Raw genomic sequence first — 70,008 nt, 5'->3', positions numbered from 1 at the left:
AGCCATAAAAGAACTCATGATTTAGATAGGTTGAACACAGATTTTTTTAAAAGCCAAAAACACATGAAACTTAGAATTGAAACGAAAGGGAAAGTCCATACCCTTGGCCTTATGGACCATCGAATGCCTTACAGTGTTTCATGAATCAAGGATTCGAGACCGAAGAGACCAACTCCACTCGATCAACATTGCGAGGAGGTCAACTGCCATTTCAGACATTTTCTATTTTCCATCTCCAAACACAATATTCAATTGCATCAACCAAAAATTTCTGTTCAAGCTAGCTATCCTCAGCAATAGAATTTTAAATTTCAATAGCGAAAAAAAGCACGTAAAGAATGTATAAGTTGGCATGCTTGATAGAAGATCAAAGTAAAAATAGCCTAAATTTCTTTACCATATCACCTATCCTTGAATGAAGATAAGCTAAATAAACAAAATGCATTAAAGATGGGACTTCATAAATGGAGCTCAGTATGTGGCATGTGGTATTTGGTATAATTCAATCTAACAAGCCCGGAGATGTATACCATATAAAATACATCCATTCCTCTGGTAGTAGCAGTCACTCGGCAAAAGAAAGAGATATTAGTTACTTCCTATAGTCTATAGCCATCTTCTACTTGATCAAAAGATAAAGCAGAGTACAGGTACACGTCACGGAGAGGTGAAAGGATGATCAAGGCAAGTTTTCACCAGCTGCTGCTGCTGCTGCTGTACAAAAATGTCATACTACTGCTGCTGCTGCTGCTGCTTCTGTAATTTAATGAATCAGTTGCACCAGATTTACACATTACACAATGTTTCCGATCCTATGTATGTATTATGAACCCTTCTTCCCCGCCGAAACTGTGCCATGCAGTGCTCCATCGCACAAAATAACATTTGTAGTTTTTATTCATTAACACAAAACCTCAAGTAGGTATGGGTTTATCTTTCTTTCTCAGCCCTGGATGTGCCTCCCTTGTTTTGCTGACCGTCCTTTCGTCCACTCTCGAGTACTAATAGATTGCCAAGTCACATGTTTGTTACCAACAATGGCAGTGGATAGAATAATCATACTGACCAAGAAATGGCAAGCTTTTCTGCAACCAAGAGACAGACAGTTGCACACACCAAGTTGCTGGATGCGAAGACTACCCATCACCGCTGTGAATCCCTCCTACACCCTCTCAACCACTAAAGTGAATTTTCTGATTTTGAGAGCTCTGGCCCTGCTGCTGAGGCAGCTGTGGTGGGGCCTGCACGGTAGAGGGCTGTGTGTTGTAATGTGCAAAGGGCTGGGAGTAGAGAGAGTTCATCATCCCCTGCTGAAAAATTATCATTTTTTTTTTCAGCGACAAAAGAAGAAAAAAAAGCGCCAACCAGAGAAGAAAAAAATGGACGGATTGAAATGAGTAACACTTGGCCATAGCGAATTGATGACTCCCCACTTGTTTGATGATAATGCTTGTGAGGAGCTATATCAGGCCAAGCATTACCACACCCTATTATTCAGTAAAATTTGACCATAAGCATCAAAGCATCGTCAAAGCATTAAGAGAAACCTGGGATTGTAGTGGATTTGCATTGGCCACGTTATAGTGACTTTGAGAGGCTTCATCTAGTGAAGGATCACTAAAACCAACTTGCGTGAATAGACCTTGTGAACCATGATTCATGTAATCCTGTGGGACAGATGTAGATTAAAAGCCAATGGAAACTTTTGATATCAAATCAAAGAATGAAAAAGGGAAGAAGAAAACCTGTGACATGAAATCGTTTCCTGTTCCAAAACGGGAATATCCAGATTGAGAATTCTGATTCAGGAAGCTCCCTGGAAAGCCACCCTGTGCTCCTTGACTAACATAATCAATGGCATATCCAGTTTGAGAGGCCTACAGGTAAACCAAAAGAGATTATTAAAAGTTAATTGGACACATCCACCATCCACCAAAAAACAGAAACAAAAGATTCCAAGCTACTAAGGTAAATCACAAAAAAGTTCGACATCCCTAAACATCCGAATGGTTTATTGTTTCTCTGGTAAGATAGAGCAAACAATTGATTGCTCTCATTTCTGATTTTAGCATCCAATTTGTACCAAAGGAACACATCCATTTCATGATTAATCTAACATATATCCACACATATAATAATATCATACATCCACATATAATAATATAAAGGCTAAATTATACAAAATACTCCTCAACTTTGAAATAAAACATGAGCGCTATTGCAAGCAAATCAAGCAAGAAATATTCCACATGTAGGCATGGTCTAGAAAGTACCTGTGTGGAGAAATCAGTAACATTATATGGAACATGCGATCCCTGGCTTTTAAAGTCATCACCCAAGAAGTCCTGATTGTAATCACATATATAACTTAAGAAAAGTATATCATACCAACACAGCAAAACTGAACATATTAAACACCAATTACTACCTGAGAAATTCCTCCCATGGAGTACCCCTCACGAAACGTCTGGTTAGGTGGCTGAACAGGCATCTATTGAAACAAAGATACTTTTAAGACATAAGGTAACCATCAAGGTGGATAGTATGAGAGGGAGAGAAAATACACACATTGTTAACAAAGCCAAGTTGAGACAATGGACCACCCACTGATGGTTGGCTATTGGGACTCTCCAAACCAGGAAAGTTAAAAGTGGAACCAATATTTTCAATATTTTGTTGAGAGACTTGCTGATTTGGAAGCTGGCTACCAATAGGAGCACCCGCATTTCCCCGTCCTGCCCCAAAACCCCTACTTCCTGGTTGAGGAACATGAGGAACAGCACCAACTGGTCCATGCACAGCTCCACGAGTTGGGATTGCATATGGCTGCGGAGGACCACCATGAAATGAAGGGATGGGAACTCTTGGCATGGGATAACCAGAAGCATGCACTCCAGGCTTTTGGGCACCATTGGGCAGGTGAGGAGGAAAGTACGAACCTGAACAAGGTATAAGATTTAAGTAGTCAACCAATAAAATAAAATAAAAGGACAAAAGAGAACCCATCAATAGAGGTGATGCATGCCATCAAAAAGCACAATCTACATGGTCAGAAATGAGCCATATACTCAACGTGCATCCTTAAGAACTTCTGCAATATGAAGTTGCGCACACTTTTGAAGATTGTTAAATGTCAGACAGAGAAAACACACCTCTACCACGACCACTTCTTCTATCAGCATTAGAGCCAGATGGGGCAACAGGTCCAAAATTATCATTGGGCAGAACTCCAGGCCCACCAGCAAAGAAAAGGCGGCGATCATTGTATATCTGCATGTGCAGCATAAATTTTTTTAGGTAAGAAATCACACTTCCATGAAGAAAAAATGAAAGAACACAACAACATACAACGAACATTACCCCCCCCCCCCCCCAAAAAAAAGGGAGTCTCGCCCTATCTATCGCAGCATTAAAATAATAAAAATTTAACAACGGTCTACCTTTTTAGGCTTCTGAAACTGAATCATGCTTTGTTTTAAGTTATTCAGAGGACCCTCAACCAAGCACTCATGTTCCTGCCAGACATTGATGATAGCAAGTCAGAAACACAGCAAAGGCTTAAACATGAAAGATGAAAATATGTCATAATAAATCAAGGACCTCAATAACTAATGTTGCATCGGAAGGAGGTTCCAATAACTTACAGAAATTCCATATAAACATATTAGTTGAGAACAAAATACCTTGTAATGTGTTAATAAGCTATTCCATAGTGGTTGTTTACTCAAAACCTTTGGGTTTCCAAGAATGACAATACCATATCGAGCTCGTGTTAAAGCCACATTGAGTCTGCGAGGATCGTTAAGGAATCCAATGCCCTAAAAGGAATAGGCTTTAGTAGTTACTCCAGAATGACAACCTTGTTGAAAGAAAAAATGAGAACAATAACAAACTAAATAATTGATCCACAAACTAAAATGTTAAACATCTAAAAGTTTTGTCACATTCTTTCTAGGATATACGTACAGCAATCAGAAAGTGTACACTTCTACTATTTTCAACTGAATCGGTGAGCCACAAAAGGCATAAAAGATAGATATAACTACCTTCTCCAGTGAACATATATAGAACAACCTTGTATCAAAATATCTGTATCCGATAATCTCATTTCAGAACCCATTTTATACTCTCAACAAAACAGTAGAACCAAGCTTCATATGTCACCCCACATCCATGGGGAGATAATTAAAGGGAAGGAATGGGTAATCTAAGAGTTCGCAAACGAAGTTTCAGTTGAAAAACACAGTAGCTACACCAGAAAATGTTTTAGTAGTAACTAACCTGATGTTCATTACTCCTCACACATGACAATATGATATAATCTTTTTCCCTTCCTTGAAATGAATCCACGCTTGCAACCTGTTAACAGAAACAGTGCAAAATTGCATCTTGTAGCAAGGATATCTGCAATCACTTTACGAGTATTACCTCAATTTCTTTGTAAAGTTGCTGTCTGAGAGCACCATTTCTTGACATATAGTTCACAATGTATGCTCTTTGTCCCTCATACGGTGTGATAACTCCAATCTANAAAAATCAGTATATAGCAAAAAAAAAAAAAAAAAAAAAAAAAAAAAAAAAAAAAGAGTATCATCCTAACAACCGAAGATGACAACTAATGTACCTGACTAGGGACTACACCACTCCTTAAGAAAGTAGTCACAATTTTTTCTACATTTGCTGCCTCAGTTCTATTTAGGTAGGAAGTTCCACTGGCACTTATCTCCTCTTGTCCCATCTAAAAATATTCAATGTGAAAATTCAAAACATGAACGGAAGCAAAACAGAAGAAACATACAACTTAGAAACACCATACACATGAGGTAAGTTAGCAGAACACATGCTATGTCAAAACTGAAGAATTCATTCTCCTTTAATACAGAATATACATTCGAAGTGTCCAATTGACGTTTATTCCTTAGGATATACAATCAAAACCTTCAAAGCTCTAAATACATCATATAAAGCTTTTTAAGTTTTTTTGGACTTCTACATCTCCAAACTTAGAGCATATTCCTCCTTCCAAGACTATTAATTCTAATATCCTAACAAATTATTCCTTCTCTATAGTTTTTTTCTATCGGAGATCGACATGTAGCTCCAAAATGGGACCCCCCCCCCCCCCCCCCCCCCCCCCCCCCCCCCCCCCCCCCCCCCCCCCCCCCCCCCCCCCCCCCCCCCCCCCCCCCCCCCCCCCCCCCCCCCNCAAAAAGGGGCCCCCCCCCCCCCCCTCCCCTTCCTTCCTCCTCTTGATCAAGACAGATCCCTCTCCGTTTTCTGCTCTCTAATTGATACATTCTGGTTCTTCAAATTCTAAACAATAACTAAATCCATTAATACCTGGACGTAGAAAAACATTGGACGGTTGGGAACTGGCCATGGGAAGTCAATGCCTGTCGATTGCCTTTCGTTGATGGTAACTCCGTTTTGTAGCGTGCCCTCATAGAAGCTATTAGAAGGAAACTCAGAAAGTGATGGATGCATCCGATATTGAACCTACACCAAAGGAGAAAAAGGAGAACACGCCATCAGAATTCTGACAACCAAATGTGCATTACAATCTTAATAGAAAAAACAAGACTCAAAGCAGAGATAACAAAATCATAGAAATACTTGTATTTTAACACATAAATTACAAATCTAGAAATTTTAAAAAATAAAAATAAATAAAAAACACAAATCAAAGCATTAATCAAGAAAAATCTCTCCCCTTATTTGTTTAGATTAATTGCTGCTAACTCTTCTTTTTTTATATCGATGAGCATCCGGACTCACTTGTACTCACCTTGACTAATCAATTGTTGCTAACTCATTTGGTCAGCTGAATAAAAGTACTAAATCCCTTCAATTTCTGCAACCCCAAATATGAGAGGATCTTTTCAAATTTACCAATATGGGACAAAATAAACTCAGCCCAAGTAAGAAGCACGACCTTGCTACATTTAGTTCTTTCTAAGATCCCCATATACTTCTTCTTCCATTTCTTAAAAGTCTGGCTAAAATTGGGGCATACAGATTCTCATGGTACAAAAATAGTACCCTTAGATCCAAGCTACTGTATTATGTGCAAGGGGGAGCTGAAACACAAGAGGCGTCTATACATAACCAGCCCATTCATCACTACTTATTGAAACCTGATTAAATACTCGTTTGGTGACAATTTTTCTATCCATCTCAGTGGCAATGACTAGCAATATGGTCATGTTGCTCAATAGTTAATTGCTCTCATTCTTGAGGGGCATCCGTTTCAGAAGGAGAAGAAGACATTGTGGTTGAACTTTCCTACAGCTTTCCTATATTCTAAATGGAAGGAACAAAATTATTACAAAGACAAAAGACAACACTTCGTTCTTTGGTGATTATAGCATTACTTCTCCTTTGTCCCATTGGAAAAGCATCTTGTAATTTCCTTGGGTTGGGATCACCACTTTTATTGTAATCTTATAATATTAATGAAATGTTTATTTTTCTTTCATTCTAGAGTTCGGGCCAACTTGCACGTCCCTCGACTAATCTCACGAGACAACTAGAATCTACTACATTTTGCTCCCTAAAAAGCTTGTAGGATATTAAATACTGTGTAAGTAACTACCATAAATTGAATTCATTCTCTTTAAATACTTCATTATTTATGTTGGGCCTTAATGCCCACTAGGTCAACCCAGGAGGGTAAAAAACCGTCAATATAAATTGTAATGCATCCAAATAGCTAGATTGCAGGTATCATAGTGAGTTATAACAAACTAAGATGAGAAACTTTCCATAATTGAATATCAAAATTGAGATAAAATTAACGAGCACCCTTAAAAATATATGCTAATACCTGCAACCTAATTGGTTTCACACCAAGGAGAACGAGACGCTCAAAAAGGGATTGAGCCAGTCCTGCACGTGCTGCTTTTTTGCACATAATAACAGGTCCCAGTTGGCAATGGTCACCAACAAGAACAGCCTATAACAAGAAAAGTCAGTAGAAGAAAGGAAGCAACAACTTGAATAGATACATCCTGAACTGAAGACTCCACATGCCTGCTTTGCTCCAAGAACAAGAGGAATGAGACATTCAGGTTCTGTTGCCTGAGTTGACTCATCAATAAGAACCTAAACCAAGGTAGAATCTTTAAGTTTTAAGTTCTTTGCTTTCACGTAAGCATACAACAGACAAGATTGGTCTAACCTGACGAAATCTAAAATTTGACAAGCGAGGATCTCCAGCACCAACACATGTGCAACAAATAACGTCTGAGCTCTGTGAAATTTCCCTCTCTGTAGCTCTCTTAAGGGCTTTATATTTTTTCTCATCACTGCTGGACAACTCTCCTGTGTTAATTAGAAAATGAGAGGAAGTGTTATTGAACAAGGGAATAAGAGAAATAAGGGAAACACACTAACTAAAGCAACTATCCACCAAATTTTTAAAATAAATAAGAAATAGGCTAAGGAATAAAAAATGGTCATTAGGATAATTATACAGGCAGCAACAGCATTTAAAGAATTTTTTGTTTTGACCATTAATTAAAGCAAGCAATAAGTAGACAAAAACATATCCAACTAATCAGTTCATTGGAGTCCTAGAATAATCAACATTCACCAAATGGTTTTATTCAACAATGAGACAATTTCTACTGATGGACAATAACATTTCGGAGAAATCAGAGGATGAGGAATCTCCTAATAAAATATTTGTTAGGAAAATTTGCCCATTTAAAATACAAAAGAGAAAAAGAACTAATTACAGTTTCCAACTACATCCCCTCCCTCCATTTTTGGGGAATTTTCCACCCAATCAAATTTTTTATTTTAAAAATGTAAATTATAGAGAATAACCCAGACCTTGTTCATCTTTCAATTGTTGCAACTTATGAAGTTCACTTCTTTCAGATGTGTCAAGATGTCGAACCTATTAAGAGACAAACAATCAGACTTGGTACAAACATGAAAATGAGCTCTTAGTCATAGAGCAACTGAGGATACAATCCACAATGATCAAATACCTGATAGTGAAGGGTCAAGTGTTCCACAGGAGAACTTACAGCTTCTCTTGATTTTGCGCATAGTCTAACAACCTTGATTCAGAAAGCAGGGAGAAATTGTGAATGATATTTAATTTATATTGCAATAACCCCAAATAAACACAGCGCAGCCATGCCGAAAAGGTTGCACAAGACATACCAGATGATGAACTATTACAGTTGACAAACATAATAAGAAATGTGAGGCACAGTAGAAGGGAGTAAATGCTAGTTCATTACCTTCAACCCAGTTGCACTTATCTTCTCTGCCAGCTGGTCCACAGCCACATTACTGGGCGCACATACCAGAACCTGCCCTTGGCCTTGTTTGGCCATATGATACACTATGGCAGCAGAAGTTACAGTTTTCCCAGTACCAGGAGGACCCTGAATCAAGCTTATTGGCTTCTGGAGAACACTTTTTACAGCAAAAACCTACCAATAAAGAAAATGTGGCCAGAGTTTTTAACTTCAGATTAAAAAGAACCTAACTTAGTCACATCATTAACATGAATGGAAACCTATAATAAATCTCAACTCTCATAAATGGAAAAAAGATGATTTCTTAAACTATTACAAAAAAGACAAATATGATCTTAAGAAAACATAGGATCAATATAAATGGTTACTTCAACAAGAAAGCATGTTAAAAATTAACATTCAATGCTCTTAGAAGTATGCAGATCTCAAATGGAAAAAAAGGACCCCAATGTTTAAGTATACAAAGCATTGGTTCATTTCTATAAACAAAGTAAGGACTAAATACCATCATAAAGAGAATATGAACACGTTAAGGAAGAGAACAAAAGACCAGCCCCTATTATGGATCATTCTATACCACAACAAGAACTCCCCAATTCGACGAAAATAAAACAAAAACAAAGATCTCCGAACTCCAATAGTATTAAACAAGAACCAGATTATTCTTCGATAAACGATGCACCTCTTTCACAACACAACATAGCATAGAAAATTAAAGTGAAACAAAATTTAGGTAGTTTATTTCTAGGAGCATATACTTGGGATGCATTGAGCTCTGGTAGACCAGGAGCACCAAAGCGACGAGGAAGTGTATTGCGGACCATCTGGACTTCCACTTCATGTCCTAATAAGTGATGGTAGATATAACTGCACATAAGACATCATAAAGTGCATTGTCATAGCTTGTTGAAATACACAAATCAGTCACCATTGCTAATATGAATATAACCTCCATAGTTCATTTACTAGTACTGGGGAAGAATTATTCAAGAATCATAAAGAGGCTGATAGAACCTAATAGAAACAAAATCCTTTATCCCCAAACAGTAGACAGTTCTTACCCACTAACACTGGTCTCATCAACTGCAAATGTCTTCATAGCTCCCTGCATTCGGTCGAAGCTTGTACTCTTCCACACAAAATCAACACTAAAACCATGGACGATGTCAACTGGAACCCCCTATTATACCAATACATAAAATAATCACCGACAAACAACTTAACCCAGCAAAAGATAAACACCAAAGTTGAGTGCTACCTGACTAGCACGAAGCTCAAGTGCCACCTCCTCCTGTGCAGTTAGCTTGATCTAACATAGGAAAACAAGGTTATGTCAATACAATACATAGCCGGTTCAAGAGACATTTCAGTTTTTTAATGTACAAGATCACTAAAATGTCTGACATGTCATGGAAACATAAGAAAAGAAGTCCGGTAGAAAGAACCAAAATACCTACAGCTGATAATATATCAAGCACTTTAGCTGTGAATTTATCAGTAAATATACTATTGAAGCATTTTCTATTCCTGACTATTTTTCTTTCACAAAATTCCACAAGGAACTTACCGTTACCTATTTTACGAAAAGAGAACTGTACATTAGAAAATCAATAAATTGTGGAGCAGTATTCGAGTAAGCAGCCTAAAGGATTTTAAACCCACAACTACTTGAATGAGGTTATTCAAACCTGAAGACTTAAAATCAAAAGGTGCATACCACATGTCCCACAGAATGCCAGGCTGGATGAGCTGCATCACCAGAATAACGTAACCTCAATTCATCTCCAGGTACAAGACGCAATTCATTATCCTCCTATACCAACAAATCGAGCAGCTTAGAAATCAAGAGAAAACAAGGAGATCAAAGCATCCATTTAACCATTTAACAAATAATAAACACCAAACGTACCTTTGGAAAGACAAAATAGGCTACCCTCTTCTTGTTAAGGCCAATGTCCCAGCGTACTGTGACATTATCCTTGCTTTGAGATTCTTTCATCATCTAATACAAAAATGGAGCATCATATTATACAGATCTTTCAAAGAACAAGTTAATATTACATCCATTTAAATTTAAGGAAATAAAAATCAGGCAAGCTAAAAATTACGGGATCATGAACTTAGAAATTGTTCTAGACCTACTTATTTTTTGTTTAAATGGAAGACATAAGGAGTCCTGGTACAATACCTTATCATAGTCGGCTTCCAGCTTGATAAGAGGTGCAAATACATTTTGATACTATAACAGGAAAGACAAAATGTCACCTCGTCAATACTACAGGTATCAAAGAAAATGCAACTTCACCAAAATTACTGCGAACTGAATATAAACACAAACACCAAGCCAATAAGCACACCTGATATGCATCCTCATATTTCAATGCTACAGGCTGTGGTTCATCATCCACACCAGGTTTTTCAAGATCTTCAAGTGACGCATCTGGGTTTGTCTTCCAAAGCTCCTCAATCTTATTTATTTGTTGTGCACTAATTTGGCGTGCCCTCAACTGCTCTTGCTCAGAAGGAATCTACATAACAGAGAGGTTATATGACAGTGACACAATACATCACATTACCACATATCAAAAAGATATAAATCCGGCAAGATACACAAACCTTAACTAGCCACTGCAAGAAGCACCTATCATCAATTAGAGGGCACCATTGACTCAAGTCCCAATTCATATCCTTCAGAGCATTTACACTTAAGCAAGGTTCCCTACAAAGTAGAACAACCACACTTTCTGTCTTTGCAGAGATAAATCCAAGGAGAAAAACATTTCGACATCCACAATTGTAACACTCAAGAATTGTTTCTCCCAGAGGACTGTCTTTATGAAGACAAACTTCCTTATGTTTAGCCCGGACCTAATATCATTGTGTCATTCAACAGAAAAGCTAATGTGAGTTCTCTAATCATAATTTTTATGTAGGAAATGCTTTTACTTATGCGTGAAATTACAGAAATTATAAATGAAAAGTTGATACACCATCAAAAGTAAAAAAAAATGCTTTATTTTCTACGTACACAAAAACCAATTATCCTACAAGGAACCAAGCTTTCATTAAGAAATTTGGAAGCATAAAAAAACCGCATGCAAGAGGAGCTCAAACCTACAGAAAGGCACTGGTAATTACAAAAGGCCTAAGTAGTCACTGCCCATAAGGAGGTATTGAACCTAATATTTTCCCATAGAACATTACACGAGTACTCCACCCCTCAAAAAATGCTCAAGGTGCAAAAAGTACAAAAACCAGTTTCATCTTCCTTCCAATATTTAACTACTACAGCTGCATAAGAATAAAGCTATATTTAATCTAATTTTAAAGTCCATTAAAACCTGAAAAACAAGAAAACTATTACTGACATTGAACAATGACAAAGATATATAATCGACAAAAATACAGCAAAGCATAAAAAAACGTAGACATGCAACATGGTGCAAGTAGCACTCCCCACTCGCGACACTGAAAAAAAAACAACCGACAAGCAAAGAAATACAGAGCGCCATTTCTCATATCAATTTCACCTAGGAAAACAGGATAGTACGCCCACAACTTCCATGTGAGGCGCAACAATTTCCACATGTTCTTCGAACATTTACCAGGCAATTGATCATCGTAGAATTTCCGCCAAACGAAAGAAAAATAAATCCGCACTCTTCTTATGTAAAAAAAAAAAAAAAAAAAATTGAAATTTTCCATAAACGGAAGAACCACGGGGCGGGCACAGACCAAAACAAATAACAACATAATGGTGAACTCCCAAACAACATACCAGATGATTCACGATATGCGACCCAGACGTGTTCCCTCGCGAATTGCAGAACCATTTACGGCAAGACGGTACGTTACACCTCACAACGCAAGCCGGGTTCGAAACCCCACAATACCTACAAGCATGCTCCGTGAAATTCCCCTTCCCAAACTCATAATTATCATCATCCCCAGCATCCTCAAACGTCAACCCACTCATCCCGGCTGTCAATGCGTCAACCATTTGATTATTACCACCACTATTCCCCGAACCACCTCCAGTCCGGCCTTTCGTAGCACTCCCCGGCGCAGCCGAAACCGGAGACGCATCAGACTGGTGGTCCGACCCCCCACCGCGGTCTGTATGATCGGCTAACGAATCGGAAGGAGTCGGCCACGCTACAGGGGACCTAATTGGGTCACGAAATTCTGGATAATCGAAGTCTTCCCCCTGTGTATTGAACTCAAGAAATGTGTAGGCGTCATTTCCCGTGTCAGGTTGAGATGCCGTTTCAAACAAATTGTTCTGCTGCGAATCCATGGGAATTGAAGACCAATAACAACAATATCAATCCCAAATCAAAATAGAAGACGAAGAATCAAGATTTAGGGGGTTGGAGTTGGAGGTTTGGAAGAATTGGGATTAAAATTAGGGTTAGGGTTTGGCGTGGCATTCCGAAAGAGAGAAGGAATGAAACTTGAACGAGGAAGCGGAGAAAGTAAAAAAAAATATATATATTTTCTTTAAAAATATAAAATTATAATTATATTTTCCGAGACAGAAAATTGGGGGTGTTTAGCTTCACCGGCCGAACGGGTTGGATAAAGTTATATGGTCCCACCGTGACGTGTCAAGCTAACACCTTTAGCTGTTAAAATGCACGTGTGGCGCGTGGAACTTGTGTTTGGCTACGAAGATAAACGTATTTTTCCTCTGAATAAGAATCTATTTTTACTCGTACACAATCTTACGATATATATTTACACAAATAAAATTTTATTTACAAATTTACAGATCAAATAAATAGATGTGATAATTGACCAACGCAAATACGGTTATTATTTTTTAACCGTTCAAATTTACCTGTAATTTAATCTATAATTTCAATGAAAATAGTTTATGCATTGGCAAAGTAGTATTAGATGATATGTATATTGGAATATTTTAAGTATTTTAGTAATATGATTATACGAATAATATTAAATTAATATAACTCAGCGTATATATTACATTTATATATATTATTTCATCTTTTATTTTGACATTCATATATACAGCGGTATCAGGCCCATAATATGTTCATATATAACTCAGTAAAGTCACGAGAGCTTATGTTCAAAGTAGACAATATCATATAATTGTGGAGAGTCGTGTTCATCTAACATGGTATCAGAGTCCTGCCCTAAACTTAATCATGTCAATAGAATCCTAAATGACTCCAAAAGAAAAGGAGTCGAGGCTCTTCGAAGGCATAGTAAAAAAAATGACTAAGACTCCAAAAGAAAAAGAATCGAGCCTCGATTAAGGGGAGGCGTACTTTGTTCGAGGTGAGGTGTTGGATGAAAGTCCCACATCGGCTGATTTAAGGAATGATCGTAGGTTTATAATCAAATAATACTATATTCATTGATATGAGGTCTTTTAGGGAAGCCCAAAGCAAAGTCATGAGGACTTATGCTCAAAGTGGACAATATCATAAATTCAAAGTAACGAAATACTTAATAAGTAACCCGACTATTGGGGTCGGAAAATGCATACATAAACAATCATAGTGGAACCTATCCTTTCATAAAAACATTTCATGAAGCCCACGTACACTCACATGAGGTATGATGCAGGTCCCCATAGCTTTTAATCATGATATAAATATATGATGCAGGTCATACATTCGTTTTTCCATAAACATACTTTCACAAATACATAATATAATACATGTCAAACAATCATAAAATACAACACATGGAGGGCCATAGAGCACGTCTTGTTCAAACTTCATTGAATTCATCAAACCAAGCCAATAGTGGTTCATATTTCATTTAATTCATCTAACATATAGGGTGCCTCAAAGTTCCAAGCAACACTTTAACTATTCACAGACATACCTTGGGTTCGAAGAAGGTGGTTTACCCTTTTCTAGCGTTGCCAAGCAACTAGTCTGTTCTCTTGGGTGAACTACTCTTCTGTTTGACTTTGGGTAGTTTACCTTGCCTATGCATTGTGAAACCGATATCGTAGGTCGAGGTGTTACCTCATAAAACTCTATTTGATGGTGAAAATATGATGTTTGCTAGCCTGCTCGTCATCCATGGGAGGTTAGATGGTGAACTCATTTCACAGGAACATATAGTCACCCAAAGTCGGGGGAGTGACCCTCTGTATGTGCTAGCTTTAAGGACTACCTGCGTGATTTACGTTCCCCCATAAGATGGATTTATAATGCAATGTAATCCACTTGAACTGTCAGGTCACACAACCCTAATCAACTCCTGCTTGACTCGATGATACAAGTTCCAGAGTTGAACTTGATGATATGGGTATCAGAGTGAAAAGGGGCATTTTGGTAATTTACTACATATTACAAAGCATACTCGTCCATATTGCTGGACTCATTATTAGTCATGCATTTGCTTTTCCTAGCTCTTTGAGGAAAATATAAAATCAACATGCATCTCGTAATCTCATCCAAGGGGGCATAACGGTAATTTTTATGACATAGATTTTGAAGTCCAAAAATGTATTTTGGAGTCCTAAACATGTATATTTTAACCACCTAAGGTAAGAAATGCTCACATGCTAGCTTGTGCTTAAGATACCTATAATTACTACTTGCCTAAAGTTCGTGTGGCTACTTACTTGGATGATGTGTGCCTTCTCGAGCTAGCTTTTCTACGTGTTAAATTTTTTGCTCTGGTATGTCTTAATTCAAGTAAAATTAGGGTTAGTATCATTGAAGCGAAAAATAGCCCATCAGAGGTTGAACGGGGTAAAAAGAAAGACTCACACGCTGCACACGCACCCAGATAGGCATGTTCACCACCCCTTTGCCTGACACGTGTCCTCCCTTCATCCGTTTGTGCAATCAATTTTACAGAATCGTTTAGTTTTGCGATTTCTTCCTATATTTTTTCAATTTTCATAGTTTCTCATTCAAAACCCGAATCAACTTTGTTCCTTCGCCAAAGTTAGAGTTATAATCCATTTTTACAAATGTTTTTTCTTGTAATTTATAATCAACTACATGAGAAAATAAATATGTTCAAAGATGGTCAAGAAAAAATTGGGTACTTAATTTCTCAATGGTGCTCGGGTGATACAAATTCTCCACTCCTTAAAAATTTTTGTCCCAAAAGTTGCTTGCGCTTGATTTCTGCAGTAGGACATCCTCTCGTTTGTTTTCTTGCTTGAGTTGTTACATTGTCTTGATGGTAATTCTACCGAATTGTGACTACGAACATCCGCCCACTCACTTCTTTTTGTGAATGTTGAAGTTGTGCCAAAACTTAGTCCTCTAGGGAAACTGATATGAACAAGACGTCAATCAAGGAAGATGTGAAGAAAATATTGTTCAAATTATCTTACAATTCATGCTACATTACACCAGAATTAGCTTTACTTTTTCAATTTAGACTTTTGAGACTATATAAAGTCAGGCTTGTTTTTGTAAGAGTAATTAAAAAATGTAGTAAAAAGGCTAAATTTCTTTGAAATCTAGTGGCATGTTTAGACTCATTGATGGTAGATTGATTCAAATCTCAAACAAATGTTCTATCAACATAAAACCAAAGATTAGAATAACTAAATAAAAATTAATTTTAATAAATCACTTGTAAACAAATAATTTTCAGTTTATGCCACATGATTCCAAACATACCCAAAGTCATCCAAACATACCCAAGATAGATATGATAAATGGATACAATTATTAGTTTGAGTTTAAACCGCTACGAAGTTTAAGCAGATGCAATTATACAATGAACCCAAACAGTAGCTTAATCGTCAAGAAAAACTCAACATTACGAGGGCACGAGCCCATTCGTCATAAGGTCGAACGACATGTCTTAGAAAACATGTAGAATATTATTTGAAGAAAATAAAATTGAGCCTGGTAACTTCCAACGACCATTATTAGATTAACAATGGTGGCTAATCTATTAACCATCCTATCTTGATTGTATTATGATGGGTATCAATAGCCAAAGCTGAAGAACAACAGTCATTTCTACAGCTAAGTTATTCAAGAACTAGAGAGAATACCTTTGAATTACTAAACCATTTCATCACGATACATGGATGATGCCTTGTTAATGGTATCTCCCCTCTTATCGAGTTCATCCAAAGCTGCCCACAATTTCGGATCGTCGTAGTCCTTTACGAGGAGGGCAGGCTTTGCTTGCATCAACAAGTGCTCGGGATTTCTCGTCGCTATACCGACGACAGGCATCTCGGCTGCCACTCCAGCTTTGATCCCTGATACAGAATCCTAGCAATGCAAAGCAGTCTAGAGGTTAAATTATGAACACTCTCCTCAAACTATCAGGGAAAAGAAAATGGTAGTTCATAAGAAGGCAGACCTCAAAAATGAAAGTGTGATCCTTCGACACTTTGAGTGCTTCAAGAGCCTTCAAATACGGTTCTGGATGTGGCTTGGCATGCTCACATTCACCACCTATGATAACAGCCTCGAAGAAATCCGTAAGACCAAGCATGGAGATCATGAGCTCGGCATTCGGCCGAGGGGCGTTTGTAACTGCAGCACGTTTTAAACCGCAGTCTTCTATCCATTTCTTCACTTTGTACAAGCCATTCACAGGCTTTAATTGTTCGGTAACCAATCTGTTGCGTTGCGTTAAGTTCTTTGGTTATATTGTCTGATGAGACCTATAAATGTAATCTATGATGTGAAGAGAGAGTTTTACCTCCTAAACATAGCCTCCTTGTCGTCGCAAAATTTCAAACCTCGCTCGTAATCATCAGGGAAAAGTGCTCGGGCAATATCATCGTTATGCTTGCCAGCAACATTTTTAATGAAAAACTCCTCATCTATTGGAACCCCACCATTGAAACCAATCTACAAATCATATCATCATCTGTTACTGTGAGATCCCACGTCGGTAGGGGAGGAGGACGAAATATTCTTTATAAGGGTGTGGAAACATCTACCTAACAGACGCGTTTTAAAAAACCCGTGGAAAAATCCAAAGAGAATGTATTCTTTCAATTGCTCAATAAATGTTTGGCTTCTCATTTGTGGCTCATAGCATGATTAAAATAGAACTAACCTCTTGAAGCATTTCACGGAAGGCATAGTAATGGAGCGGATCCGAATCACACAATGTTCCATCGACATCAAATAGAACTGCTTGCACGGGAGCGAGCTCGGCGAGAGGGCATTTCCTGGCTCCACACAATGCAAGCAATAAGAAAAACAGAACAGAACAGACAACAAACCAAATCATTATCCATTAAAGCAGTGGAAAACTAGAAAGGAGCCTGGTTAACTTTGGTAGTCTTGTGTTTGACTGGAGACTTGGGATGAACAACACTTTGATCTCGAGCTCGAGTTTCTTTTAATACAAACTGTTTTAGCTTAAATTATCATGTCAGTCCCCGAGATTCGTGTTTCATTTTAGTTTGGTTCCTATGGTTTTAAATGTTTCCATTTAGCCCACACGTTTGGTTAAATCTTCAAAACATCATTGCATTCCTAAGTTCTTAATATATTTTTTTACCGGGTACCTTTAGGCCAAACCTACCGCTAATAGATATTGTCCTCTTTGGGAGAGGTTTTTACACCCTGATAAAGAATGCTTCGTTCTCCTCCCCAACCTATATGAGATCTCATAATCCACCCCCTTTTGGGCCCAGCGTCCTCGCTGACATTCATTCCTTTCTCCAATCGATGTGAGACCCCCAAATCCACCCCACTTCGGGTCCCTGTGTCCTTGCTGGCACACCGCCTCGTGTTCACCCTCCTTTGGGGCTCAGCCTCCTCGTTGACACATCGTCCAGTGTCTAGTTCTGATACCATTTGTAACATCCCAAGCCCACCGCTAACCGATGTTGTCCTCTTTGAGCTTTCCCTCAAGGTTTTTAAAACCTTGCCGGCTAGGGAGAGGTTTTCACACCCTAATCAATACATAGCTCGATAATATTTCGTTCTCCTACCTAACCATGCATATCTTCAAACTTTTGGGGTGTACACAAAAACAATCATGTTTAAGCAGCTAGCTCTTTTGTTTTAAATTGGAGTAGGGATATAACAGGATGTGCTCCATGAAACTTCGGTAGAATACCAGAAATTTATAGCCCCACAGTGATTTAAAATAAAATACCAAATTCATTTTCACCAATTCCAAAAGAAGAATCGCAGGATCATGAAGAATCGTCGCAAGAATGCATAGACAATTCATTGAAAATCAGATCAAATAAGAAAAACAGATCTAAACGCAGGAATGAGTAAAAAAATAAAATAAAATAAAAAAGCCCAAATCGCAACAACCACCACCACCATCACAATGCATCAGAAAATTGCACAAGGTTCAGATTGACAACCACCGAAGAAATCAAAAGAAAAACGAAATGAAAAACAAAAAGGCATTGAGTCAACAAAGAAGTTCCCTGCAAATTTACCTGTGGACAGAATTTTCGTCTTGTGGAGCCGTCATGGTCGGCAGAGATGGATGAAGAGATACAAAAAGGTTGGTCGGATTAGGGAAATTTGCGTGTGCTTGGAAATGGGTATTGAGAACCTGCGAAAATGGAAGTGGGTGTTGGAGGAGCAGAGGGAAAACGCAGATTTATAAAGGCGGGGGAGGAGGTTGAGGCCGAGATTCCACGAGGAGGAAAAAAACAACCATTATATTTTTCCAGATTGAATCTGGTTATTATTATTTGTAGTAAATGAATATAATTTCCAGGAAAATGGTAAGGCTGGTGAGCTTTTGGAGAAAAAGTAAAGGTTCAATGACATGAGCCAAGTCGAGCAGCAGCCTTCACGCTCAACCACGTACTTTTCACCTACCTTCCCCTCCCCACACGTCTCTCTCCCCGTTATAATATACACATGTAATAATAACCCAACTTCTAGAAATAATACACATCTAAAACTAGTGACACCAAATTAAGATAATCAAGTAGATGACTCTACTATCGACTTGGTTGAACGAATTGTGTTATGTATGATGACGTGTGCTTCGTGGCCCTATTTATGATATGTGATGCTATGCTATGTCATGTTATTCTATGATAAGCTATGTTTTGATGGGATCATTTTATATTGTATAATATTGTTATGAAATAGATAATCTATGATCTATAAACGCCTATAGATCATGTCATGGAAGTTATGCTATGTGTGAAAGATGGTATAGGAATTATGTAAGTTCACATACTTATTATGTTATAGATAAATGGAGATTTGTCTTAAATCATACATCATGTTATGATTATAAGCAGGGACCTCATGTATAATTGTGTGTCATATTGATCGCTTGTGGATGTATATAATAAAATAATGTAAAATTCATAAGATGAAGTGCCAGTATACACTATCACAAGTAGCAAGTAATAAATAAATTATCGATTCCACAAGCAACCTATCTTTTTGGTTAATTTTATAGCGGAAAATTTAGTGAGTTTTTAGGTAACATTCAAATGGTTGTTGGTGATTTTAATTACTTAAACAAAACTAAAACAGAGTGCACTACTGTCGAAAAATAGAAAATGATGAGACAATCAACTATAATGAAGAAGGTTCGACTAAGAGAAATTAAACAAGATAAGTTGTTGAGTTTTGTGATAGATTTTAGTTTCTTTTAATAGATTCTCAAGCCCACTTCTGACGGTCATGAATGGTATTATTTCCATAATCGTTGTAATTTCTATTAACAAAGCTCTAGGGGAAGAATTATTCTTAATCCTTCCATTACTGTTCAAGTCTCCTTGCTATGAAACTAGAGTATTTAAGAGGATTTCATTGTTCCCTCTCTTCTCCCGAATAAGAGAACAACTATGTAGGTAAAGTAGCTAATTAAACACACATGTAAATCATTAACCATAACTCTTTAATAAACTAAAATCATACCGTCAACATACTTAAACTATATAAAACTCTCTCACCTTCCCTATAGAATTTAGCTCTCCATACAAACTGAATTAAACAAAGGAATCCGCATCTTCATCATGTAAAATTGATGGAATAAAAAAAGAGAATAAGGAAATAGAGAGTTATCCCGGTTTGTTGCCGTTCGTCAATGGAAGTTCCCTTCTCTTGAGCTCTCACATCCACCTCTTTGCCCTAATCAATCCTTGTTGGTCTCCATTCGTCAACGGAACAATCCTTGCTGGTCTTCTTTTCCTTTTGTTATCATGCTGGATTAGGGTTTTCTTTTCTTCTTCTCCTCTGGTTTCACAGCAGTTCACTGCAGCAGAGGCTGTTGTGTAATTCGATTTTTCTCCCAAAGTGTGCTTCCTTGGTCTTCTTTTTTCTTTTATATTGAGCATGGGTTCCTTTAAGGCTAAAAAAAGAATAAGTTGTACACATAGGATGTTTCTCATTGGGTAATGAATGACCCACTTATACTGATATGGATTTAAAATTTTCATGTTATCTCCATTTATTTCCAGATTTGCTACTCCCTCATGGTTCACCATAAATGTCTGAAATTTTACCACATAACTCAACTAAATGTACAATGAAAATCGATTTATGTCAAATCATATTTTTTTTATGTTGGACCGCAATAAATGATTTCATGCTCACTGAGTAGAATAAATAAGGTAAATAATGAGAAAATGGTGAATAAGAGTGTCATGAAAAGACTTGATATGACTCTACTTTTAAAGAGTTATCACATATGCATCGCAATACTTCCCCAATATGATGAGTACGAACGCATATGATATGACTTATGATTTTCAACACTTATGTTCGTCATGATGTTATGTTTGTCCTTTCCTTTTGTGGTGTTCGACAAGAGTCTGTTAGAGTGCTAGCCTGACGAGTCAAGCCCATGGGTGTGCACGCCCGGTGGTGAGCCCATGCTTGCACGCGAGAGGAAGAAAATTAGTTAACATGTTGTAGGTTAATTGATGTCCTTAGGTGAATTAAATTAGTTAACATGTTGTAACATGCAACTCCTTATGTGGAACTGAAATTTAAAGAGTAGAATCTGGCTAGCACCCATGCGACCTAGGGCAACTTAGTAAGTGGTTCTACTATTGAACACGCACGAGCTTGATTAGAGGAATTAAATGTCGTATGAATGACACGTACCTTGTGGCCCCCGTATATGTCATATTTTGTGATGTTATAGTGTATAATGCGTGATATGTTATGTGACGATTTCTGCTATGATATGAATTATACTATGATATGAATTATACTATCATATGATTATACTACGTTGTGATATGAATGTTATATGATACATGAACCTCCCTATGGTATGTCACATCTATTATGTAAGAATGTACACACTATGCCTATGAGATATTAATAAGTCATGTATGTTAACCATGAAAGATATATCCCGTGTACATATGTCATATCTCATAGGAATGCTATGTAATGAAAAGAATGGAGGTATGATTTGCATCATGAGTATATACCATGACTTGAAATTAAGGGACCTCATACATTTATATGTCATGTGCATCGGAATACTTCCCGGTATGATTATTAGGGACACATACACCACGATATTAGGTACGCCATGATATTGGGCATGCTTCTTTCTCTCTGTGACTTTCGGTAGCGTGAGCTTAGCTAGTCCATAGTCAGGCCTAGGGTACGTATACAAGTCTATCTAATGGGTCCATGTGTGTGTACGTGAGCCGTGTGTAGAGAATTATTACACATCTAACCATGCCTGTACTAATCCATAATGTTTTATGAAAAGATAGGTTCCACTAATTGCATGTGATTGCATTTTCCGACCCCAACAATAGAGTTACTTACTAAGTACTTTAATTACTCAAGCCGCATGCTACTTCTTTTTTAGGTAAAGGTAAATGATGTCAGGGTAGTCTCATTTGCCTTTAATGTTGTAGTCCTTAGGCTAGATCAAGGCATTTCCATTATTTTTAAATTCTTGTTATTTCAATTTCATTGTTTGTAGATATCATTGTTGATTTAATAATTTTATGAACAACATTTTAGTAAATCATTTTTTAAGGATTTCTTTTTTTAGTAGTTAGGTCATGCATGTACTTGCAATCTTATTTTGAGTGGGAAAGTATGTTCGTTACATGACCTATGATATGTTATTTCATGTTCTAGTTTTTTCCTTTGGTTGTACTTGCATGAATGTGTGCAAGCCTAGAGTTTCCAAGAACGGTATTTACTTAATAGACCTACATGCATGTGCGTTGGTTGATTTTAGGTTCCACTAGACATAAAACACAAGTGTATTTATGGATCGCAATACTAAGATCACTTACTGATTATTTTTTAAATAATTCTTCTATCCACAATAATTTTTCAAATAAAGCTACTAGACATATGCACGGTTGATGGATTCTACGGGCTATGGAATGAAGCTCTTTAAGATAGTTTCTACATTCATCATGTTTTTCATTACTAGGAGAAGGGTCTCGAAGCTTATTTTTTATGTTGATTTCTTTAGGAACATTTTAGGATTGTTATGAAATATTTTTTAGGTAACGACTCTAGATTTATATTTAACCTAAAGTTGCTACTATATACATATCATGCGAAAATACTTCATTCAAAACTTTATTATAAAAACATAAACTTTGGTCTTTAAATAAAAATAATAAACATGAAAAATAATATAAAGTATATCACGTCCTATACTAACCATATGCTACTAAATGGAAATGCAAACTAACCTATACTAATCTATACTAACTTATAGTATATTAAATTCAAATTTGCAAACTACCCAAGCATGTGTCACTGTCTCCTAGGTTAAGATGCCGCCATTAGTCGTGTTGGATCGGTATGGCAACCCTAGAGGGGGGGTGAATAGGGTTTTAACGATAAAAGTGTTTAAACTTGATTAATTTTTCTAATGATAAAACTTTTTACAAATAAGTAGAAGATGATAATTACTAAAGCAAAATAATTCAAGTCAAAACAATAATCAAGTAGAACATGCAATAAACATAATAATAATCTTGAAATTAAATAGGAAAGAGTTAGAGAAAATGACACCGTAGTTTTATAGTGGTTCGGTCAAACTCGACCTACTCCACTCCCCAAGCGCCTCTTGGGAATTTGAATAAAGAACTTTTCCGACTCTTTCCACGGATCAGAGCCAAACCGGTACACCGCTCTTTTTACGAGTTCAAGAGCAAACTCAATCCTTTCAACGACGCAGGATCAAACCGATACAAGTATTTGAGTTTGACAATAACACACCACAACTCTCTCAAAGAGTAGATTTACAATTTGGGATACTGACAACTATTTCCTCACAATATAATAATAATCCCTCTCAAGAATAAGATGAAAAGAAATAAACTTGTAAGCTTGGAGAGAGCAATAAACAATGGAGACTTTGAACAAATGAGGATTGAAGAATGTATGTAAGTTGTATATCTATTAAAAATGTGGGGAAGATGAGTTTATATAGAGGAGAAAAGTGGCAAAATGTAGGATTGAATATTGACCATTGGATTGTGTTAGGAATAATGGAAGGTGGAGATTAAAAGTAATTAAGTAAGAAAATTTTCTAAATTCATTTATTTCAAAATTTTAATATAATAGTAATATAATATAATAATAATAAAAAGTTATGTGAGTAACGGTAAAATGTAATTCAAAATTTATTATAAATATAATAATATAATAATAATAAAAATGATGTGAGTAACTACCAAAATTTTAAAATATAATAATATAATAATATAATATAGTAATAATAAAATTCGATGTGAGTAACGGTTATATTCAAATTTATATTTGTAAAAATAATTTTATTTAGAAATGTAATAATAAGAAAAACTCCACCATGTGTTACTCTTCCAATATTATAAATGTCATACTTTGATATATTTTGATTTGTCCATCATTTTGATTTTGTTGCCACATCATCACGTCGGGTATGTTGTCTCGACTCTAATTTCTTCGTTTTAGCTCTGATTTGAGTAATTGAAAAGTTGTTGTAATCGTTATTCCCGACCTTATACTGTGGACAGTTCAAAAAACTGAAAATAGTTAATAATTAAAAGTAGGTTTGTTATCATCAAAACATCAATAATTAATTCATTGAAATTAATTAATGTGAGATCAAGGGCCAATAAGCCAACAAGTCGTACATGAGAGTTTTACCTTTACCTGAAAAATAAGAATATCAGTCTATATTCCTAAACCAGTTATCCTAAACGGGTAATTGATGTCATATCTGACAGAAAAATGACATTAGAACGACGTCGGAAGGAGAGAGGGAAAATATCGACTGCAACCCGTCGTGCCTGTAGCGATCCAATAACCACGTCGGCCCATTCTGCCTGCAGCAGCCTACAACGCCTGCAAGCCGCACGTCTGCATCAGCTAACATGAACTCGTGCTTCGACTCAAGAAGGGATTGCGGCATGTCCCTCTCCCTTGGTGACACGTGTCACGCCTACAAGTAGACACTCCCTCGACTCCATCAGCTTAAATGGCTCGACTCGGTACACTTAGCTCCGCTGCTCGAAAAGCGGCTCCTTGTCTCAGTAAAGGACAAAAATTACATTTTTTTACCATTTCAACCCTCTTGAAGCTGATTTTGACCCTAACTAAGGCAATTAAGGCCAACACGATACTCTATTTCACAATTTCAAGTTGAAATGAAATTAGAATTGTGAAATACCCGATTAAGAAACGATACCCGATGACAATGGGAGCAACTTCGAGAAACGAAAGCTTAGCAAACTTGAAATTAGGGAAACACCAACTAAGCCCAAATAAGCCCAAACAAGTGGCCTTACTATAGGATAGGTTAAACCATTGTTTGATGTATGACGACACATGCCTTTTATGCTTTATGTTTAGGGTTTAGGGTCTTTTATGCTTTATATTTATGATGCCTTTTATGCTTTTGTGGCTCCCACACGTGTCTTTTATGCTTTATGGTTATGATGCCTTAATGATGATTTATGATGTATGACGTATGATGCATGATGTATGATAACATGTATGAATTATATGATGACATCTTATGATGTTTACGATGATTATGATATGTTTATGATGATGTTGACTGATGATGATAAGGCATGTTAATATGATGATGTAGGATGATGTTATTTCCTTAATGTGACGTTATTTTCCGTATTAAGTTGAGAAGCATGTTGTGAACATCATACTACATTATGACGATAATTTTGCCTTGGATACAACCCTAGATAATGTTAATGATGATGATAAGATGAAAGTTAATGCACATGTATTACTGATAGTAATATAAAGATGAAACTAGGATTGTGTCATAAAAATGTTTTAAAGAAGAGAAACCATACGGACCTCATGCATTGTTATGCGTACATAAACATCGGGATACTTCTCCTTTTACGATGATGATAATAATCATGTCGCGCATGACACTCACAGGTCTTCTGACCTCCGAACATAGCTACGGACAGTTAGCTCGACTATGATGAGTCTAGGGGAGGTGCAAATCGTCTAGGGATTCATGTTCACACGTTTGGGTCGGTGTAGTTAAGTACTGCACATCCAATTTAGTCCGAACTGGAGGTCACCCCTAGGATGTTTTAACGATAGGTCCCTAGAGCATAATTTGCATGTGTTTGCACTTTTACGGCCCCTATAGTGAAGTTACTTACTGAGTATTCTTCGAAATACTCAGACCGTGTAATACATCAATTTTTCCGTGTAATACATCAATTTTTAGGTAAAGGCAAGACGTCCTTGTACGACTGACGACGACATTGCAATCAGAGACCATGACATGTGTATAAGCTAGTAAAATATTTAAATTTCTAGACTTACCATGTTTTAAATTATATATACAAGCTTAGGTTAAGATGACGGTAGCGATTTTAGGTAGCAAAAATCTAGGGTAGTTACAATATACATTGGGAAGGGCATGACCGAGATGGGAATGAGAATTTCTTTTTTCGGGGACCAAGAATTTTTTTTTTTTTTTTTTTATAGTTGTTACATTTTGCAAGTATTTCCGATTGAATCAGTGGGGACGAGAATTCCAGCGTCGCACATTTTCCGATGACCAAGCAAACTTTTTTTTTTTTTTTTTAGTCGTTAGGTTTTACAAGTAATTCCGCTTGAATCAAATATGATAGACATTCATATAGTAACATTCTTATACTTAATATAAAAAAAATATAATAATAAATAATAATAATAATTAAAAAAAAGAAAGTCGATGGGTGTTTTTCTAAATATGCTTATAAGACTTTGCTTCAAGTAAGATGAGATTTCAAGTGAGATGAAATTTATTTATTTTTGGATGATTACAAATTTTGGATAAATAATAATCTGGAATGGTAGCATATCATTAATATATTTTAAAACTTTTTATAGAGTTACATTATAATTATGATAAAGTGTGAAAGTTGCCGCTCTTGAAATGCCTTAGGAAATAATAGAAATGAATTGATTGTATTCCAAACCAGAGATTCCTTGAGATGCTGATTTAAAGAATAATCAGAACTCACTCCTCGCTCCTCACCCTCGTATCAATCACATAAATGCAGCAGAAAAACGCTAAACGCTAATGCCATACAAATTCAACCATAGCCACACCCACTACCACTGATTCCATTCTCAAATCCATATGAACAACACTTCTTCCTTTCAGAATATTCTCACTTTAACAACAATTGATGTTCCATTTATAAACTCTCCATCTAAGAATAGAAGATATAGTTACAATCTGATAAAATTTACCCACATAACCTATATATAACTATGCACCTTATAAAACTGTAGAAATCAAGTAAATCGACCCATTTAACCTTAACACATACCTTATATTTTGGTCGGGTCATCGCTTCACTCCCTTGTCCAACGAAGACGTGTCATGTAAGAAAAATATTAACATCATCTGGCAGTGACAAATACAGTCTGGGAAACTTGATCAAACCATAGAAATTAAGATTCAAAACTTTAAGGCTAAGGATTATATTAAAACCAAAATGTAAGAACTAAAATGGTAATTTAACCCATAATTTATGTAGTAAGAAAGATAACTTAATGTAATGATGTTTATGAAAAAAAAACTACAGCTCCTTTCACACTACCCTCGGAATCTCGATGAGAATTACCACATAAAATGTAATATTTGAAAGGAAAAAAAAAAAAAAAAAAACCCTCAATAGCTATTAAGGATGAACATACAATTATAAGAGAACATGACCTTGAACAGATGTGTGATATATTGCTGCAGGAAATATCCATCCTTTCATGTTACATATCAGACACAGACCAAAGATATGCTTCCCTTTCTGTAGCTCGTTTCTCGTTCATCTTTTTGAACATTTGCTTCTCGAATCCTAAATGGAAGAGCAATTAAACAACATAAGAACGTTGCTGCAAGATCAGAACACAGACTCAACAATTGCGTTTGTTGTTTTTCAAGCACATTTAACAACAAATGAAGGACCAAACTGAAACAAAACATACATGCAATGGCACTTCATGTTGAGTCAAATTTCTTAAAGATGTTGGTTCAGTGAGTGATTTTGAAACAATAAAAAGGTAGAGTAAAATTTGAAACTTTCAAAAGTTTAAGATGATATAGTTCAAGAAAAAGAATTATAATTTAACCATTCTATTCTTTCATATACTAAGCAAGGGTAATGAACTAACCGTTACTACGATCGACTCCATCCCAATGCCTTCCTGGTCTTATACCATATCGATTAGGTGCTGCATCCAATCCTCTTTTTAGCCAGCTGTGCGGTGGAATGTCCTGAGGAATAATGAACCCTGATTCCTTCATCTTCTCGCTGTCTCCTAGATCAGGAAGAGCCATTTCGGATTGCCTTTTCTGCAAGATGTGCGATGCAAAAGGTCAAACCAAATGTCCATTCTTAAACTTCAACTCATTTTAGGATTTTGATTAATTACCTTCACCAAATGTGCCATAGGATCACCCCATCTCAGTCTCTCTCTCAACATTGAGTCGAGCTCAGCATCATTCCTGAAAATGATTTTGGCAGTCATTAAAGGGCCTTCTAATCTTCATAAAAGTACAACAAAATTTAAACTTCGATTCAACTTTCAATAATGCCAGACATTAGGACATCTCTGATAATAATGAATCTTAAAAACAAGGAAATAGAAGGTAAGACAATAAAGATTATAAAATTGGCGAGTATATACAATCATAACCCATTCAGCTTGTAGCTAATAGAAGCATAGGGATAATACCTAAATCTTCCCTGCATTGTTCCAATCTTATCAGATGTACTCAAAGGAGCACGGATAAAAATAAATTCAGGAGTACTCAGCTTACCTTGACCGTGCAAACGGTCTATCCTTCTCAAGTTCTAATTCCATTTGTTCAGCTTCTGCTTCTCGTTTTTGAGCCAAGCCCTTTCCCCATTCCAATTTTATCTCCTGAAAAGGAAGAACATCATCACAAGCAGTGACAATGAGATTTGATAAAAGCATAGGTGAATAAGAACTTTATCCTTAGAAGGATGAAGCTAAAATGAAATTTGACCAAATAACAATGTATTATAATAACTATTCAAATTACCTTTGGCTTTTCTTCTATTTTCCCTCTCGATTTTAAGAATTCCTCCTTTGAAATGCGATCCCCTGTAATTTTTGTAAGCGTGAGGTAGATCATATCACATAATGCAAAATTTTCTACATGGTACAGAAAGGTGAGATTTCAATTGCCCAACCTTTAATCTTGTCACGATAGATTGGCTCCGCATTACTACTTGCTGAAGGATTCATCTCCTTAAACCTAGAAGAACAAAAATGGTCATTTCACAATTCGTAAATCCATATACATAACCACACAACACATAAGGACGTATCACCATACTTCTCAAAGAAAAAAGAAATAGTCTAAATTTAAATACAAAAAAATAAAAATCATGGATCTCAAGAAAACCAATATCATTGAAACAGAACACAATGCAGCTGTGTTGTATTCAACCAACAGGCTTGATTAAATTCCTTGAACTTAGCCAAAAGTCATGCTTCTGGTGTGCTTCATCAAATTCTTCTATGCAATTACTATAGTAATGTAATTAATTTTAGTTAAAAGGCACCTTTCTGGGAATGTTTTAGAGTTTTCACACTTCGCCTAAGTTGTATTTCCAAGTTCTCATAATTGGAAAATGATGTTTTTGATGACTACCCTACTAAATAACAGCAGTAGTTTTCAGAGTTGTACCTCGCAAACATAGAAGGGTTGGCTGATCCTAAATTTCACAAAATGAACAATAAAATAAATACTGAGAGGTCACTAGGCTGAATGGCTTTAAAGAACAAGTTTCTCTGATCATTGCAACAGGCACTTAATGAGAGTTTGAAGCCAGGGTCAACAGCAAACCATAGTCTTTCCATCATGAAGCATAAATAGACATGGGACCGACTTATAGGACATCATATAGGGAAATATGGACAAGCCCCACAAAAAAGTGATCCAAATTCCAAAACATGTTCATCCCTTAAAATTTTAACTTTTGGGCACTTGTATGTTGTGGTCATAGGGCGTCCTATATCATTCACAACTAACCATCCAGTTTTCTTATCAAAATTGCAGACTAATTAGGATGGATGAATATTTCATAGTCAGAACTCAGAGGTGACTATTTAAACCAGAATATTTTAAGAGAAAATGATGTATAATTCCTGCCATCACAAGAACATTGTTACCTCGTCCAGTCCTCTTTATTAGTTTTAGACACTTCTTCCCCAAACTCTTGCTGAGTAAGCAAACCAGTCTTGCGCGGCTGTTTAAAGGAGACTGAAACAGGCGGCACTTTTTGCTGTTTCCGTTGTGGAGAAAGATCTGGTGGTGATTCTTGTGACGCATCAGTAACATGATTTTGTGAATTATTCTTTGTAAGTAATCGATCCCCCCTCACATCTACCCTATGGTTCCTTGGAGGTGAAAGATACGATCCACGTGATACATAAGCATCCTCGGCATAGTTTGAAGTTCTGCGTCGAGGAGGAGAAAGGTCAGATAACCCCGCAGCCTTGTGGTTGACCCCTAAATTTGATTTAGATGCCTGCCTATCAACTCTACGAGGGGGTGACATATCAGATTGTGGAGAAAATGTTTGTGTAGGTTTTCCATCAGGTTCAGGTGATGGAGTATGGTACCGCTTCCTTCGCTGTCGTGGAGGTGATAGATCAATATCTTCTTGTGCATGATCCAAATGTCCTGAGTCAGCTCCTTGTAAGTGTGTGCCTCTATAAACATTCTGCTTACGTGGTGGAGATGAGTCAGAACTTGGATAAGTAGAGCTTGTGGGCTTTTCATCATGCTCAAGTGAGCTAGGATGTTTCCTCTGCCTCCTCCGTGGAGGTGAAATATCTTCAGCTTCTTCACCAGGAGGCTTCAACTCGTGGGATGGAGAAGGTGTATCATTTCGAGCTCTAGTTCTACGTGGTGGAGATATGTCAGAGCTCACAACGTTAGAATTTGCAGGGTTTGGAGGGAGTGAAACCCAACCACTTCCATCTTCACTTATGGAATTATATGGGCGCTTGGCTTTTACCTCTTCAAGTCTCCTCATTCGCTTAACCTCAATATCTTCATCAACTTGGGGTTCCTCATCTGCATTACAGGTGAACAAGGATGTAAAAACGACAGCCAAGATTTCCCTAGAACAAAATATACAGATTCATAAATCACACTAATACTTCACCAGTCGAATTATGAGCACTATCCTCTTCAATAACTATTTGTTTCTGCCAGACAGGATCTTCATCCACGACTAGAACACCTAAAGCATTTGGTTTGGTTGCTGTTGCTGTCCTCTTTTTTTTCTTCTTCTTCTTCTTGTCCTCATCAGTGTTAGTTTCGTAGCGCTTAAGATATTCCTTGAGAGACTTCAATTTTTCAGACATGGTTCAATCTCTACAAAATTGCACATGATAATCAATCAAGTCCAAGTATATGATACCAAAATAAATAAAGCACTTAAGAGTCCATATACTTCAAAAAGAATATATTTATACAAAAAGATATCACAGGGACGATATGTCAAAGTAGCATAAAATTATATTTTGTGAATGACTGAGCTTCCATTGATTTAAGAAAAAAAAAAGAAGCCCACAAAAGATGGAGACAACTTAAAGGAAGGACCTCCAAATCAACCAAATAAGACTCAACAGATAGTTACAAAACAGCTTAACCACTTAAGCCGACAAAGAAAGACACAATAAATCTAACAAGAACTCAAACATCACTTGAAAACCCCTCAAGCCCTCTAAAGACTTTGGTATTCCTCTCCCTCCAAAAACAAAATAGAGCACACCTGTACCTGCTAAAAAAACCATACTTCTCATGAAAATGAGGATGTAAAAGGAAGTCCTTGATCTTCTCTCTACAACTCCTATATCTAGCAATGGTGAAGCTAAACTCCTAAAAAAAAATAACTACAAACACTATGGGCAAGATCACAGCTTAGAGGATATCATCAAGATCCCAACTTCCCGCCTACAAAATATGCAATAAGGTCTGCAAATTAGGTCACTTCCTTGAAACCCAAGCCAAGATGTTAACCACTTCTGTGGAAAACCTGACACACAAAACACTTAATCTTGTTTGAAATTTTCACCTTCCAGAACGAGACAAAGACGCCACTTGAGGGAGAGGGATTGACCAAGTAAAGAAAGAAAGATTTACGAAGGATGCCTTCCAATGAACAAGGACTTCAAAGACGAACATCAGTATCCCAAGACTATGAAAAAAAACTCCCCAGTCAATGAGAGAAGGTCAATAACATTTGACGATTCCCTAATAGACAGCATGGCGGAACCCCAAAACTGGCGAAGGAAAAGGTCATAGAGTTAGGGCAACACATCTACCACTGAATGGCTTCTCGTTGAAGATAAATGAAACAAACGAGGGAAATGAGATTAGAGGATTCTACCCAACCCTTTAGCCAAAAATGTCTCTACCATCCCCCATTGGAAACTAGACAAATTGATTAAAAAATAAAAAATAAAAAATAAAAAACAGAAACCCCTCACCATACCTTTCCAAGGGGATTTGGAAAGTGCCTTTAGCCGACCTCCAATCCACTTAGAGGGGGTGACTCTTATTTTCGCACAACAACCTTATGCCAAAAGGTGTTAGACTCAAGAAGGAAACACCAAAACCATTTAACCAGGAATGCACTGTGTTATTGTAACGGCCCAAACCCACCGCTAGCATACATTGACCTCTTTGAGCTTTTCCTTTCGGGCTTTGCCTCAAGGTTTTTAAAAACGCATCTGTTAGGGAGAGGTTTCCACACTCTTATAAAGGGTGTTTCGTTCTCCTCCCCAACCGATGTGGGATATCAAGTTATGGGAACTTAAACTTCCTATTTCCAAAGCCTCCTCATCTACTGGTTTTGTCACCATCTTCCACTTGACTAAATGCAACCCTAAACCCTTCTCAATTCCTCCCCAAATAAAACCCCTCATAAGCGATTCCAAGGACTTCCCCACTGACACGAAAATCCTAAAAAGGGACAAGTAATAGCTTGAGATACCATTCAACATCAACTGAACGAGGGTAGGCCTTCCCTCTTTCAAAAAGAAACACTTCTTGGACGAGAGCCTCCTACAAATCTTACTCATAATCAGATCCTAGAACAAACTGTTCCTAGGGTTATGGCCCAAGGGGAGACCCTAAGTAAGATGAGGGGATGACCCAACATCACACCCAACCAAGGCAGCCCAACTATTCAACTTAACAATATCAAAATTCATACCCAACTAGGCCAAACAAGTAACCTCTACTATATTTTGTTCTATGAAACTTAGTATAATATTAAATCTTAGGTTCGTGGACACCATAACTTAAGCTCGTTCTCTCAAAGCCTTTTATTAGTTACATTGGCCTCTATTAACCACTAGGAAAAATAATTAAGATAAATTTGTTTGATAAGAAACAAAGGAGAAAAATAATTAAGATTAAAAAAAATGAAATTCTATGATTTAGAAAATAGAAGATGGGAAATTAGACTCTTGAAATTTGCACAAACCAAAATAAAATCAAATAATGGAACTATTAAAGTACAAGAGCAGATAATCCATAAGATAGTAAAAGAATTGCAAAGAAAATGCCCAGAACGTCCAGACTGGCCTTTCCCAAGCCCACCCAGCTCAGGCTATCTATATCTTGACACAATAAGGGAAAAACTTTTGTGTCAAGTTTACCCCTTCATTGTAAATTGTGTACCCTTTTGTCTTAATTTCAGAACATGGAAGAAAAATAATACACATTCCTGGAATACGAAAGACAAGTAATCCACAGAACACTGTTTAATTTCCATTTAACTGAACAATTACGCCTAACCAATTATTTAAAAAAATGTAAGTCTAGGCTCATGTTTTAAATCAGGATTGAGCTTCGCACATTCATATTCCAACCATGTCTGGATTCATGCTCTTATTTTCATAAATTCGAAGTATCATTGATTGTTGCATTGCTTAATTGGGGGAACGGATTTCAATTTTCAAAACAAGAGAAAATTATTCTCTTCTCCCGACTATAATCTACAAATATACTAAAATAAATAGGGTTAAAGTTATTCCGTCAATCAATCAAGCTATGAACTAAAAGAGAATTGATGACTGATTGATGTGCAAATCCCAATAGCCAAATAAAAACCAGCTCCAAATTTGCCGCAAGACTGGTTTAATTTTCGTTGCCATTCGGCTATTTAATTAAAAACATTCTTTCATTAGACAAGTTCTAATTTCTATTTTTGAAGAGAAAAGAAAGACAGATGGAGATTGGTAGAATACCTGTAACTACAAGAAAGTAGAAAACCAGGGCAAAAACCCTAGGAAGGAGGCGGCTAGGCGGCACGAGAAGGCTGAAAGATGACGGCGCCGGCACACTGAGCTGCTGAAACGGAAGAGACGCCGCGACGACGAAGAAGTGGCGTGGATCACAGATGGAAGGATTCTCCGTTTCTTTTACGGGGTAAATTTGCGTGCCATTCTCTTAAGAAATGATTCCCCAATTTAAATCTTATATCGTTCATTGTTAATTTTTTTAACTGTGTTGTAAAATATTTTTCAATTTTTATCCATCTATTTATTTGAGATTTATTAAGAAAAATAAAATTAAAAAGAATGGGATTCTTATTTAATGGGTTCTTAAAAGGGAAAAATTATTAAAATAAATTTAACCAATTTAGTTTTCATTTATTAAAAATCGGAATATTAATAATTTGCCTTAAATGTTAGGAGTAATTTATTTAGCCATTCATTTTAATCACTGTCTTCCAATAAATAAATTTAATAAAATCATGTAAACTTTTACTCATTTAATTATAAATATTACATTTTACAAATCAAATATAATTAGCTCACTTCTTCCAACATAAAATACATTTATTTTAATTTATTGTCATTTTTGTTCATTTTTTTCTCAAGCTTTTTATAAATTATTTGAAAATGATGGATAAATAATTAAAAAAAATTATTATATCAAAAAAAATAAATGACAAAAACCAAACCACAAAATCATGGGTTTCCTATTAAAGATGTTTGTATGGGTCAATAATAGACCGAACTTCTAAAATTGATAATATAGAAATATTAAGTTTGAAACTCAAGCAATGGAGCTCCACCCTCTCATTGGATTGAGAGGAACTTAATTTATGGTTTGATTATAAACAAATTGTTCATTAGATAATCAATGTAACTTAAAGTGTAAAATATAATTACTTTGACCCACTTGAAATTACGAATAACTCGTAAATGATTGATTTGTCTATAATGATTATGTTCGTGAACATAACTTGTCCTAAATGCATAAATTATAGTTGGTAGGTCCATAAGATTCACTCGGTAACTCATTAAAATATAGCATCAATTTAAGAAACGACATTAATTTAGGGGGAAAAAATGAAATGTTCAAATAAATATTTAATATTTGAATATTAAGGAGAAAAATATATGTACGCGTGTAAAAAATATTATTTTATATTTTTCTCAACAACTTTTTATAAAGTTTAAATACTAAAGTTCCTTTAAAAATTGACGAATTAAAATAGAATAGATGAAGTTTAAAGAATAAATAAAATCAAACAATTCTAACATAAATTAACAACTCTGAGTAGTTTTTTTTATGACAAGTTACACACTCGACCTTTGCTATTAGAATCCAAACAAGGAATAAAACGTGATATTCGAGTAAACGAGAGGTACATGAATTAACAAAAACCTATCCGAATGAAAGCAAATTTGAAATTAAGATGACTAAAAAAAACTTTTAAAAAAATGAAAATTACTATCTGTATAAACAAATTACACCTTATTTTTTGGTAACTCGATCATATAAACTCCAAAGTTAAACTTATATTGACTGACCTTCTAGAAATTTTTCTAAAATGCATGTGAGTGAAGATAAAACATGCTAATTCGTGATGGTTTGTGTAGATAGTTTGAAATAAGTTAAGAGGGGCAGAAAAATGTGAAACTAGTAGATAAATTTGGATTCGTATATGAAATTTGACCATTTAAACTATAAATAGCAAATTTATATATATTTTATTACATAATCAATTATTAGTCATCATAGTGATTTATTTGACAATAAGCATTGGGCATCTTTATGACGTAATAAATGAAATGGCTATCAATGGGCCCTTGGAAAACAACTCTTTATGTGTCGGCTAACTGTTTTTTCATTCGTTCATTTATTAGTAATAACTTGATACTACACAACCATGTCAAAAAATAATAATAATAATTTAATACCATTTAGCGGGTATAGCCCGAGACATGATCATACATAACATAGAAATCACATTTGAAAAGATTTAAACTATCTCACGACGCTCTAATTTTAATTCATATTCGATCAAAGTTTGTTTCTTTGAGCCGTACCCAAGGTTATATATGCTAAGCCGTTGTTATCTCTCTCTTGCTTGCTTATATAACGTCTCTTTCAAAAATCTCTCTCTACCCTCGTTTTCCAAAACCTTCTTTCAAAACCGAGGCTAGAGGCTTGATCATACGTCGCTTGGTCGTAGGCGACGCAAGAACAAATTGGCTTAGCTCACTTGTCGTTGGAAAGTGAGTGCCGCACAATCGCTAGTCCGCTGCCTTTAAAAATGCGATTGTGTCAAGTGCTTTCGTGAAAGTACACTCTAATTTTGCGATTATATTTTATATTTTCAATCATTTCTTTAAATAACATGCACCATTAATTCTTAATTGCTATATTTTATTTAATAAATAAAATTTAGCAATGAATATTGAATTTTTATGCCGAAATACCCATTTTACTTTAGAATTATCTCTTGATGGGTCAGATATCTTAATAATTTGTAATTATCGTTATCTAAGAAATTATCATACTAAAACAATTTCTTTTAATATTTTCAAAATCAACTTAAACTACTAACAAATCAAATAGAACTCAACTAGTTATATCTTTAGAAGGTTCGAGAATCAAATTTTCACTTCGAGTTTTCTAAGTGTAGTAATCCAAGGATTATTGTATTATAATTTCGTTCCAAAGAAATTAGTAAAAATTATAAGGGTAAATACGAGTTGGGTTGGGTTGAGTAAATCTTTTAGACCAACTTGAAAATTCAGGTCAATTGGATTGTCCGAATTTTTAAAAAAATCCTACTTATCTACGGTACAAACTCAAATATTAAATATTTACAAGTCACATTATATCACTGACATCGATCATAAAAGTTAAATATCTTAATCTTCATAATAATATTAAGGTAGGGCTGAGTTAAGTTGTAACCTTATTTTTGAGTTGAATGGGATGATCCGATAGAAAAAAATCTATCTCCAACCGAACTTTTATAGTTTTGATTAATTGAAATTTTCGAATTTATAAATTATAATTTAAGAGATCATAAATTATTAAATAAATAAAATGATATATTAATCCCAAAGGAAAACATTCCATTAAGAAATCCACTAGAAAACAAAAGTGGATAAATAAGACTAATTCAAAATTAAACAGTTGATGAAATGAAAAGCCTCCAATTGAAACTAATAACCTGAATTTTAATTTTTCAGTTCTCGTTAATCGATCGGATCTCTACCATAAATTCACATTTCCCGATTCCTATTAAAATCCTCAATTTCTTCGCAGCAGTGAAGTTGTTTACCCATTTTAATGCATCGCTCTCATCCATCCTACAATCCCACTGTCCAGGACAAATTCTCTCTCTCTCTTGCTCACTGGGGCAAATCGGATATCTCGCCGGAGCATCGTCGGAGATCGCCGAGGTACCCTTTTGACGTTATTGTCATTTTGTTTTTCAAGTTTATTGATCTATTAGATCTTAGCTACTGCCTTCTCTTCCGTTAAATCTTCCCTATTCAACCGTTACAGCAATTTGTTTTTATTCATTTTGATGATCTTTTGTTCATTGTGTTTGAATCTGCTTAGCCATTGTATTGTGATGAACGTGATGAATCTTTCCCTTGTACTGAAGTTGGTAGGAGAAAGCAGGCGACCAGAGCTGTCGGTTTTGTACGGTTGAACAAAATATTGTTCGATGTGATTTTTATTTTAAGCTGGTTTGAGTTTTTCTGAATCTTTTCTTGGAGAATATTAAATTTTCTTCTTCTTATTGTGAATGGACATGCATTGCTTGTAGAAATAAGAATGAATCAATGATAGTTGTGGTCGGTAACTTCATTGATGGCTATCAGTTTTTGTGGATTGTGGTATTCTGTTTGTGTTGTAGTTTCGTTGTGATTATTGAAGTATGATCTGTTAAGTATAAGTTGTTATAACCTTTAAATGCATACTGAAGTGAAAATTATACGTTTGATGATGATTCCCTTGATTATTTTTTTGGCCATATGTTAACATTGATGCAAATCATCGTTAATTGCTTGATCATGGCTTCTAGTTCAAGTCCATGCTACTAAGAGTTAGATATGTCGTTGCAGATTTGAAAGATTTGTGGCATATAGATAATGGGGTCGAAGAGTAATTTGCCGGTGAACCGAAACCGGTGCTCAATATCTCTATTTGGTGTGATTGGTTTGTGTCTTTTCTTTTACATTTTGGGAGCATGGCAGAGAAGTGGATTTGGGAAAGGAGATAGCATAGCAATGGAGGTTACCAGGCTATCAAATTGCAACACTGTTAAAGAATTAGACTTTGAGGCTCATCACAGAATCGAACTTACCGAATCCTCTGAGCCGAAAAAAAAGGTGTTCAAACCATGCGACATAAAGTACACAGATTATACACCTTGCCAAGAACAAGACCGAGCTATGAGTTTCCCAAGAGAAAATATGATATACAGGGAAAGGCATTGTCCTCCAGTAAATGAAAAGTTGCACTGTCTTGTTCCAGCTCCCAAAGGTTATATGCCTCCATTTCCCTGGCCTAAAGGCCGTGATTATGTTCATTATGTCAATGTTCCATATAAGAGCCTGACAGTTGAGAAGGCAAATCAGCATTGGGTGGAATTTCAGGGCAATGTATTTAGATTTCCTGGTGGTGGGACAATGTTTCCTCAAGGAGCGGATGCATATATTGATGAACTATCGTCAGTTATTCCAATTGCAGATGGTTCCATTAGAACAGCTCTGGATACTGGTTGTGGGGTATGTTTTTAACAAAAACTATTGAACTATCTTTCTTGTCTAATGATTTTTTTTATAGTGTTCTGTAGCATTACATTTTTAATCTTCACCCAGCTGCTGAACTGATTTTAAGATTCTAGTTCTTGAACATTCTTGTTGTCGCCATAATTACACCAAATTTGACACAGGTTGCTAGTTGGGGTGCGTATTTGTTCAGCAGAAATGTATTAGCTATGTCATTTGCACCAAGGGACAATCACGAAGCACAAATACAGTTTGCACTGGAACGTGGTGTACCTGCTATTATTGGCGTGTTGGGTAGTATACGCCTTCCATATCCATCTAGAGCCTTTGATATGGCTCAGTGTTCGCGATGCCTTATACCATGGACTTCAAATGGTTAGTATTTGGAGCGATTAAACTCCATTATATCTTGTTTTAACTTTTTTATGTGGCTTCCAATTCGTTTCTCTAATTTCTTGAATAAGAATTCAAACTTATCTAAGATAAGCTAGAAGCAATTAAAAAAAAGTCAATGGTGAAACCGTATCATTACAAGTTTTATAAAAATTCTATAAATACTCTCTAGCCAAAGAACCTAGCAGGTAACTATTATAGGTTTTATGCATAAAACCCTCTGTTTTTCGTTTAAAAAGTTCATCTTAGCTCGTTAGAAGTTGGCTTGAAGAGTTTTGAGCCTCATTTGATTGATGCTAAAACCCTATAGATAGTCTCTATGGTTTGATAAAACTCTCGTAAATAGTCTCTATTGTAGGGACTATTTATGAGGGCTTTAATGAACTAGATGGACTAGTTATAATATTTAAAATCATAGGAACTAAATTTGAAAATGAACGATTCTATTACTATTCTAATTTCAAAGGCCCTGGTATGCATCAACTTTTGATTTTACATTGATCTGAGTATCAATCCATCTCTAAGCTATGAACTTGTGCATACAGATGGTATCTATCTTATGGAAGTTGACAGAGTCCTGAGACCTGGTGGCTATTGGATCCTATCTGGCCCTCCAATCAACTGGAAGACCTATTACCAGACATGGAAACGCACTAAGGAGGATCTAAATGCAGAGCAGAAGAAAATCGAAGAGCTAGCCGAGAAACTCTGCTGGGAGAAAAAATATGAGAAGGAAGATATTGCCATCTGGAGGAAAAAGGAAAGTGACAAATCCTGCAAAAGGAAGAATACTGCAAAAATGTGTGAACCAAATGAGTCTGAAGATGTCTGGTGAGTTTGTGTTCAAAACGCTCTCTGATGTTATGCATATCGTTTGATATATGTTTCTGCTACAGCCTTAAGAAAATTCTTCATACATTGCTTTAGTACTCATTTGCCATTGCCATGCTCTGTTCTTTTTGCTTTCAAAGGAAGCCAGTATAGTATTGTATTTTGGCTGTCTCGGTGCCGTTTGAACCATTTAATTTTTTGTTTTCGTTTTGTGGTCAGAAATGATCGATTTAACATCGTATTCTTATTTCAAATAGGAGAGAGATATAAAATTTAAAGGCAATGCTTGAATTTGTATACTTTTTCTAATTTTGACCCTTATCACTCTCCTCCTCTTCCTGTATTGAATTCACAGGTACCAGAAAATGGATGCATGCATCACCCCTTTTCCCGAGGTAAGTAGTGATGAAGAAGTAGCGGGAGGGAAATTGGAAAAGTTTCCTGCCCGGCTCTTTGCTGTTCCTCCCCGAATATCCAATGGTTTGATTCCAGACGTCACAGCTGAATCTTTTGAAGACGACAACAAAATTTGGAGAAAGCATGTTGATGTTTACAAGAGGGTAAATAACTTGATTGGCAGCCCAAGGTACAGGAATATAATGGACATGAATGCAAACCTCGGTGGATTTGCAGCTGCAGTTCACTCGAAAAATTCTTGGGTGATGAATGTTGTACCTACAATTTCCAAGAACACTCTGGGAGCCATATACGAGAGAGGTCTGGTTGGCATGTATCATGATTGGTACGTTCCTCTGTCACTTTCCTTTTCCAGTTAAAGCCATTTTATTGAGTAATCTATCTAAAACAACTCTTTGACTAAATTGTATTCATAGATAGTTCAAAGAAATCACAACATACCTTTAAGTGGAATTACACTTGACTGATTGAGTAACTTGGTTGCCTGTTTTTGAGGCCTTCTGTCTTGGAAAAAACCGTGGCTCACTGGCATTCATTTTGATATAAGAAGATAGATAGGTGCAGTTCCTGATCCATATGCATTCATTTTGTCTAGGTGTGAGGGCTTTTCTACTTACCCAAGGACGTACGACTTTATTCATGGGAGTGGCGTATTCGACCTGTATGAAAACACGTAAGTACTTTAATCTTCTTCATCCATAATCATAGTTTGAGTGCAGTCGTTGATCAAGTATCTAATATTACCTAACAACAAAGGAAGCCTCCCACTGGAGTGAACATCTTTGTCATGTCAATCTAAACATATTTGAAAAGGTTACTTTTGTGCTCAAGTCTCAACATGAACAAACCCATTAGACGTTTAAAGTTCTTCCTTCTTATATCTGTTGCTTGACAAGAAATGCCTTAAAAAGGTATCTTAGGGGGCATGATGTTTGTTCTCTTCCACTCCCAAGCCACTTGTACCTATAAGTTTTAGCTTTTAGGATTGACCACAATAATCAAACTAGGGAAAAATATTTTTCGCATCCAGTTTTGAGTATAATATGTTGAGGATTATTGGGAGTGAGTCTCACATTGGTTAATTTGGTGAAAGATCATGGGTTTATAAGTGAGGAATACTATCTCTATTGGTACGAGGACTTTTGGGGAAGCCCAAAGCAAAGTCATGAGAGCTTATGCTCAAAGTGGATAATATCATACTATTGTGGGGAGGTGTGATTCCTAAGCTAATATTCATTTGGTTCTTCGATTTCAAAATATTACATTTTCACGTGAGTTTTGAGTTTAGTTTCCATTTGATCAGTATGGTTCAAGATTTTACACATTTAGCTCCATATAACAACCAGTACATTACATATCTGAAATGATAAATAGGTGCAATATCGAAGACATACTTCTAGAGATGGACCGTATATTGAGGCCAGAGGGAATCGTCATCCTCCGAGACGGAGTGGACGTCCTGAATAAGGTGAAAATAATAGCTGCAGGCATGAGATGGGACGTGAAATTGATGGATGACGAGGACGGTCCTCTTGTGCCTAAGAAGATATTGGTTGCTGTTAAACAGTACTGGGTTGTAAGCAGCAGCAGCAGCAGCAGCAGCAGCAGCAGCCCACAGAAGAACAACAACAGCACATCCAGTGATGAATAGATGGGATCCGATTAGAGAGCTAAGAAATGCTAGAATTTTAGCAGCCTCTCCAAAGGATGTTTTTGTTCCTTTTTCTAAAAATTTTATTCACTTGTAAGCTAAGCTATATAGTGTTATTGGTAAAATAGAAAGAACTTGTATAATGCTTTATAATCTCATTTCCCCAAGTAATTGGGTAATGATTGCTGAAGATGCATATTCATTATTCATAATTTATTGCCAAAACAGTTCAATTTATCACATTTACTTCTTATTATCCAAAATTGAATTTTGTGTCGCTTAACAACTTGTTGGACGTCCTTTAAAATTTAGGGATCTATTAGAAAGAAAAAATGGAGTTTTAAGAGACTCGAAGAACCTAATTTAATACAAATATAAAAGTTCAAATATTAAACTTGTAATTAAACTTTCTATATAGGATGAAAAGTTAATAGTTTTTTTTTTTTTTTTTTTTTTGTTCATTGTAAGGCTATAGATATCATCATTTTTTTTCTTAAGGAGTGTTGTAATGACCCGCTTTTCGAGAATCTTAAGCCACATGCTGCTAACAAACGATTGGAAATTGATTCTTTAGTCTTAAATCATTTAAAAATATACATTTCAATATAATTCAAATGACCATTCACATACTATAGAAATCGTTCACAAAATAGTAAAAAAAACATGTACGTAACAATGTGGGAGGAGTCAAAATCACGACATGAATCCATCTTGATTTTATAGGCCTAGGACTCAAATATACGACTCCTCAGCTCATATTTGATCTATAAAAGAAATACACCATGAATAAGTATAAAAAATAATCAATAAGTAGTTTACTCGTAGATTCATAAATCATTCTTAAATCTTATGCCAAATAATTCTTCGTTCATAAATTTTATTACATGTTTTTAAGTACTAGGTTTTGAGAAGCTAGCAACTAGGCTTTCTTAGCTCAATCGAACTCGTGTAATATTTTAGGTTTTCGAGGCTCGTTATTCCTCGTCATATAACCCATGGGAACCTATCGAGTCCTTATAATCTAGTTCTTTTGAAACTCATTATTTTTCATGATCTAGCCCTTGGAGATCCTAATTTCTTATCGTCAAACCCCTCCCAAAACTCATTTCCTCCCCATAATCTAGCTCCTCCGAGTAGTTCTCGTCATTTAGCTCCTTTGAACTCGTCTATCTTATTAAGGTTTTTCGAGGCTTGGATGTAACAATCCTACTTTTTCTTTTAAAAACAAGATCATCACATGTCATAACATTCCAAACATATACAAAATTATTTTAAAATATTTTATTTTTAAAGAGACCTAGTTCCTGAATAAAACACAAAACAAAATAAGATTTAACAATCCCTTAAGGCGTAATTTAAAATGTATGAGACATATCGTATATCGTTCACACTGTCTTCACAAAAAATTATAGGCTTGTAATTAATAATTAGTATTTTAGATACAATTAGTTATATTTATTATTTTGATATGGAATCCGTCCAATAGGAAAACTATGATACCAAATGATATGGAATCAGCATAAGGGCTATGATATCAAATGACAGGGAATCATACAAAGGGAGTAAGATTCAAATTATGATCGAATATCTCAAGACAAGAACACTTGTTTGAGATTCGAATCACTCCACAAGCAAGATCGATCATGTTTAGCTTGAATGATTCTTGTTAATCAAATATCTCAAACCCAGAACATTTTTTTGAGATTTGAATTATTCCACAAACAAGATTGATCATGTCGAGCTTGAATAATTCTACATGCAACCTAAACTACATAGAATTGCAAAGAAACTTAACCATTGGCTAAAGGGAAGCACAAATACTTCCCAAATACTTCTTTCATAGTATTTTCCAAGTCTATCTTACAAAATAATATACATGCCATTATATAGCCTCAATACGAAAACTCTCAACCTTTCATGAGGCTTTCCATTGTAACTTTCATACTTTATGATCATAATTAACCACTATCGTTACTTTATGGTCATAATTAACCACTACGTAAATAAGATTAAAGAAACATCAGCTCTAAATTACTCTAAATTTTGATCCACCTAAAATTTATAGCAATAAAGCTTCATTCTTGTTCAATGTGACATGAATTGAAATATGTGTCGATAATTTCAAGAACATTTTCTTTACATCTTGGTTAAAAAAAAAAAAACTAATATTCCTAAACAATTATTCATTCCATGATAGAAAAATAGTTGCTATCAAAACTTTATTATCCTAAAAGGAAACAGAATAGGCACCAAAAATTCAGTCATTTTACATTTATTTCACAAAGACTCCCAAATCATGGTCCTATCAGAAAAAGACACATCACCTTTTCCACCTCATCTTCTCTGAAAAATCTAATGAAATTCAATTATTACATCCTCCTTTTTCTGCTATCCTCACAGCCACAACTCTAACCGTGGTGTCAAACTCACCACGTGGCACCATGCCTCACACCATCCCCCACGTGACCCTGCCCTTGTCACCTATGGTTTTGGGCCCCACTTCTCTTTTATGTTCTTAATCAGATGGTCCAAGTCAGCCAGACAGTGGAACAGCCCGCCAGCCAATGACATTTCTTGTTCTTGAGTGACCAAACTATGTTATGGGGCACTGTCAGTGGAGTAGTTTAGAGCCGTTGATGTGAAAAGGGGTGGTCGAGATTTGTTGTCTTGAGAGCTCCGATAGTACACTTTCTGTTGAAGGTGGCTTTAGCCCCAAAGGCAATGGCAACCATGGCTTGCTTATTGCTTCTTTCACTGCTTTGTCAATTTCCTCATCAGCCTGTATCAGCAAAGACAAAATTTTCATATGAATTGAAGTCCTTAAAATACTCAAAGACATGTCTCAATCAAACGAGTTTCGGTTCTCGTCTCGTCGGTTTGGTTGGCCTTTTACCATTTCAAGTCTCAAACAAAGCTTCTTTTTCTTAATGTTTGCTTTTCCAGTTCAGAAAATTTGGACTTGGATAACCACATGTTTCAAAAGCATGCCATTCTAGGAGTAGGAGTAGCATGTAACTTGAAATGAACAAATCAATAATGTGCTGTTTTTCTTGGTTGGGGATGAGAATGAAGCCGTCTTTATAAGGGTGTGGAAACCTCTCCCTAACAGACGCATTTTAAAAACCTTGAGGGGAAGCTCAAAAAGAAAAGTCCAAAGAGGACAATATGTCTACTAACAATAGACTTGGGCTGTTACAATGTAGCTAACAAACCTATAACATAAGATAAACTATCCCACCTATTAAACATAGGCTTCAACTTTTAGTTCTAACGCCCCGTCAATGACGTGAACCACCATTAACGCATTACAGATCAATTTGAACCACAAAACTTAAAAAGATAGTGCAGAGCGATGAAGAAGATCAATGTTGTATTACCAGTTGAAGATCAACAGGACTCGGTGCAATGCCGTAGCTTTTATCGTGCACATCAACATATTCGAATCTTGAAATATGCTGCTGATTCCAGGAAGTATGGAGAAAGAAGAGGTTATTAGATAAATCGAACAATCAATAGGAACATGTCTGTTGGAAATGCAAATAAAGGTATACCCACGTGAGGATTTGAAGAGAAAGGGCTATGAGGGGGTGGTGGTGTCACAGGGCATCCCCACGCCTCACCATGCACCTAAAAGCAATGATCACTTGTTTAGAACTTAAGAACTACTAAAAGTCCTACAAATCATGTGTGCTAGTTTGTTATAGTAAGAATGTTACCCCGAGATACGACTTCCACGGCCAAGTTTCTGGCGGCCGCCATGGCGGATAACTGGGAGGCGCCCACATTTGAACACCAGGGGAGGGACAAGCCATATGACCCCACGATCCGATGGGGGCGACTGGCATTACATGATTTGAATGATAGGGAGAAGGGTAGGCCATCACAGGTCTCTGTAGATGTGGATAGTAGTTCTTCCTCATTGGATCCTTTGAACTCGACCAGCTACCATCTTCTTCTTTCGGCAAGACGTGTCGCTTATGCATCCGATACTTCTGCTTGATACTTCAAGCCGTAAAGATACTCATCTTTGCACAGACCATGTCTAAAATGATAGCCAACACAACTGTAAAGAAAGCAAGTTTGATACCAACCTGAAGATGGCTAGCTACATTATGCCTTGTCAGGCCTTCAACTTTCATCAACTCTAGAATTCGAGAAGGAATTGCTTGATTCACTCCGAGTTGTTCCACTGCCTGTACGAACTTCCGATGAAGTTCGGCTGTCCAGTCTACCTGATCCCATGACGAACAACATGAATGCAGAATCCAAGGAGATTCAATCTCAATTCAAATTCAAGTTCAAGGATATTCTTACCTTCAGCTTCTTCCCACTTACTTTCATCCTACACGGGTTACCAAGACCGCATGCTTTGCTCTTGTTTTTTTCGGAACTGCTAATGTTGTCTCTATCGTGTAACTCGTGATCGACATTACTCGCAGCCCCACAGCCATCAGTAGAGTTCTCTTCCTCTTTAATAACTTCCTTGTCAGATAACTGAGAGTTCTCCACTTGAGCAGTACAAGTAGTTTCGACAGATTTAGACTCCTCCCTGTCTTGCTCGCCGCACTCTTTCTCGAGCAAACAGTTCATTTGATCCACCAATCTCATTCCATGCTTTTGCTGAGGAGTTGAAGGAGCTGGATACTTGTCACTTCCTTCTGGTAGTAGTAGTAGTTCATGATCATCAACATTGTCGCCGCTCGATATTTCCAACTCATGTGGAACTTGATTCTTGTTCTCATTGTTTTCCAATTCAAGATGCAATATGGAGGCAACAGATTCTTTGATAGGCTTTAAAGAACTCGGGACGGCGCTCCCGCCTGCATTGAATGCCTGCTTAGGATTAACAGATCAGAAAAATTTGAAGCTTAAAGCATGTGTGGAAATTTGTTGGCACAATCTAACAGACCTTATGAACAACATGCTGCCAAATGTTCCTCAGTTTGTCCTTAGACACCGGTTTCTGAAGGAACTCGATCGCACCAAGCTGAAAACACGCCATCACAAACTCTTGATCTCAAGTTTAAACTCAAACAAAAATCCAGAATCGTTTAAAATTTCGAGTAGTATTACCGCTATGCACTTCATCATCGTGCTGAGGCAATGGATGTTCGAAATTACTGGTCGAAACAAATCTCTCACATTAGAAACCACGAAACTTAGATATTAAGTTCTGTATGAACTTGAGAATGAGTAGCAAACATAAAATTAACATGAACTAGTTTAGTACAATAAAATAACAAGACAAGGTCTCATGAACTTACAAATAGTAGGCAAGTCCTTAACAGCTTCAAGAAATTTAAACGCCCCATCGTGATCACTCGCCATTACCTGTAACCAAACGCAACATCATGCCATTGAAGAACTAACCAAGATGGTCCATCTAATGGGGTAACAGATACCATTTAATATGTTCTAACGAATCAAGAACAAATTTGTGGTATTTCAATCAGTCATCAACCATTACCTCGACAATGGCGACATGAAACGTTTCAGGTTCGCTCGAAATGGCTAACAATGCATCGTTCTCATTGCAGTAAGTCACAACTGCCATGAAAATGTCAAAGGTTTCAGACATATGCATTTTATGTGAAGAACAAGGATAGGACTCCATGGGAGCAAGCCATGTCTCACCAACATACTCCATTTCCTCCAGCTTTGTTTTTATCTCAGCAGCAGAATTGCTGTCTCCATCAAGGAGGAGAACTCTAAGCCCCTTTGGAAAATCTTTCCACCCATGTAAATCACTAGCAGTGCAAACCATAGCTCGTTGTGCATCGTTCTCACGTAGCCGAAACGTGTCGTAGATCGCCCCTTTTCAGCTCCAAATAAGCTCCTTCAACCTTTACAAAACCCAACATAGGTTCAAATGATACTGTTCTCTGCAAGCAGAGATCATCACCAATCCAAACAAGTAACAAACGTTTATTCACCAAAAGATTCCCAAGAGATCTGGCAGGGAAAAACATATCAAAAGGGTATGCAGTTTTAGAAGATTGATTCAAAATATCTTATTGGAACTATCAGGATCATGTTTATAAAGATCATCGGCCATTGAAATGAGTTTCAAGCTAAACAAAGAAACATCAGAACAGCAAGAAAAAATATGAGAAGTTAAAGCTAAAGAAACATGTCTGGTTGACTAATCGATCTAAACTTTTGACTCATCAATAACTGAGAGAAACAAAATGTGAGCAGGAGATCATAGATTGAAACCATTGATTTTCACTGATTAAAAGCATTTTCCATAAGGGTGGAGTAAGATCTCCAGAAAACTAAGAAGAACAAGCAAGAAATTCATCAAATAAACAGAAAAAAGAAAAGAAAAGCCAAAAAAAGGGGTTGATGGTATTAAACGAAGGGGAGAAAAAGAAGAGCTAAACATTAAAATCCCACCTCTTCCATGCAGACAACAAGAACAAAAACTCCACAAAAACTAAGAAAAGAACAGAAAAGGCTTCCTTTCGCCACAAAATGAGGTTTTGAAACAACATTAAAGCAGAGAAGCCTCAACTTTCACTACCTTCTGAGAGATAAGCAATGGCTCTGGTGCTTCGAAACAGAGCCCTTCTTCTTCTTCACAATCTCAACCAGAGAGAGACAGAGAGCTAGCGGGTGCAGAAGCTTTTGTGTCAATGAACGCAACCCCAGCTGCCGTATAACGTCAATATTGCTTTCACTATTGAAAGGTCAATATTGCTTTTTTCAGTCACTACCAAAATTTCTTGCCCTTTTAACGAAACCCCAGTACACCAAAAACAAACCCCAAAAACCACTTTCTTTCTTCCATTTCAAAAATCAAACCTTTGTCCCTTCTCACGTGATCATGAGTCTATAACTACGAAATACATCTCGATTAGTACAAGGTTTTTTGAAAAAATCCAAAGCAAAGACATGGGAGCTTATAATCAAAGTAAACAATATCGTATCATTAAAATTCCTTTTATCGTAGATTCTCTACAAACCCAGATGAGAAAATCAACGCGTGTGAATTTATTTATAGATTTAGTGTTGTTTAGAATGAAATGGGGACTTGATTGTTTGGCCAAAGGCAGTAAAAAGTTTGAAACTTCTGGTGTCTCTTGGTGATGGCTATTCCCATAGGACCGCCCAAGTTTCTATGAATGGGAAGAATAATTTTGCTTATGATTTTGAAATTTGAACTCATTTTGGTCAAAAGGAATTATTTCTGTATTTGGTTGGTTGGATCCTCAATTTCTTTTTTTTTGAAATCATCATGTCTTCTTTGTTTATACATACAAAATAAAATAATCCCACGTGTAAATGACTATATAATGATTATTATAATTATTCCAAACTATTTATATTCTTTTTTTTTTTCAATATTCTCAGAAAAAATCACTAGAAATTGATTTCTTATCTTGTAATTTAATGGGGATTTTTTTTTTTAATTTTAAAAAGAATTTTATTAACTAGACATTGTAAAGGATCATTATTTCATGGATGGAGGGTATTTTGGTCAATTCGTGCTTGAGAAGTTAATCAAGTTTAAGTAGGTAGGTAGTTAGTTTAGTTGTATTTTGGAGTATAAAATGTATGTCATCAGGTGTGTGAAGGTCCATCTTCTTATGATACACCTGCACTATTAATATGGGGCAACTACCACAGTACCCATTATAAAGGAAATTAAAAAAAAAACTCAATTTCTTTTGAATGTGTGATAATTATAATATATAAAATGTATAATATTAATTTAAATTATAGATTGATAAATAAATTATTTACTGAAAAAAAATTAAATTATCTAATTCTAGAGGACGATTTTATACGGATAATAAAAAATATTTAATTTAAGAAATTTTCCATAGATTTAAACATTCATATATATTGTAAATATGAAAAAAAAAAAAAAACATCTCGTAACTGTTCATAATTGGTGGAACCTAATTTTCATGATTGTTCGTTAGATTTTACTTTCTTTTTCTAGTGATATGCAAAGTATTTTTGTACACACAATTCACGCATGCATGTACGAGCCCACTAGGCGGTCTTGTTAATGTACATTCTAAACCTATTTATGGACTAGGGCCTATTCATGCTTCTAAAACACAAAACAAAAAAAAAAAAAGCACAAATAATATTGTGGTTTATGCTCTCATGCATCTTCACGAACCAATCCATGATCATACGTAGGAATGTCCATTTACCCCCACAGGGTCCGGGGCTGAAAACTCACCCCAAATGGTATTAGGAATCCTCGTCTAAACATAGAATGAGAGGTTGTATTCTCTATCCCTAAAATTATATATATATTATTTTTATTTTTATTACAAATTATAATAAATAAGTCATTATAATATTGATTTTTATTTTTATATATATTCCCTCTCTTTATAAATATTATTATTTAAGTTTTTTTTAGATTATATTATAATATTAAATTTTAATTTTTTTTTTAGAAATGAGAACGTTTTAAAAAAAATATAAAACATAAGAAAATAGAAAATGGGGTGATCCCCCACACATTTCTCGTGGGATTTCCGACCCGATTCCTGTAAAAAAATAAATGAGAAATTTCATAGGATAAGAAATAAAAAAAGGGGCAAGGTGGGGATGAAGAAGATTTCTCTGTCCCCGTGCCTGCTCCCATGGACATCACTAATCATGATATTCACCATACATGAGGACATGGTTCAATAGGATAATACACAATATCTTAATACTCACCGTGACATAAATTTCTTACACGACATTAGATACATATTCATGGTATTTCATTTATATTAATAATTTTCCTTATTTTGAGATTAAAGTAAAATAAATTATACAACATATTTTAATTATAGAAAATACAGAGTAAAATATATCAATTTTCATATTATAATAATTTTTTAATATATCTAATAAAAAAATTTAGTTTTTGTCCATTTTCAATTTTTTTTAATTAGATCCTTGTGGTCCACCATGTTACTCGAACTCTTTGATCCATATACTTTTTTTTATATAAATTTTGTCTTTGTATTTTCTACCGATCTTAAAATTAGTCTTCACACTTTTATTTAGCTGAATAACAATAAAATAATTTATATATAAAAAACATGTATTATAATATGTTTCGAGAAGGTTTAGAGAGATTAAATTATTTTGAAAACTTAAAATGGTGGGATGATTGGGTTTATCCATGACGTTGTAGGGTAGTGCCTTGAATCCTTATAAGATGATCAAGTCCGCTATACTCACTTTCTATACTAATTCTAAATCAACTTTAGACTAGCTTTGCACTACGGAAATACTGCTTAGAAAGTTCGAGAGAAGAACTCAAAACCCGAACTACGACCAAATAGCAACTCATATACTTAAGCATACACACTGAGAGAAGAGTTCAAAATGATCGTAGTGTTGATTCCCTAACCTACATAGTCATTCTTGGTTGTTTTGCAAGATCTCACTTTCAATTTGTAGAGTGGATAAAAAAACTCGATTATGCTAACCCAAACAACTACATTATTGCTCGATGAATTTCTTTAAATTATCTAATTTAAAATTTATTAAAAAAAATACAAATACTAAAATTTAATGAAAATAAAAATATAGATATTAAAAGAATATTTTAAATTTTTAACAAAAAAAAAAAAAAAAAAATTGGGAGAGGAAATTTAATGATGAAAGAAAATAAGACAGAAAAGTAATTAGAGCGGAAGGATGCGTCACGTCATGGGTGAGGTTAAGATATATGGACAAAAAGCATGGAAAGGGAGCTTTACTCTCACGTGATACTCACGTGCTTTTTGTGACTTTTTTTCCTCCTTTTTTTCTTCCAATAATTATTATTATTATTTTCACAACTAGGGCGTGAATTTAAATATTAAATATTCATTTCTTATTTCTCATTTTATCCAGTTTATATATAATTTATTTTTTATATTTTTGGTTATTTTATTAATAATTTATCATAATTATATAATATTTATAAGAGAATCTTACATATTTAATTTTTAAAAGATAAATGATTGATGTATGATGATACATGCTTATTTGCTTTTGACATATGATGCTATATGACATATGCATGTGATATTTGTTATAATGTGTAGGAATGAAATGGAATACTATGTATGTCATGTCATGTCTTACCATGTGAAGTTATGTGATGGATTATATGATGATTGTCATGTATACATCAAACATATATGTAATATGTAGTGGATGAAAAGAGAAAGGAAATGATGTTAATGCCATGTTAGTAATGTAAATCATGAAGACCTCATGCATGTGTGCATGTCATATGCATCGAGATACTTCTCCGTTATATTATGTTAGTACGAACGCGTACCTTCGATATTTATGTTCGCCATAATATCATGTTGCTCTTTCTTTTTCTATGGTGTTTGGTGACATGTATTGCATTAAGTCCAACCATGCAAGGCCTAGGAGGTACGTATACGAGCTTGACTTATGGGTCTATGTGCGCGTATGTAGGCCGTGTGTGAAGAAGAAGTACCACACATCCAATCTTGTTTGAAATTGTAAAGAGTCGAAGCCCATGTGACAGTTTTAAGATAGGTTTCAATCATGTTATGTGTGATTACATTTCTAACCCAAACAGTGGTGTCACTTACTAAACATTCCTTAAAATACTCAAGCCACGTGCTACTATCTTATTTTCAAGTAACAGTAGAGCTCCCATGCACAGATGACACTGAACGTTGAAAAGACCATAGTAGACATCACAGATGATAGGGCAGCAATCACATTGAATTTCATTAGTTGTCGATGAGTGTTATTTCATTTTATTCAAGGTTAAAATACTATGTTATCTATATTTTCTTATTTTAAGAGTATTTATTATAAATTTTGGCGTATGTGATTTGAATCATGCACATGGTGATGTCATTAATTAAGGTAAAACAATTAGGGGCGTTACAGAATGCAAGGGTCATTAGGTGTAGAATCCAGATTCCAAATCTTGAACCGGATCTAGACTATGAGACGTTACATATGCATTCTAAACACAAGAATACAAAGAAAGCATAAATTACTCACGGAGAAATTTCATTCAATCTCCTTTTTACGTATCATTTAGTGGGTATTTATAGTTTCCTTACAAAATAAATCTTAGACACTTCAAATGGCCACTGAAAGAAGTTAGTCCTTCCCACTATCTTTCAAATGTGTACTAAAAGAAGTTATTACCAACAAGTTTGGTAACTCGGCTCTTCAATTAGCCACCCTAAGAAGTTACAAACTCAAAATCATCAATCATGTGACAACTTCAGGTTCCATTTCAACCTTGTAAATATTAACTTCCAAAACTTCAAACGATCTCGTAGATAAAGAATAAACATTGGTTGAATCTTCTTGGCTACCGATCATATAATAATCCCGAGTGGTGTTTAATTAGCGTGGAGTGTTATTGAAAATACATTAATGAAACAGTGAAGGGAGAATTCAAATTTGATTAGACTACGTATCTAACACATCGTGTGACCAAACTCCTCAACATTTTCAAACAATATTAATAATAAAGAAAGGGATATCATCTTTTTTTTCTTTTAAATTTAATTCATCCATCTAAATTATTTAAGCCCTCTTCATCAATTAATCTTATTATTATTATTATTATTTTTGGTTATTTTAAGATCATGTTTTTTTTTTCTTTCTCAATTTATTCATGTAAATTAATTTTAAAATATTGTTTATATTTATTATTAAGATGTAATATAAGTAAAAATTACATTTTAATTTTCTTACCAATTTTTTATTAAAAAAATTATCTTAAGCGAATATTATAAAATGGAAGACGTGAAAAATGATTATAACATACCTAAACTGAAATGAGTACAAACGGTTAGGACGGACATATTCTTGAAAAACATATGAATCTACGACAAAAAAAAAAAAAAAAAAAAACACATACGATGAATAAAAAAAAGATAAGATACGTGAAATGGAAACGAAATTATCCAAATTAAAATAAAAAATTTATAAACGGGTAGAAATGAAAGCATGTTTCCCTAAAATTACTTTTTTGAAGACCCACGAAGATCACAATCTAAAAAAAATTATTGCAATTTTGAAAAGCTTCAATCATTTTCAAATGTGAGGTTTGGAATTTTGTCAAACACTTTGGTCTAAAAAAGATTGTCTTTTTATTCTTCATTTGACTCTTATCCTTTTATTGTGTCCATTGCTTTCATTTCAAATTGGTAATACTTTATCATATATTCTAATTTTAAATACATTATTTTTACATGCATTAAATTATTGGTCTCGACTGCAAAAGTGGGTATAATTCATAGACGCTTTCTTTTTCGTAATTAGAAAGTAAAAATTATTTAAGGGTGACAAATTTTTGTATAAGGTGGGGGCGTAGATGTTTGTCTATCCTATTGCAATAATTATTGGATGTAGGTTAAAATATCACCACTAGTCTAATAGGGTCAAATCTAATACTCGTGTGAGCCAATTGTATATTTATTTTAGTAAAATGATTTTAGTATTTCTAACAACAAAGATATCTTTTTACATATTTTAGAAATAGATTTAAGTATTTTAGGAATAGATTGTCTGACTTCTTTAAATACTCATCCACCTTATCTAGGTTTTCATCCCAAGAAATCCTTTAAATACTCATCCACCTTATCTAGGTTTTCATCCCAAGAAATCCAAAGAACAGAGTACAGTAGTTTCTACAAATTGTCTTGTAATATCTTTTCGATTGTTTCTCACAAAGAGTTATGTGGGATTTTTCCAGATTTTGCACGTGTGATACACTTACTGTCTGCTCTTGATTCAATGCACTTCCATTTTAGTGTCCAAGTTGATACTCTTATTTTCTCTCGAACCATAGTAATACTTTTTGTTTAATAATATGGTATCAAAGCAAGATTAGTGTATGTTGTCTAATCTCTTGAAATTCTTAGTATACTTTGTGATTGTAGCTCTATGTGATCTTCCACATTAGAAATGATTTGTTGCTATTATTAGTGAGTAATCTCTGTGTGTCGAAAAAGTTTGTTTAGTATTACTAAGGCATTGCCAGCACGATGGGTGATTTTCAAATAGTTGAAGGAATAAAGAAACTCAACAACAACTACAACACTTAGACAACATGCATGATGTCCTAATTACAAGGATAAGACCTTTGGGAGGTTGTTGGTGGGAGTGAAACTACTCCGTCAGAGGACTCTAATGTCGCTTTGCGCAAATGAGAATCAAAGCAGAAAAAGTAATGTTTGCCTTGAAGATCACAATCGAAGAAGAGATATTAGAGGATATTTGGGATGACAAGACATCAAAAAAAGCATGAGACACGTTCATGATGTTCTCAAAGAAGAACGAGATGCGACTACAACTTCTTTTAAACGAGTTGTTATCAATTTTACAACATGACATGCTGATTGCATGGTACTTTCACAAGAAGTCATAACTAAAAAATGGGAGATATCACATTAAAAGAGTGAAGAAGAAACACTCCATACAAGTGAAAGTCAGAGCAATAATAAGTCATCTATCAAACGTGGATATAAAATGGTGAAAAATGAAGAAACCATCAAGGAAATGCACAACCAAAGAGAGCTCAAAAGGACCACAAGAGTAACTCTCAAGGGAAGAAATTTGAAAGTATTTGCTACAAATGCAAGAAGAAAGGTCACATGTCCACAAATTGTTGGTCTAAGAAAAAGTCAATGTGACATCCTCCAACATCTAGACGGAAGAATGGGATGCAGAGACAATATGTGCCATAGAAGAAGACGAGCTAGCGCTCACTATAATGATGGGATAACATATCAATTACGAGGGTGACTGGATCATTGTTTCATGATGCTCTGACTGACAATCAAAGTGACGCAATGGAAGCAGGGTGGCGCTCTGAGAAGGAAGTATTTTCAGATTTGGACATCACTGAAAAATTCTTCCACAAAAAATAGGGAGCAAACTGTACACATTTGCTAATTAAAGTGCTGATGTGCCTAAAGATCCAAGTGACACTGATGTTGGTGAGCAAGAAGTGACTCAACAATTTAGATAGTAAAAAAAAAAATCCAAAATTTAAATCCACAACGGAGCGAAGACAAGTTAAACAATCAGAAACATATAAAGAAGTATCACAAAGTACGGCTTGGTAGCCACGGGAGGAAGAACTTATAATTTTAAACAAAATAGTATTTCATCGTTGGCTTAATATCGTTTTACATAAAACTAAGGAACCCAAACATGTCTTTTAGCTATCAGCGTTCAGAATCTGTTTCATCTTTTTTCATTTCTTGATACACACAAAAAAGTTATGCTACATTTTTCTTGTTTTTCGTGTCAGCCCACTTACATTTTTAACGATCTCGAGAAAGGGTGAGATCAAGCGGCAGCAAATAATCAATTTCCTTCCAAAACTTAAATATAAAAAGAATATGGCACCTCAGTCGTATAAACAAAGAAATCAAGGCTACGCTACTCGTCTTTGACAATCAAATTCCTAAAAATGGTAAGTGTTACAGAGGTGTCATGCAATAGTTTTTTCGTGTACCTGAGAAGTAATTGATTGAGCACTTACCATGAAAAGCGACATGAGCGAATACTTGGCCATTCGCTGGTTAAAAACAACCTAAACGACAGAACAAATAGGTATTGGGACACTTGTATTTGCTTACTGAGTTTTGGTTAGCTCAACAGGCATCGATTCCAAGGCGGCATATCGGATTCTTCTTCATAAGACCAAGATCCACCTGGTGAAAAACAAGGGCCAAGGGGCAGGGGGGCAAGGCAGATCTTCATTCAGATATGTTATAATGGATTGCCCATAGTTGTGTTAAGACAGAGTATAAGAGGAGGTACCTTGTGGCCGAACAGATCCCGAATGTTATCAACACCATACAAGATCAAGATCATGGTTGGCCTGGTTCAAGGACAAGATGCAACAGAAAATAATGATCATTTATTGTTCATCTAAAACGTACTTTGATTCTAAATATTCTATTCATTTTCAATTCTGCTCCTTCAACTTTTGAAACTCCTAAAGTAATCCTTATAACAGTAAAAACATGCAGGCGGCCACATTTCTGAGACTAAGTTAAAAAAGAATGGTCTTTGGCACATAATAGGACACAAGAACCTTACCTCTCGAGCGAATGACCCCATGCAATAACACGGACATCCTCTGGAAGCCCCATAGGACGTAGCATCTCAGGTCTAAACATTCCTGAATTTCCAACTTCTACCCATTTCTTAAAGCCTTCATGATAACTGACAAATATAATGCATCAAAAATTTGTTGTATAATAAGCAACAGCAATTTCGAAGACATTCAATTGTTTGTCACCTGAAAATCTCCATGCTGGGTTCAGTATATGGATTATAAGCGGGCTTGAAGCGGAGCTTGGACATGCCTGAAATAAAATAGAGCATCAAGTGAATCCATTGTTTCCTTTCAAGTATCACTGGCCACACATTAATTAACCAACATTCTGCTACTAATTTGTCACCTAGACGAGAGAAGAAGTCATACAATACTCCAATCAAGTCTCCAAGAGTAAGTCCTCGATCACATATCAACCCTAAGAACCAGATGCAAATATTTACATACTATACCATAAAGGTGTATTTAGATATACATATAAAAGTTAAGTTTAATTTGATTTGATTGAAAAAATATTATAACTTTGAATTATATAATTATATACATTTACACACTATTTTTAAATCTTAAGAAAAAAAGACGATCTTCTGTTTTTGGAGAAATAAGAGGAAAAATGTAACAAATAAGAGAACGATAAAATAAAAAACATTTTATGTATCGCTTTCGTATCATTTTAAATGTTTTTTTTAATTCATATTTATTTAATGGAATAAACAAAGCATGCTAAATTCGATATAACAACAGGAAAGGGGCAAATTGGAGAAAAAAGTTGAGATGGATTATATTATAACCCAAAAACATATTTGCTAATTCATAAATACCTTCTATCTGGTGAAACTCAGCAAGATGGGTTCTATCTACTGCGTCATTTCTGAAAACACGGTCTATCGAGAAGTACTTTTTGGGAGCAAACGGTTTCTGTGAACAAAGAGAAATTTCAAACAGATCGACCAGATAATTTGGTGGAAAAAAAAATGAAAAACAAAAGTAGGAGATGAAAATTGGAAACTGATAGACCATATGAATCACACTAAGCTAGAAGTAGAACTTAATGGCTTACGAAATAGACCATATGAATCTCTCTGTGATTTTTTATTTATTTATTTAAAATTGATCAGACAAGTAAGTGATTAATATCCCCACTTCAAGAGAAGTCCCTCAATTTTTGGACCTGACATCCATGGGGATTCTAACTCATATAGGAAGTGTAATAGTTCAAGCCCACCGTTAGCAGATATTGTCCTCTTTGGGCTTTTTCTTTCGAGCTTACCCTCAAGGTTCTTAAAACTCTGCTAGGGATAGGTTTCCACACCCTTATAAAGGGTGTTTCGTTCTCCTCCCCAACCGATGTGAGATATCACAATCCATCCCCTTTCAGGACCCAACATCCTCCCTGGCACTCGTAGTCCTTTCTCCAACCGACGTGTGACTCCCACCATATCCACCCCCCTTCGATGCCCAGCGTCCTTACTAGCATACCGCCTCGTGTCTATCCCCCTTTGGGAACAACCTTCTCGCTGGCACATCGCCTAGTGTCTGGCTTTGATACCAATTGTAACGCCCTTAGTTTTTCTTAACCTAATTAGTAATGTTACCTTGCATGCAACGGAAGTTCATATAAAATAACTTTGAAAATAACGACATGTCTTACATAAGTAGTTCAAAACAAGAAATTCAACCTAAAGGAAATCATTAAACAACTAAAACTAGAGAAATTAAATGCAAACGTTTATTATTCAAGACAAAACTCAAACAAAACATCTACTGTCCTATAAAGCTCTCATTCCAACTTCCATAGTCTTCACAACGTCCACCATCAACCGTAAATGGCCACAGGGCCTTGACCGAAGTTTACTCACAATAAGCTAACAACACCGCCTAACTACTTCCTATAAAAACCACATTATATGCTTAGAGCCTTTTCATAACGTAACCTAGCTAAACCTTATATTTAATTATCAAGGTAAGCCCCTAACATTATCTATTTTGGCAATTAAGAGCCAAACCGACCTCAAATGGCTAAAACAAGGGCCATAATGGCTTCAGAAGGGCTGAAAACCTAGGAATCAGTATATTATATGTATACTGAGCTGCCAAGCCGAGTAGCGGGAATTGACGGAGCCGAGGGTACCGAGCTAACAAGCCAAAAGTACAGTTGAAGGCGCACGTTTTATGGGCGCAGATTTTGTATCCACTAGTCATGGGCCGAACGTAAACGCAGCCCGCGATCTTCGTCTAGAATGTGGGTTGAAACAGAGGGCTGTGGGGTTGGCTGTGCGTTTTCACGGGTATACAGAGAAACCCGACCTGCAATCCATCACTTTGTCTTCCTCACCCGAGAACCACGAAGAAACCCTAATCGCGAACTCCCTTTTCTGTTTATTGACGAGACCGAAACCCTCATGTTCGTTCTTGCTGTCGTTTGGTTTATCCCTCCTTGTTATTCAACCCCTCAGAGTTAGTTCGCTCTTACTAGAAAACTCGCTGAAAACTCGAAGCCTCGCGACGTTTTTTGATTTCTCACTTCAAACTCTTCTGTCTTTCTCTCACAAGCGCAACAACGACAATCAAAGGAAAAAAACGACTATTTAGATACCCTAAGGTTTAAGTGTGCGGAACTGAGGAAAATAATACATTTCTATTAACAAAAGAAAATGCCTCACCGAAAATCATGCAATTTCTAGCGAGATTTCATGCATCATCGGGTATTACTTTTTTTTTTTTTGGAAAGTCGTACCGTTACATTACCCTTAAGAAGAGCATTCGTCCTCGAAAGTGTCTGTATCTAGAAACAGCTCTGGGTATTTTTCTCTCATCTCATCCTCTCGTTCCCATGTGGCCTCCTTGACAAATGCAATGTCTCTAGTAAGCCACCAAGTTCTACTACTAGATTATGCCTCTACCCCCAAGGATACAGAAAACCCTAATGCAGTAGTGACAGGTACACTATCGGTTGTTGGTCACCTTGCTTTGACATTGTTTGACTCGGGATCTACGCATTCTTTTATTTCTACGGTTTTTGTTAGTCAAGCAAAAATTGTTTTAAAACCCTTGTTGCATGATTTCTTAGTAGGCACTCAGCATAGGTGGATATGATTGCTGCTTATAAGGTAAAAAATGGTCATGTAATAGTATCAGGGGTTAATTTAGAAGTAGATTTAATGGTAGTTGATATGACCGTATATGATAATTTTGGGGATGGATTTGTTAGCAAAAAATTGTGCTGGCATAGACTATTAGAAGAAAGAAGTGATCTTTACGCCACCGTCCAAGACCAGATTCATATTCAAGGGCATGAGTCTAGGTACTATGCCAAATGTGATATCAATAATGAAAGCAAAGAAGCTGATCTAGCACAAAGCATGAGCAGTACTAGCCAGCACGTGTTCTTAGAAGACTTGCCAATTATCCCTCCATCATGAGATGTCGATTTTGCAATAGAGCTGGAACAAGGTACCAGTCTTATATATAAGGCCTCGTACCGTATGGCAGCTGAGCTGAAGGAACTCAAGACACAACTACAAGAGCTGCTGGATAAAGGATTTATTAGACCTAGCGTTTCTCCTCAGGGTGCGCCTGTGCTATTTGTCAAGAAAAAAGATGGTTCAATGCGCTTGTGCATTGATTATAGGGAGTCGAATAAGAGAACGGTGAAGAACAAGTATCCCCACCCACGCATTAAGAACTTATTTGATCAGCTCAGGGAGGCCACAGCTCGAAATGAGAGAATTTCGGTTTAGGGAGGCCACAACTCAGAGAGAACTATGCCAAGTTCTCAAAGTGTGAATTTTGGTTACGCGAAGTTTGTATGTCAAGTTCTCGAAATGAGACTTCGCGTAACCGAAATGAGACTTCCCCCTGAGGACTTTTAGTTAAGCGAAGTCTCATTTCGAGAATTTGGTATACAAACTTCCTGTAACCAAAACTTACACTTTGAGAATTTGGTATAGTTTATTTTCTCTCAAAATTGTCTGGGCCTTTCTCAAAGTGCATTTGGTGTTCTTGATCCATCTTTGAGTATACCAAGATATTGTTTATGAATACAATGACAAAAGTATCTAGATATTCCTTGAACACTCGATTCATCAGATCCATGAATACTGCGGAGGCATTAGTGAGTCCAAATGACATTATCACGAACTCGTAATGACCATACCTTGTTTTTGGTATGTCCTCATTTTTTATCTTGATCGAGTGGTAACCCGATCGAAGGTCAATTTTTGAAAACATTGTGGCCTTCTGGAGCTGATCGAATAAGTCATTAATGCGTGGGAGGGGATGCTCTATTGCAAAATCAACATCTCGTGACGGAGAGATTCCTGACAAGTCCTCTAGGAACACATTTGGTTATTCATTCATCATGTGGTTAGGAAAGCTTCTTCTTTCTTGGTATCCACAACGCTGGATAGTATTGCCCACGCTCCATGGTAGACCAGCTTCTTTGCTTTCATCATTGATATCAACTTTAGCATAGTACAGACTCGTGCCCTTGAATTTGAATCTGGTCTTGGACGGTGGCTTAAAGATTACTTCTTGTAAAAGTCTATGCTAGCATAATTTTTCGCCAACCAATCCATCCCAAAATTATATCATTATATGATCATATCAACTACCATTAAATCTAAATAGTCTATTTTTTCCCTTGATTATCATTGTTGCGCTTGTGAGAGAGATTTAAACCCTAGGGTATCTAAATAAATAGTCAAACCCTAGGGTATCTAAATAAATAGTCAAACCCTAGGGTATCTAAATAAATAGTCGCTTTCTTCCTAGGGTATCTAAATAAATAGTCGCTTTCTTCCTAGGGTATCTAAATAAATAGTCGCTTTCTTCCTAGGGTATCTAAATAGTCGCTTTCTTCCTAGGGTATCTAAATAGTCGCTTTCTTCCTAGGGTATCTAAATAGTCGCTTTCTTCACTTGATTATCATTGTTGCGCTTGACTTAAACCCTAGGGTATCGAAATAGCCGCTTTTTTCCCTTGATTATCATTGTTGCGCTTGTGAGAGAAAGACAAAAGGATGAAGTGAGAAATCAAAAAATGTCGCGAGGCTTCGAGTTTTCAATGAGTTTTCTTAGGTAAGAGCGAACCAACGTTGTGGTGTTGCATAACAAGGAGGGAAAAACCAAACAGCAACAAGAACGAACGTGAGTGCGTCGATCTCGTCGGTAAATAGAAAAGGAAGTTTGCGATTAGGGTTTCTTCGTCACGTTGATCTCGTAGGTAAACAGAAAAGGGAGTTTGCGATAAGAGTTTCTTCGTGGTTCTCAATTAAGGAAGACGAAGTGACGAATTGCGAGTCAGGTTTCTTCGTATACCTGCGAACACGTACAGCCAACCCCACAGCCCTCTGTTTTGGTCTCTATTCCAACCCACATTCCAGACAAAGACCACAGGCCGCATTTACGTTCGGCCCAAGACCAGCAGATACAAAATCCGTGCCCAAAAGACACACGCCTTCAACTGTACCTTCGGCTTTGTCGGTTTGGCTTTGTCAAATCCCAAGGCAGGCAGCTTGACCTACATATAATATACCGATTCATAGGTTTTTGGCCCTTATGAAGTCATTCCTGATTTTTGTCCCTTATGAAGTCATTCCTGATTTTTGTCCCTTATGAAGTCATTCCTGGTTTTTGGCCCTTATGAAGTCATTCCTGGTTTTTGGCCCTTATGAAGTTAGTATGACTCTTAATTGCCAAAACAGATTACGTTAGGAGCTTATTATAAAGGTAAGGTTTAGCTAGGTTAGTTATGAAAAGGCTACCTATACCGTGATTTTTATAGGAAGCAGTTAAGTGTTGGAGTAAGCTTATCGTGAGTAAACTTCAACCAAGGCCAACGAGGCAAGTGACTTTACTGTTGAAGTTAGGATGTATGATGTTGCATGCATTGTGGCCTTTGCATGCGCCATATTTGTTGTGAAATGTCGATGTTATGTCATGCCTATGTGTTGTTGTATTATCATGAATTGTTTACTACGTATGCATGCAACCTATTACACAGTTTCCATGAAATGAATTGATATGCTATGGAAATCTTACACCATGAAATGAATTGATATGCTATGGAAATCTTACATGCTATGAGTGTGATGGACTGAAGAACATAGCTATACATACACATTGCTTAACTGAGTCATGCTATGGAACGCAAAAAGGAAATGAAACGTAATATATATCATGCAAGGTAAGTCATGGGACCTAATGCATGTTTGTGTGTCATGTGCATGAGGATACTTTCTCGTTATGTTATATTGGTACAAATGCATACGTTCGATGTTATGCTCGCTAAGATATTATGCAGACCTTTTCCTTTTCGTGGTGTCTAGTGACGTGTAATACACTGTTCCCTACCAAGTCAGGCCCAGGGGGTTTGTACACGAGTCAACCTGGTACTACACATCCACCCTACCCGGATAAAGCAAGGGTCCAAGGCCACGTAAAGTGAATGGAAGACAAGTTCCACTCATGTTTTGCATATGTTTTGCATGTGATTTGCATGTGTCTTGTATGTGTATTGTATGTCTAACCCAACAGTGGGATGACTTACTTTCATAAAATACTCTAGCCACATGCTACCTTATTTTTCAAGTAAAGGCAAAGCTCTTATGCACGGTTTAGGGTTTATAGGAGATGTTTTGTTTCAGTTTTATCTTTGTATAATAAACTTTGCATTTAATTTCTCAGTTTTAGTTGTTGAATGATTTCCTTTCAGTTGAATTTCGTGTTTTGAACTACTTATGTAAGACCATGCCGCTATTTTCAAAGTAATATTATATGAACTTCCGCATTATGCCTTATGCATGCAAGGTAACCTAATTAATTAGGTAAAAGAAAAATTAGGGCTGTTACAGGAAGTATGCACATTGGATAAAACGTACTCCACTATTGTTAGTCTCCCCCCTTCTGAATTCTTATTATTCCACTAGTTTCCGGAAATTTTTAAATCTCAAACACCAGAAAGAACACAACCCAAGTAGTGGTTTACATAGAGGTTCTGGAGAAAGGCGCCAGGCTACTGATTCTACGTGGGGGAGGCCTTTTGATACTATTTGATGCCAAGTTTTTTCTTTTGATCTTGAAGACACGACCTGAATTTGGATTGGAATAATAAGACCCACGGCACGCATTATTTATATCAGAAGAAAGACCATGGAAGGAACGCTCTGGAGTTGGTGGAGGTAGACTGTTCATACCTAGAGGCAGTTTGATACTTTTTGATGCTTGGACATTATGACAGTTAATTGTAATAGTGAGTAGTCGTACAGAGTGGGGATCGTAGAGTAGGTTAAAGGCTAAGATAAATATTAGATAAAAAGGGGATGTAGCAAGCTCTTGGTACAGGACTCTCAAACAACCTATGTCCTCATCAATGAAAGGATTTTCTTGCAGTTGTACGAATGTTCAAATGCATAAAAATTCTCCCATTGTTTCTGTATTTAATCATGAATATACTAGCTAAACGGCACTGGTTATATAATATATCAAAGGCTATTTAGAATATGAAAAATCAACCGACTACTTACCCGTGCAAGCAAGTATAACATCCTGGAGGACACAGCAGTTGTATGAGTTCGTAGTAGGTTCTTATTTGCTTCCTCTCTTTTCCAATCATCTCCATATCTAAATAAGGAAAAATAATAAGAATAAACAATTTTTTTTTTTTGAAAAAATAAGTTTCTGAAATACAAAGCAAAGAAAGAAAGGGGGCGTCTTGAAGAACAGATATCACACCCTTTGGATCCATAACCACCATTCTCATGGACCTGCTTCACCCGCTCCACATAATCTTCAGGAAGTTCCTTCGTGCTGGAAGGAGCTAAGATGTAACACCAAAGAACTATTAAGAAAAAAAACCAACCATAAAAACATTTGATATTCAGCAATGCAGTGGAGGAGACCTTGCAAGAAGAAAGTATCATGTGCATCACGGGCAGGGTGTTGTTGGGGTTGGAATAATGCATCAAAGTTCCAGAAGCTGTGCGCACAGATGAGAACGAAAAGCTAATAAGAATATATTAAAATTCTTTGAAGTAGTAGCACTGACATATATTCAGTCAGTTTTAAGGAAACTACGGATGTAAACCTATCATTCTAGAAGGGGAGCCGGGGAGTACTCCTACCTGCTCTCGACAAAGTTATTGGTAGGCATCTCTTCAAACCTGAAATCATAAACCGAAATATAGGCTTATAACGGTAAATTTTTTTGTTTATAATAAAAACTACTAAAAAACATAAACATAAGAGTTACTCACCCCATTTGACGAAAAATATTTTTCAATTGCTGCCGAACCTAAATGTTGAAAAGATGTCCAAGTAATAAAGAGAAATAGACGTTCAGTTTCAGTACATAAATAGATACTGAAGGTATGCATAGGCAAAAGGGGGAACATCAAAGAATAAGGCATCATGCATGTTGACATGAATATTTACAATCTTGCTAATTAGTTTGAGGATTGTTGGAATCTATGAAGTATGATCGGAATATAGTGAGGTCATGTCAACCATCAATCTGCCTCTACCTAAGTTTAAAGCCCAATGAAAGATTGGTTTTGATAATCCTTCTGTATCTATAACAATATAAAATGTGCCATAGAGACTCCCTAGATTAAAGTTCCTCTAAGGGATTCAACCTCATTCTACAAATATAGTTACTTTTGGTTCTTTTGGATAACTTGATCAACTATACAGGCATAATCATCAGCATTCAAAGTACGTCCTTTAAAGGATTTAATGTTAACCAATAAATTTCTTCTAAAAGAAGGATTTCAATTTTTTCAAAATAAATGGAGTATTCTTACCTTGAGCAATGGATGAAGATGACCACACTCAAGGGGCTGACCTTTGGCATTGAAGTTATACTCCTTGAACTCTAGTTCTCTCCAGATGCCCCTGGATATTGCAAAGTATTAATTTATCAGTTTCCAAGTTTTTCAATACAAGATTCACGAACTAGAAAGAAATGAGTAAACTGGACATGATAATTGATGTTTCAGTGGCAATTTCATTCCTCCAACAAATTGAGCAGACATATTTAAGCCTACAATAATTCACAACAGGTAAAAGTGATTGATGACGAAGTAGGAAATGAGAGTTTAATGTTAAACAAAAAAAAAACAAATGTCAAGAATTGGCATTGGACGCATATACCAAAGAGAATAATAAATAAACAAATTACCACCCAAAAAAAAAAAAAAAAAAGAAAGAAAGAAATAGAACCACGTCTAACAGCAGAATGGAGTAAATCGTCAAATAAATTATGTGTTTTTGAAGCTTACTGCCATAAAATAAAATCCATGCATGAAACAACATTAGGAAAATAGAGAACCTCTGAAGATTTTCCCGCGTTAAATCTGTAGCAGCCTTTTTCCTTCTTGGAGCGTAACTAGGACCCTTCTTCACTGAGTAGCCTTTCCACGTTCTAGAAAAAGTCAAAATAGACATTATTAAGATTACAAACAGATAGAAATCTGTATCATGTGCTAGAATAAAGCTTCTTAAAGTATCGAAAACTAAGCCCGGTCTAAAACAGTATGAAAATGTCCAAAACCAATTTTATAAATGCACACATGTATATGTATAAGTACAAGAGAAGATATATTCAGCAATCTAACGAACAATTAACCAAATAAGGAACTGTCAGTGCATCCTCGATGGAAAACCAAATATAGAGGTCCACATGTCTAACAATCAGACAAGAGGAACATAAATTTTTAAAATATGTAATTAAATATCTACTGAATAAAGAAATCGTGAAAAGAGAAGTGGGATAATTACTGAGAACGATTAGCTTTCTTGCTTTGAGAGCCTTCACGTCATCATCATGGATTTCCTAGAGTCAAAATCCGAAATTCTTAGCTGATCTAGACCGAGATATTTAACAAATTATTCAAGAAAAAATATATCAATACGGATAACAGTGATGATGAGGTAGATAGCCAAAACTCCAACCATTTGAAAGATTTTTTTTTTTTTTTCATTACCTCAACAAAAGCAAATATCTATGTAAAAAGCTATTACAATTCACAATCCAAACATCTATTGTACTACAGTCCATTCAATTTAATTGTTTTTATTTTCCTTTTTTTTCTAACAAAAATTGTTGTATTAGTTCAAAACAGTATTACAAAATAGGAGGATGAAACAACCTCCAAACTGGACGGCAGGTTTCTCTCTCTTTAATTTACTTGTATTATGGAGTAAATACAAAAATTTCCACGAACTATAAAATTTTGAAACACTTCGACGGTGCTCTCAAAAGTTTCCTGCAACAAGAGAAAGTTTTCTAGAATGTATATGGAGTTATTATATTGTCAGTTAGGTCTCCTAAGTTTGAAATGCATGCAGGTAAATAGGCTAGACCAAAACCTTAAGAAAACAAAAAATGAAGAAATATTTGCCCTGAAAATAATGAGAAATGTGAATTTAGTTCCCAACATGTGAGTCATTATATCACAACACCCATTATGCAATAGCATCTAAATAGTCAGATACCACTTTCCAAGAAGTCCCAAGTGAACTGATATCAAGCTATTAATCCAAATAATACTTTCCCAACTGCCTTTCAAGAGATACAGTATGACCATAAACAAGAAATGAATGAAACTCATTAATGAAGCTTCAATATCCAAGAATCTGTGTAATACAAAACCAATGAATTATAATCAATGATCACCTTTCCATCTTTTATCTGCAGAAGCAAGTTTTTCACCTAATCATCAACATGTTGAACCTACAGGAAAAATCACTTGTGAATAATCAAAAAGAATGTAAAGGAGCTTTAGTTATAATATCTAAGCAAGAAAGTAATAATGCTTAGAAGCTAATCTGTGTCACATCCAGGTTACGAAGTATAATAGTTATTTCATACAATCAACACCACTTGAGATCATTTTTCTCAACATTTTGACACTGAACACCACAAAGTGCAAGTGACAAACCTTTCTGGATATTACTTGCTTCCCCATTTCAACCCATTTGTTCTTTGCTGCCTGAGCACATCCAATCTTGAAAACAGATAGACCCAACTTTTTCTGCAACAACAGACCAGTTGGTCATTTGCGACAAACAACTACAGCACTAAGATGTACTCAAATCCAAAACTGATGAAAATGAAGGCAAAAAATAAAAGATGAAATGCCTAATTTTGCATCTAAACAGCTCTCACATCATCAAACTCAAATGAAAAGACTACATTGGGATAATCCTCATACTATTCAACGCACCAAACCAAAATGAACAATCATGATGGCAATATCACCTGTAGTTCTATTATTAATGAATTCACAGTTCAATTATTCGTGAAAATATCAAACTATAAGAATATGAAATAACCAAAGACAACAGGTTAATCACGAGAAATACTAGAAACAACTATCCAATTCAACATTAACAACCGTCAGAAACCGGTTGACCAATCAAACGTTATAGCAACAATCATATACAAGAAAACCAATTCACGAGTATTAAAGAAATATTGTCTTAGTCCACCACGCACCAATTGTCAATTGACGCAAAGAACCATACAAATGCGGATTACTCTGCAAGCAATGACAAGTAAAAATCCAGGTAAACCGTCCCTTGCAGCACAAACCAAACTCAAACAAACAGCGTGGACTTTGCTAAACTGGAAATTCATAGTAGCAGAAAGAAGCAGGCGTACTTCAGCATCGACGTATCTGTAGCCGTTGAGACTCTTGATGATGTTGACGAGCTCATTGTGATCGAGTCGAAATTCGTGGGCGAACAGTCCAGAATCGGAGATTTCGACGTTGTTCTCAAGGTAACGGAGAATTGCTTCCTCTACCGTCTTCACGATGGGATTGCGGCCTCTTACTAAAACGCTCACGAAAATATGCTCTCACACAAAAGCCCTGACATGACGACAAAAGCAGTAGAACAGCGTCAGATTCCTCAGTGGCTTGTTGGGCTTTTACAATAGTGTTAACTACATGAACTTATTCCATATAATTTCTCTTATTTTTTGTCTTCAAATTGAGTTGTCAAGTTTTCTTTTTTTTTTTTTTTTGACACATTTGAATGACGTAGAAGTTCAAAAAAATACATGATGAGAATTAATTTTTCGAATTTTTCTTAATTTTATGGAAGCCCATAGTTCCTTCATGTAAGGACTCTTGAATTGTCCATATCAATCAAGAAATATAGTTTTTTTATTATTATTATTGGAATTAGGTTACCAAATTTTGATGGGTTGTTCTTGGAAGAATTTTACCCAACTTCCATGAAGGAAACTGAAATTGAACAGGACCGACGTCGAGGTTTCAAAGACAAGAACAGTTTGTTTATTTGTACACTAAACGGATTAGCACAAGATTAATTTTGTTGAAAAGAGGATTAAAACTAAGTTGATTCAAAGTTATGTATAAAAAGATACAAAAAATAAATGAAGCGAAAAACGGAAAAATCTACAATTTGACCGTCCCTCTCGCTGTTCATCCAATCTACCTCTCACTAATTAAATATCTTCACAAAATCAATATCTGTTCCATACTCAAAAACCATATTCATCTCTGTACTGTTGTTGTTTGGCTCATCTTATTCCTGATACTGAACCGATAACGGGGCATGTGTTTAAGGGATGGAAAATATGAATTCAAGTGACTGATTTTTAGGCGAAATACTAAGAGAGGAGGCCTCCAGCAATGCATATGTTACTTTTTAGAACCCATCGTCCTTTAAGATTGACATTTCCAGCTATAGTCTGATCGTCATATTCTTATCATAATGGATTTCCATTCAGCAAACACATGATGAAAGAGAATAGTATTAAAATTGTTAAAATTATTAACAAATAAACAAAAAGGGCATCAGTTCTCCAAGGTGATGTAGCATCAATGAAATG

The 70,008-nt window shown here is 35.8% G+C and overlaps 6 protein-coding genes and 1 non-coding gene across 17 annotated transcripts in view; 1 reads left to right on the top strand and 6 right to left on the bottom strand.

Moving 5' to 3' along the window:
* Positions 1–427: 427 nt before the first annotated feature.
* On the bottom strand, positions 428–12,753 carry LOC111498325 (regulator of nonsense transcripts 1 homolog). 4 transcript variants are annotated; one of them, XR_002720761.1, is made up of 29 exons: positions 12,052–12,753; positions 10,890–11,141; positions 10,631–10,801; positions 10,462–10,512; positions 10,183–10,275; positions 9,991–10,086; positions 9,532–9,582; positions 9,335–9,453; positions 9,032–9,140; positions 8,253–8,447; positions 7,995–8,066; positions 7,834–7,900; positions 7,178–7,320; positions 7,030–7,101; positions 6,824–6,952; positions 5,341–5,496; positions 4,625–4,738; positions 4,429–4,527; positions 4,282–4,359; positions 3,684–3,818; positions 3,441–3,515; positions 3,153–3,270; positions 2,569–2,939; positions 2,429–2,491; positions 2,274–2,345; positions 1,746–1,877; positions 1,548–1,667; positions 1,117–1,310; positions 428–1,001 (listed from the first exon to the last, which is right to left on the bottom strand). XR_002720761.1 is itself a non-coding variant. In XM_023149491.1 (28 exons), exons 1-28 carry the CDS (start codon positions 12,568–12,570, stop codon positions 1,173–1,175), a joined length of 3,810 nt encoding a protein of 1,269 aa, XP_023005259.1. In that variant the 5' UTR covers positions 12,571–12,753; the 3' UTR covers positions 428–1,172. The 4 variants fall into 4 exon arrangements, 3 of the variants coding, with proteins under 3 accessions (XP_023005259.1, XP_023005260.1, XP_023005261.1); XM_023149491.1 differs by having other exon boundaries at positions 428–1,310; XM_023149492.1 differs by having other exon boundaries at positions 428–1,307.
* Positions 12,754–16,130: 3,377 nt separating this feature from the next.
* Positions 16,131–18,854, bottom strand: LOC111498474 (haloacid dehalogenase-like hydrolase domain-containing protein Sgpp). The gene is made up of 5 exons (XM_023149742.1): positions 18,661–18,854; positions 17,310–17,424; positions 16,947–17,098; positions 16,602–16,863; positions 16,131–16,510 (listed from the first exon to the last, which is right to left on the bottom strand). Exons 1-5 carry the CDS (start codon positions 18,693–18,695, stop codon positions 16,295–16,297), a joined length of 780 nt encoding a protein of 259 aa, XP_023005510.1. The 5' UTR covers positions 18,696–18,854; the 3' UTR covers positions 16,131–16,294.
* An 8,285-nt stretch (positions 18,855–27,139) lies between these two features.
* LOC111498375 (BUD13 homolog) lies at positions 27,140–34,153 on the bottom strand. 2 transcript variants are annotated; one of them, XM_023149586.1, is made up of 9 exons: positions 33,956–34,153; positions 30,859–31,068; positions 29,858–30,767; positions 28,873–28,937; positions 28,722–28,783; positions 28,476–28,579; positions 28,088–28,160; positions 27,827–28,007; positions 27,140–27,510 (listed from the first exon to the last, which is right to left on the bottom strand). In XM_023149586.1, the coding sequence occupies exons 2-9, from the start codon at positions 31,058–31,060 to the stop codon at positions 27,425–27,427; spliced, it is 1,683 nt and encodes a 560-aa protein (XP_023005354.1). In that variant the 5' UTR covers positions 31,061–31,068; positions 33,956–34,153; the 3' UTR covers positions 27,140–27,424. The 2 variants fall into 2 exon arrangements, with proteins under 2 accessions (XP_023005354.1, XP_023005355.1); XM_023149587.1 differs by lacking the exon at positions 33,956–34,153 and adding an exon at positions 31,477–31,652.
* A 3,035-nt stretch (positions 34,154–37,188) lies between these two features.
* On the top strand, positions 37,189–42,293 carry LOC111498361 (probable methyltransferase PMT14). 2 transcript variants are annotated; one of them, XM_023149563.1, is made up of 7 exons: positions 37,189–37,420; positions 38,093–38,758; positions 38,926–39,136; positions 39,700–39,985; positions 40,341–40,727; positions 40,998–41,075; positions 41,777–42,293. In XM_023149563.1, the coding sequence occupies exons 2-7, from the start codon at positions 38,120–38,122 to the stop codon at positions 42,051–42,053; spliced, it is 1,878 nt and encodes a 625-aa protein (XP_023005331.1). In that variant the 5' UTR covers positions 37,189–37,420; positions 38,093–38,119; the 3' UTR covers positions 42,054–42,293. The 2 variants fall into 2 exon arrangements, with proteins under 2 accessions (XP_023005331.1, XP_023005332.1); XM_023149564.1 differs by having other exon boundaries at positions 37,189–37,434.
* A 1,962-nt stretch (positions 42,294–44,255) lies between these two features.
* On the bottom strand, positions 44,256–48,832 carry LOC111498377 (two-component response regulator-like APRR2). 5 transcript variants are annotated; one of them, XM_023149592.1, is made up of 12 exons: positions 48,577–48,832; positions 47,688–48,005; positions 47,521–47,600; positions 47,318–47,384; positions 47,127–47,173; positions 46,963–47,040; positions 46,368–46,886; positions 46,145–46,285; positions 45,770–46,045; positions 45,609–45,680; positions 45,431–45,511; positions 44,256–44,832 (listed from the first exon to the last, which is right to left on the bottom strand). In XM_023149592.1, exons 2-12 carry the CDS (start codon positions 47,815–47,817, stop codon positions 44,665–44,667), a joined length of 1,659 nt encoding a protein of 552 aa, XP_023005360.1. In that variant the 5' UTR covers positions 47,818–48,005; positions 48,577–48,832; the 3' UTR covers positions 44,256–44,664. The 5 variants fall into 5 exon arrangements, with proteins under 5 accessions (XP_023005360.1, XP_023005358.1, XP_023005361.1 ...); XM_023149590.1 differs by having other exon boundaries at positions 47,688–47,935; XM_023149593.1 differs by having other exon boundaries at positions 45,431–45,508; positions 47,688–47,935.
* Positions 48,833–56,376: 7,544 nt separating this feature from the next.
* On the bottom strand, positions 56,377–68,417 carry LOC111498440 (phenylalanine--tRNA ligase alpha subunit, cytoplasmic-like). Of its 2 annotated transcripts, XM_023149693.1 has the most exons (17): positions 68,407–68,417; positions 68,087–68,179; positions 67,822–67,878; positions 66,475–66,567; positions 65,948–66,038; positions 65,402–65,439; positions 65,270–65,308; positions 65,048–65,124; positions 64,881–64,965; positions 64,673–64,769; positions 57,969–58,065; positions 57,494–57,565; positions 57,331–57,397; positions 57,129–57,254; positions 56,847–56,907; positions 56,663–56,737; positions 56,377–56,538 (listed from the first exon to the last, which is right to left on the bottom strand). In XM_023149693.1, the coding sequence occupies exons 3-16, from the start codon at positions 67,827–67,829 to the stop codon at positions 56,678–56,680; spliced, it is 1,011 nt and encodes a 336-aa protein (XP_023005461.1). In that variant the 5' UTR covers positions 67,830–67,878; positions 68,087–68,179; positions 68,407–68,417; the 3' UTR covers positions 56,377–56,538; positions 56,663–56,677. The 2 variants fall into 2 exon arrangements, with proteins under 2 accessions (XP_023005461.1, XP_023005460.1); XM_023149692.1 differs by having other exon boundaries at positions 56,377–56,737.
* Positions 68,418–69,965: 1,548 nt separating this feature from the next.
* The window catches only part of LOC111498838, a 95-nt gene continuing 52 nt past the window's right edge, over positions 69,966–70,008 (bottom strand). Inside the window, exon 1 of the small nucleolar RNA XR_002720870.1 lies at positions 69,966–70,008. This exon is cut by the window's right edge and continues 52 nt beyond it. This is a non-coding gene — a small nucleolar RNA (small nucleolar RNA Z101).

Source organism: Cucurbita maxima, unplaced genomic scaffold (assembly GCF_002738345.1).
Source record: "Cucurbita maxima cultivar Rimu unplaced genomic scaffold, Cmax_1.0 Cma_Scf00025, whole genome shotgun sequence".
NCBI classification, from domain to species: domain Eukaryota; kingdom Viridiplantae; phylum Streptophyta; class Magnoliopsida; order Cucurbitales; family Cucurbitaceae; genus Cucurbita; species Cucurbita maxima.
This window is presented reverse-complemented; position numbering and strand designations above follow the sequence as displayed.

Coding starts and splice junctions, on each gene's coding strand:
- LOC111498375 (XM_023149586.1), bottom strand. CDS start 31,060: ATGTCTGAAAAATTGAAGTCTCTCAAGGAATATCTTAAGCGCTACGAA. Junction 28,008..28,087: donor CTATGGCACATTTGGTGAAG/GTAATTAATCAA, acceptor CACATCTTGCAG/AAAAGGCAATCCGAAATGGC. Junction 27,511..27,826: donor TGGAGTCGATCGTAGTAACG/GTTAGTTCATTA, acceptor TCTTCCATTTAG/GATTCGAGAAGCAAATGTTC.
- LOC111498361 (XM_023149563.1), top strand. CDS start 38,120: ATGGGGTCGAAGAGTAATTTGCCGGTGAACCGAAACCGGTGCTCAATA. Junction 38,759..38,925: donor CTCTGGATACTGGTTGTGGG/GTATGTTTTTAA, acceptor AATTTGACACAG/GTTGCTAGTTGGGGTGCGTA. Junction 39,137..39,699: donor TATACCATGGACTTCAAATG/GTTAGTATTTGG, acceptor TTGTGCATACAG/ATGGTATCTATCTTATGGAA.
- LOC111498440 (XM_023149692.1), bottom strand. Junction 65,125..65,269: donor AATAACTTTGTCGAGAGCAG/GTAGGAGTACTC, acceptor CTGTGCGCACAG/CTTCTGGAACTTTGATGCAT. Junction 57,566..57,968: donor TGAGTTTCACCAGATAGAAG/GTATTTATGAAT, acceptor TCTGGTTCTTAG/GGTTGATATGTGATCGAGGA.
- LOC111498325 (XM_023149491.1), bottom strand. CDS start 12,570: ATGGATTCGCAGCAGAACAATTTGTTTGAAACGGCATCTCAACCTGAC. Junction 10,087..10,182: donor CCTATTTTGTCTTTCCAAAG/GTACGTTTGGTG, acceptor TTGTTGGTATAG/GAGGATAATGAATTGCGTCT. Junction 7,321..7,833: donor ACAATTGAAAGATGAACAAG/GTCTGGGTTATT, acceptor TAATTAACACAG/GAGAGTTGTCCAGCAGTGAT.
- LOC111498377 (XM_023149592.1), bottom strand. CDS start 47,817: ATGGTTTGCACTGCTAGTGATTTACATGGGTGGAAAGATTTTCCAAAG. Junction 47,174..47,317: donor TAAGGACTTGCCTACTATTT/GTAAGTTCATGA, acceptor TGTTTCGACCAG/TAATTTCGAACATCCATTGC. Junction 45,512..45,608: donor CTTTCTCTTCAAATCCTCAC/GTGGGTATACCT, acceptor TCCTGGAATCAG/CAGCATATTTCAAGATTCGA.
- LOC111498474 (XM_023149742.1), bottom strand. CDS start 18,695: ATGACGGCTCCACAAGACGAAAATTCTGTCCACAG. Junction 17,425..18,660: donor GACGAAAATTCTGTCCACAG/GTAAATTTGCAG, acceptor GTGTGGAGCCAG/GAAATGCCCTCTCGCCGAGC. Junction 17,099..17,309: donor TCCGTGAAATGCTTCAAGAG/GTTAGTTCTATT, acceptor TATGATTTGTAG/ATTGGTTTCAATGGTGGGGT.